Source organism: Urtica dioica, chromosome 7 (assembly GCF_054948205.1).
Source record: "Urtica dioica subsp. dioica isolate 48M chromosome 7, U.dioica_male_clone48M_v1_H2, whole genome shotgun sequence".
In the NCBI taxonomy this organism is placed as follows: Eukaryota; Viridiplantae; Streptophyta; class Magnoliopsida; order Rosales; family Urticaceae; genus Urtica; species Urtica dioica.
Genome location: NC_142762.1, coordinates 39,474,160 through 39,543,416, shown reverse-complemented (window position 1 = coordinate 39,543,416; position 69,257 = coordinate 39,474,160). Strand labels below are relative to the sequence as shown.

The following is a 69,257-nucleotide window of genomic DNA, read 5'->3' as shown; positions in this document are numbered from 1 at the left end:
CAGTTTCTATATATGAAACAGGATTATACCAATTGAGACCAGTTTAAAAAAACTGCATGGGACATGATTAGAGAAAAACCGTTTTGACCGGACCAGCGGTTTAAAAAACCGGTGATCCGGCCCAATTTACGGTTTCCGTTTTAATTTTTTTTTTTTGCATATATATGAAGTTGTTCCTGATTCGGTGAATTTAATTCTTTCTTCAGGAAACCCGGTGCTGGCCCATCTCTATGCAGTAAAGGTCACGATGTTGAATCTCCTTATTATCGACCTCTTCAAGCCTGCCTCGCTGGAACACAAAGCCGCAGATGGATTTCTATCGAAGAGAGAAGCGCATGGCCCGCTCGATCTCACATGAATGCAAATGATCTAGAAGTATATGGTAAATTACATTATAACCGTCTTTACATATTGTGGTCTATTTCGACCGGAGCTGCACTCGTGTACTAATTAACTCGTGAAACATTACCCAGGTTTGCAGGCAGAAGAATTCACCGAGGACTCCGAAAATTGGAAAATGGCAGTCGGAAATTATTGGTCGCTCCTGTCCCCTTTGATATTCTCGGATCATCCGAAGAGACCTGGCGACGAAGATCCATCGCCGCCCTATAACATGGTTAGAAATGTTTTGGACATGAACGCCCATTTCGGTGGTTTCAACGCTGCACTACTCGAAGCCGGGAAGTCTGTTTGGGTCATGAATGTCGTCCCAACGAACGGGCTGAACCATCTTCCCATGATCCTTGACCGGGGTTTGGTCGGTGTTATGCACGACTGGTATGTTAACCTCTTTCTTTGTTATGTTAGTTGTCCCAAACTGGAAAATTCTTCTATAGAGCTTGATTCGGATTCCGGTCTGGAAAAGCTGTCCGGTTCATTGCTGGTTTGTTGACAAAATCATTGGTGGACTCTTTAGGTGCGAAGCGTTTCCGACTTATCCAAGAACTTATGATCTGGTTCACGCCGAAGGACTTCTTTCTCTTGAAGCGAATCAGCAGCACAGGTGTACAATGCTTGATCTTTTCACCGAGATTGACCGCTTACTTCGTCCAGAGGTAACGAATTTAAGAAAAACCCACTTTTTCGTATTTCATCGCTGCTCATCAAGCTTTTGATTTTGATTTTTTTTACTTTCTTATGATTGGCGATAATGGTCATGATCGTGGAACTTAATTTCATCAGTCCCTCATAGTTCACTTTTCGCTTCTACTTAATAGACTAATAAAGTAGTAGCGTCTTCAAATTAGTCTAATTTCAACTTTTTAGGTTACAGTTAATTATATAATCTCCCCCAATTCTATGATCCCAACACATAGAATAAAGTTAAAGGTGTTTTTTATTTTATCAGGAATTTACGTTAGAATTCAGTTGGAATTCAGTATGATATGGATAAAAGATCTTTCCGTGTTTATGCTATTCAATTCTGGACGATGAATCAATTTGTCAGATATTCTTATTCATGATATTAATCCAATTCAATTACATCGAGTGTATATTCATCCGATACTAACAAATGTTTTTTTTTTCAGGGCTGGGTTATAATCCGAGACAGAGCTCCTCTCATTGAATCGGCAAGAACTCTGACAGCGCAGATGAAATGGGACGCCCGAGTCATCGAAATGGAAAGTAACAGCGACGAGAGGCTTCTTATCTGTCAGAAGCCTTTCTTCAAGAGACAAGCAAGCTAGTTTTTTTCTTTCTTTCTTTCTTTCAAGTTTCCAAAGTTAGTCTGAGAAGTTTAGTCCACAGCATTCATATTCATTTTACTGAAATTTTTCATCATAAAAAAAGCTCCGCCAAAACAAAGGAGGGTATCGAAAATTTTGAACAGAAGAAGAAACAGAGAACAGAGACCGGAGTACGACCGACCGACCACAACTCCTATGGAGCCGTAAGGCGTTCGTAGGGACGAACTTGTAATTATGCGATTATGAGGCTCTCAGACCAGTTGAGAAGCATAGGATAGTTTCTAAAAAGTTGTGTCGTTTATACCTATACCATCACATAAATTTAAGATTGTGAACATGATTACAGAAGAATAAGAATCTTTTTAGGGTTCTGTTTGTTTGCAGTGTATAAAAATGCTTGGCATTTCATTTGAGTATATGGAGGGGGTAATTTATTTATTTTATTTATACTTGCATGTTAAGATATATCTTGCATTCTGATGTTCTGTTGAACTTTGATATTCTCTGTTTGCCTGACTTGGATTTGTCTCGAGAATTTAAAGTGTATATTCGGAGAGAGAGAGATGATATCCTGCAAGGCCAAAACTAAAAGAATATAGAATCTCGCTTGGTTAAATATGCTCATTAAACATGTTTTATTTTGATGTTGTTGAGTAGAGCATGAGTCAAGAATATATTATTTAAATATTAGTAAATATTATTTTTAATGATATTATTAATAGACTGATTATCAATATACCCTTCACTACCTGATCTTGGTAAATTATGATCGGTAAAATTAATATTAATATTAATATTTAAAATAAGAAAAAATCGTATAAAATAGCCATTTGAAACTTATTGATGAGTAAAATAATCAAAGTTTCAACTTTTCAACAAAATAGTCAATTTAAGTTTTCAAAATTTTTTTGACAGTCAAGATTAAATTTTTTTTACGATTATTATAAATAATTTATCAATTTCAAAAAACTTAATCTTGGGGTCAATTTTTTTTTTTAAACTAGATTGCTGCACATTTTGGTTATTTCACTAAATTAAGATAAATTGGCTATTTTACAAATCTATAACTTTAAATTGGCTATTTAGCTACATCACCCTTCAAATAACTATGAAATATGTGTAGAAAAAATATGCACTAATGCGTTATCACCATATATCTTATTTTAGGGTATTTGACACTTGAAACTCTCGATTATTTATTATTCAGATCTAGCCTCTCAATAATATCTATAGATAACAAATTCCCACAATAATGATTGTTTACACCAATAGCCCTCGATAAATTGATGGAAAAAAAATACTGTCATAAGTTTTTGGCGTCGTTAATCACTTACAGATAAAAAGGGCTTAGCGTGAGTATTTGTGGTAAAGAAATGCATGCGAGTCTTTACCAGAAATTAGGGAATCACAAAACTAAACTTTCCTTTTCTTTTTTTTTTTGGTTTAAATAACCAATTATATATAACAGTAATGTTAGATTGAAAAATATAAAGATTATGGTAAAAAAAAAAAAAAAAAAAAACCTTCTTCTTTGCTCTAATTTGTTTTATCTATATATAATAATTATTCTAGAGAATTACCAACAACCGACCTTAGCTCAGTTGGTAGAGCGGAAGACTGTAGTGGGTATCACCCTCAGAAATCTTTAGGTCGCTGGTTCGATTCCGGCAGGTCGGATTTTTTTTTTATTTTTTTATTTTTTTTTTCATTAATCAGGAACAAAACATAATGAAACGAAGTATAGCGACGACGACGACGATAACAACGCTACTCAGAATATAGAAAACGACGCACTGTGTCTGTGTTTTTGTCTTTCTTTTGGCGCGGAAGTATAGTTAGAAGAATCGGAGCTCTCACTCTCTTCACCCTATTCTCAATAAGCCACAATGATCTGGCGACTCTTCTTCTTCTTCTCCTCCAAAACCAGGCCGTTATCCCAAACCCTAACCCCCATCGCCGCATCGTCGCCATTTTCGACCTCGCTTCTGAACAAGAAACTCCCGAAAAGGTTTCGGAGGAAGAGGAAGAAGAAGGAAAGCGCGAGGACGAAGAAAGTTCAGACAAAGCCCAACCAGATTCCGTCTCTCGAGCGAATCCTCGACCGCGACAACGCTCTCCGATTCCTCATCCGATCCAAAAATTACATCGCCGCCGAGCCGGAACGCGTTCTCCGCCTCGACACCGCCGGGAGTCTCCACCGCGAGCTCGGCTTCCCTCGCGGCCGCAAAATCTCCCGATTCCTCGAGCACCACCCGCTCGTTTACCAGACCTACCGCCACTCCGACGGCAAGCTCTGGATCGGCTTCACCGACGCCATGGAAGACCTCCTCGAAGAAGAGAGCCGACTCGCGGACGCGCTCGAGCTCGACCGGGTGAACCGCGTCCGGAAGCTTCTGATGATGTCCGCCGGCCACCGGATCGCGCTGAGCAAGCTCCACCATTGCCGGTCTCTGTTCGGAATCCCCGTCGACTTTCGGGATCGCGTTCTGAAGTATCCGGAGTTCTTCCGAGTCGCAGTGGATGATGATCGGCGTCATGTTCTGGAGCTCGCCACCTGGGACGCGAGCTTGGCCGTGAGCGCTCTGGAGAGGGAATTCATGACCGACGAGGCCAAGGTGAGAAAGGCGTTCAGGTTCGGAGTGAAGCACGAGGAACACTTGGGGCTCGACGAGGGCGCGACCACTCTTCCGCTCGTGTCGCCTTACTCAGACGGGTCGAAGCTCGAGGTGTGGAGTCTCGAGGCGGAGAAGTACAGGGTCGGGGTTTTGCACGAGCTTCTGAGCTTGACGCTGGAGAAGAGAGCTTCGATCCACCACGTTGTGGAGTTCAGGGACGAGCTGAGTCTCACCAAGAACACGTATCGGATGCTGAGGAAACAGTCGCGGACGTTCTACCTCGCTGGGACGGAGATGAACTGGGCAGTGTTTTTGAAGGACGCGTACGACGAGAACGGGGATTTGATCGAGAAAGATCCGCAGTTGGTTTTCAATGAGAAGGTCTTCGAGCTTGCTTGGACCAAGGATACGGAAGGAAGTGCAGCGACTGGTTGATTCGGGGTTGTTTTTGTTTTTGGGTATGTCTCGTTGTTGTACTTTTACTTGAAACCTTGTTTACTAAATCCTTGATGTCCGGAAGTAGAAGTGTAGTTTTAGGTACAGTTCGTATATCGCCAAGTTTTGCGCTTTTCTTTTCTTGTACTTTCATATCACCAATCGGGAGGGAATTCAGAACCGTGAGAAATACCTCAGAGAACATGATGACCATACATCGGTCGTACCACTGCGCGAGGAAAGAGACATTCCCAAAGAACTTGTAAGGTGACTCTGGGAGATATCCTTAAAATTGGCAAGGGGAGGCACTAGACTCTCGTCTCTTCAAGTTCTCATCCGCCGATCTTTGGCAGAATCTTCAACCTCCAAAGTAACTTCCACCATTTCTCGTCGCTACGCGAACCTGATCTTGATGAGTACATGACACTTGTGTTTCTCTCGCTATGCAATTTTGATCCACTCGGGCCATCAAGCAATCATGGATGATCCACCAAGCTTGCTTTGTGAACAAACTTTGACTGAATGCCTTTAATGTCATTGTAAATAAGACCCCATTCCACCTAGGTTTTGCCGGGCTCGTCTCACCGCCTCCAATGGACTTGCTTGTGATCTTTTCTTCCCCGCCAGAGTCGGGCCACCAAAGCTTGGAATGGAAACGATAGTCTTGAAAAAAGGATCTCTTTGCCTCTACATGACGAGAAGAGCTTAGCTCGCCACACTAGAAGTTTCCGCCGGACTTTCTTTTATGGAGCTGAACGTATGGATCTTGTTCCAACCCACAAAGGATCATGCACTGATTAGTGACTATGTTCAACGCCAAGAATCTCCACCAATCATTAGTACGTCTTACTTATTCTTTAAGCTCAGGGAGAGGAACACCAATGATTTATTCAAATTCACCCAACGTCTGCAAGTAAGAGTGGAGACTCATTTACTTAAATAAAAGAGGACACTATCATCCGCAAATAGTAGGTGGCTCACGCTGAGGGCCTCATGCTCATACTTAAAAGATTTTGGAGTCCTTTTTAAGAAAATGATTTTGAATATTGGCTGGTTAGTGTTATGTTTTTATGCTGGATTTCCTACAGCTAGACAGACATTGTCACATGGTGATGAGAAAGGGGCTCTATTTCTTAATTATTTATTTATTTATTTTTGTTTCAATCCGGTATTTATGATGCCGTGTTGTATCTTTCATATAGCAGATTTTCGATCCACTTGGAATTGATGCGCTCTGAATTATTGGAGGGATGTGATAGATGCCGAATCGGTCGCTGTGCTTAATCTAATTCCCTGACTACATCTACCACGCGATCTCTGTCTAGAACGCACAACATATAATCTTATTTTATGCTCTTTCGTGTTGCCTGACCAGTCAAGACTCAGTCTACCATATATTTTTCCCATCTGGAATTCCAAAGCATAATATTTTTTTTTTAAACATTTTTATGTATACGCCCGTACCACTTGTGGCAATAAATACAAAGGGTGTAATAATACATGTCTTTCAAGCAACAATTATAGGAAATAAACCGGTCATTGGACCTGATCACCGTGAAGCAAATAAAGAAATTTCAGGGGGGGTAATATTACAAAAGAACTTTCAAACCTCAACACAACAGACAATTCAATCAAGAACAAAACAAAAACAAAAATAAAACAAAAAAAAGTAAATGAAAAATACCCACCGGAGAGATTCGACATCTACCGGGATGAAGAGGCCACATCAGCAAGTGGTTTCACGAGCGGCGTTTGGTGACGAGCTCTGCTCTTGGACCTGTGTCGGCCGGCGGCGGCGGCGGTGCTCCGGTGGGCAGGCCCGCCGTGGCTGACCTTCCTGCCCGGCCTTCTCCGGGAGCTGTTTGCGAGGGCTGCCCGGGCAACGCTGTCGGTCAGCACTTCCCTCGCCCTCTGAGGCTTCACCGCCTGCTTGTTCAGGTACACCAGCTTCGGCAACAGACCACAGATCGCCTTGCGAAGCTGTTCTTCGCTCACATTGCTCTGGATCGGATTCCCCAACAGATTAATGGCCTGCACCGAGTTGTAGTTCGCCACGAGTTGCCCTAGCGCCTTCGTTGTTGTTATCTTGTTAAAGCTCAGGTCCAGCACCGTCAGCTTCAGAAGCCTGTGGAGCCCCTCCACGTCGCTGATTTTGTTCCCCGCGAGATATAGCTCTTTTATCAACTGACAGTTTGATAATCCTGATACAGAAATTCGGTTGGTTGTTAAGAGAGAGACGGCTTGTTTAGTGAGACTAATCTGAGAAGGGTTTAGTGGATTTTACCGTGCCCGATTCTAGATATGCGGTTGTAACTGAGATCGAGCACGCGCAAGCGGGTCAGCTCTCTGAGTCCTTCGATGGTGCTGATCTTGTTTCTTGACAGGTCGAGTGTGTGAAGGCCTTTCGGAAGTGAGCCCGGCGCTATGTGAACTAGACAAAGAACCAAAGCACACATGAACTCAGAACTAGTTGACAGGACCATAATACACGTACGTTGTTGTCAGTTCATTTCGAGTGTGTCTATACCTATTAAGTTGCTCGAGAGATTGACAGACCGGAGACTGACGAAGCTTGAAATTGAGGGAATCGCTTTCAAGCCGATACCGGCAATGAGAGCCACCGTCGAGGACGAATTGAGAGACCGAATCATGCTATTGGCGTGCAACATGTCTTCCGCGAGATTCCTATCCGATCGGCGGACCATGTGACTCGGGAGTATTTCCTGCGACATAGAATTCTCAGGAGAGCGCGGGAAGACAATTTCCTCTTCATTTTCTCCATCTCCGCTGAGTTGAGGAGACGGGTTTGGCTCAAGATGTCTGACCCATTCTTCCACTCTTGCAAAAGTGGATGATTCGGTTGGGAAAGCAAGCCATTGATTCTGGGGCCATAAGCCAGAAAGTCCAGTATGAAACTTGTCCCAGCTACGCTCTTCTTTCTCGTTCTCCGGGCCATCCTTGTTCAGAGATTCCCTGGTGAATGATTCGGGAGATTCTCCGAACTCTGGAGCTCGGTTTGGTTCAAGGGTGTCCGAGCAGTACCCACCTTGCTGGTTCAAGAGATGAGCAATTTGAGCCGTTGATTGTTTAGCCGTCTGCGGGGCATGCAAGTTCCTGTGGCTCCAGAGGAACAGTTTCCACCACAACCTTCTACTTCTAGAAGGAAGGATTTGGCTTGAAGAATGTTTCTTGAGCATCACTCTATCGGCGCTGCCATGGGACATAACAGACCTAGGGCTTCCATGAATAACGTCGTCTCTCATCTTTTCAGCTAATTCCTGCAATTTTTCGAAAGACTGACACTTCGAAGGAGGCAACTGATCTGCGATCTTCCTGATCACAACATTTGTCTCCAGATTCGAGCAAGAGCGCTTCAGATTCGGAGACGCCCAGAACTCGGAAATCTTGATCCCGGGATCGCTTACATGCCCGCTCTGCATCATATCAGCATCTTTCTCCGCTGTTTCGTCAAAGTGTTTGCTCCCGGCATCAAATGACTTGGACGATTCCCTGTTCCCCAACGGAAACTCTTCGACCGGACTGGTATCGCGAGCTTTAAGATCAAAATCAGAAAGGCCGCGGTTCAGCACGGAGCTCTCTTCGTGCTCGTCTCCCCCTTCGTAAGCAACCTCAGGTGTTTCGCACCCGGAAGGGCTCTCGTAGCTGATCACCTTAATGTTGCACTCGGAATTCTTCTCGATTCCATCTGGCAACGACACGCCGAAAGTCGATGACTTAACCTCGTCGGTCTCGGAAGGTTTCACGGGCTGCTGAAAGTTGATCTGTACAGTGTTGAGCGCCTGGTTGAACTCGATAGCTTTTGTGGATTCCTCAACGTCCTAACCCAAAGAGACAGAAACAGAAATCAGTACATAAATCTTCAAAATACCCATCACCAACTATTACAATCACTATACTTCTCACCTTAACTTTCTTCTTCCGACCAATAATGAGAGAGAAGCAACTGAACTTGGCCATAATTCTACCCTTTTATGCTAGTCTGCTATTCTTTGCACCCACCTCTCTTTTTTTTCTTTTTTCTTTTTTCTTTTTTCTTTTTTCTTTTTTCTTTTTTTCTTTTTTCTTAACTTGCAAAAATAAAATGAGATAATCACGATCGCATTTCAAACGGCATAAATTATGGGACCCTCTACGACCAACGGGTTCTCGAGAAGCAGAGGCTCACATCGGAGATACAGTTGGTCAGAAATTAGCCATAATCTATGGGAAGACACCAAAGGAGCGAGCGAGGGAAAAAACTGAAGCGCGGCCGAGGACCCGAAAGCCACTGACAATCGCCAGCTTCAGTTTCACCAAATATCTCTTTATCCTCGGCCAGAGTTGTATCTCCTCAAAAGCTTCTCTCCAGAAGCTTTTCCAATCCCAGAATCAGAATGTTTAGATTTTCCCTATACAAAACCACAGCCAAAAACCAAAAAAAAAAAAAATCAAAATCAAATTACCAATCGCTCAAAGCGAGTACAAACAACCGAATCAAAATCAGTCATACATATTGAAAATATTCTATACATAAATCCAGTTACATGTACAGGACTCTTAATCTCACAATTCACGGAGACTCAAATCGCATGATTCTCCCGGAAAAAAAAAAAGCAAGGCAAAAACTCACTTTAAACAAACAACATTATTCTCAAAGATTTCTTAATAATTTCTTGAGCTCAGAAGCCTTTGAACAAGAGACCGTACGGTCGAACTAATTTTGCATTAATTATCATACCAAAAAAAAAGTTAAAAGAATGTCGTAATAAAGGCGTACCTTTCGACGGTAAAGCCCCCCAGATCGTAGCATAAACTGTCAAATAATGATAAAGAGTAATCCTTGTTTGGCAAAGAAAACAAAGCGATTGTTAGGGTTTCGAAACAGATGAGAGATTAAATGATATGAGAAGAAGATGAAGAAGAAAAGGTGTGGTTGATGGTTAGTGAGTCTTAAAGAGAGTTACGTTATGTGAGCTGGGTCTGGGCTGGGGTCAATTTGGCTGTGAACGACCGAGATATCAAAAATTTATTTAAATAATGTATTTTAAAAACAAAAAACGGAATAAAATAATGGTATATTAATTGAACAGAAAATTATTCTTTAGAAAGAGTCATCTACTACTACTACGGTACTACCTAGAGAGGCATACACGCAATTGACACGCTGTTTTCAGGCGTTAATTTGGCCCATAAAGTTAACCCCATCCATCACTAATGATAATGATAACCCCTTTGATTTTTTTCCTATTTTTTTTGGGTAAAAAAAATTGATTTATTCATTCATGGTGGATTTTTGTCTAGTTTAGTAAATTGACTCTAAATTGTCCCGGTAAGACACTTGTTTATTTAATATCCATTCATGTGTTTTTCTACTAGATTTTGTTATATTTGAGTATATCTATATACGACGTTGAATGAGGAGAATCCGATCACAGCTTTGAAACGTTGACATTATTGTTATTGGGAAAATAACACAATGTTTTTGTGGGTTTTTGTGAAATGTCGAGTTTAATTTTTAATTATAAAAAATATTGAGTTCATACTATTTATTGAACTTAAATGACGAAATTATACCCTGAAATAGATAACAGTGTCACAAATCTCTCTTTCATTGTATAAGAAAAACCTAATCAAATTCAAACCAGTACTCTAAATTTCAAATTCCTAATTTTTAAATAAAAATAGCCTTAAATTGAAATTAAATAATAAAATTCATATCTCACAAGCGATAATTTCATTTCGTGTTCGAATTATAACTCTGAATCATGGATTCTATGTTCGAATCTGTGATTTTGATGACTATCAACTATCGATTTTTACTCATTTACCTATTTTTGTGTTCTTCACGATTAAGAGACTGTCGTTTATTTTTTAGTTTTTAAATAAATTACACATATGGTGCGAATGAATAAAGATAATGGGTGTTTACATATACATATTAAAACCAGCGTCAATAAAAAAAATCAATAAAAATTAAATAAATAAATAAAAATTAGTGGCACTGTTGTCTATTTTAGGGTATAATTTCATCATTTTAGTTTAACAGAGGGTATGAACTCGATATTTTTTAAAACCAAAGGTTAAACTCGATATTTCACTAAAATACAAGGTATATATGTGTCATTTTCTATTAATATTATTATTATATTTTGAGAATTGACATTATTGGCCAAGATTACATTATATATTAGCAGTGCAAACTGCAGGTGACAAGTTTGGCCAATATTATATAGTTTAAGATAAATCTTAAAGAGGCATTCGTTTTTGCATCTCAGAATATTTGAACCGATGACCTCTTTGTTCAAATATGTATGAGATTACCACTAGACCAAACTAGCAACCACCACGAACGTTGGTATTATATTATTAGCGTTTTGCATTATCCTACTTACTTGTGCGGTTACAGCATTTTTAGCTGAATGAATCAAAACAAAAGCAAATAATAAATATGAAACGAAAGCTTTCATTCATCCATATACCTCCAAAAAATAAGCCGGTGAAGAAATGGACCCTAGTTGAGAACATCTAGACCGCCCATTTATTGAATGATCTTGTAATATATGAAAGAGAGTCATCATGATCGTGGGTGTTAAATAATAGAGGGTTGAATTGCAAAACGTGATGTATTGTAAAGAAAATATTGTAAAGTATTTACATTTTTATGCTATGTATGGAAACGTTTTTTTTATAATGATGTGTTCACTGGATACTCCTTAGTAAAATTTGGTATTTTTCCGTAAACAACGTCGGTAACGGTAACTTCATTGATACAGTTTACCCTTACCCTCACCAGATACCCCGGTAAACCATAGATATCTCCCGGTAACCCAGCAAAATATGAATCCTGGTATGACGGTAACCAAGCAATTAAATTTCGGGGAATGACGTCGAAATTCCGATTTTTGGACATTATCGGCACAAAAATGACCATTTGTCGTTTCACATATTTTTTTCGTCAACATTCCCTGAAATTTCGACCATGCCCACATTATTTCCACGCCTTCTGTGCAAAATCAACAATATTTCCATCATTTCTTGGGAATTTCATCGAAATTCTCGTGTTATTCTCATTGTTTTGTGCCGACAGTTTGAATTTGTGATGAAATCGAATCGTTTTGATTTTTTTTGGAAAAATCTTGTTGAATGAAAGATGTGTATTTATGTTGTATGGTTCGCATATGTTTTTCTCAATTTTTTTTAATAGAATCCAAATTTATTTGACATTTGAGACTTAGATTTCAAAGTTAGAATTTATTATTGTTTTTTTTTTATATAACTCGAATTTATTTCATGTTTGAGATTTAGATTTCAAAGTTAGAATTTCTTGTTGTTTTGATAGAATCCGAATTTATTTTAATGGGCTGACTACTGTGATCTTTAAGCACGAACCGGGGGTTACTATCAACCCCACCGCCACTCGACCTACTATTGAGTCTTTTTATGTTGAACTAGTATATGTTTTGAACTTATCTTTGTTTTTGAACCTATTAAGTGTTTTGGACCTTTTGTTAAGTTTTTTTTATGATGTATGAAATTATTACGTGTGTTGGAGACTTGAATTTGGAGTTTAAACTTAGTATATGTGTGTTTGAAACTAATTTATTTGTTATATTAATAAAAATACAATATTATTTCCATCGACATTCACTACTACAAATATAGGCATCGGGTGCGGCGAAAGTTGCACCTGATGCCCAAAATATCGAACCCGAAAGTTCTTTAGGTGCGACATTGTCGCACCCAAAAGTCCGTCGCTAAAGGCTTTGGGTGTGACATGTCGCACCTAAACTTGTCACATATTAGCCATGTCGCACCCAAAGTAGCACCTAATATGTTATTTTAATTTTAAAAAATAAATTTGTACGTCGTCCCTCCTCCCTCGTCGGGCCTCAACCCTCGCCGCCCCTCCTCACCCTACTCCCTCGCCGGCATGCCCCTTTCTCCCATTCTTCCCTTGCCGACCTCCCCTTCCTCTCATTCTTCCCTTGCCGACCTCCCCCCCTCCCATTCTTCCCTCGCCGACCTCCCCCTCCCCTCTCGCCAGTCTTCTCTCGACGGGTGAGGGAGGAGGCGTTGTGCTCTGTTGGAGGGCGGAAAGCAAAAGAGGTCGGTCCTCGCGGTCTTGGACGGCGGAGGTGCTCGGCGGAGTTGGCTGAGGTCGTCAGCCGAGTGAGAGAGCTTACCTAAGCTCGTTGGCGAGGAGGAGAGGCGGCAGCGAGGAGGATGGGTGGCGGCAGAGGGACGAGAGAGAGAGAGAGAGAGGCGTGAAGAAGAAGATGACGAAGAAGAAGGAGAGCTGTTTTATAATTTTAACCTAATACTTTCAGGTGCGACATGTCGCACCTGTTGCTCATATTGGGTGCGACATGTCGCACCGGATAATAATAAAAAAAAACTTTTCAATTCAGGATAGTAAAAATAAGATGAGAGATTTTAAGCCCGCCTAAATTTTTTAAAACTTTTCAATGACACCTTTGGGTGCGGATTTCCGCACCCAATGATATTTTAACCAAAAAGAAGGGGAAAGTTGGTCGCTAAAATGTTTTCAGTCTAAGGGTGCGGCTATGTCGCACCTAATAGTTTTGATAGCACTACCAGAAATTTGGCCTCTAACTACTGCCGAAAGCTGTAGTCATTTTAAATCCACTACAGTTTACTGACTGTCATCTATAGCACTGGAGTCTTATCTCTTTGATTATGACTCCAGTGTTTGGCCGTAGTGTATCTGTTTTATAAGACTGTAGTTAAAATATATAACTACATTGTTTAGATGTAGTCTTACTAGTGGCATCTATAATTACTACAACGTTATGCTGTAGTTATATAGAACTCAATTACATAAGATAAAAAAACTACAGTTTTAACAAGTAGTCTTAATTGAGTCAATTAGACAGACTACGGCGTTTTTGTGGCATCTATTGCACTGAAGTCTTATCTTTTTGCCTATGACTCCAGTGTTTTCTGTTGAAGACTACATTTTTATAATGTAGTTGTTCAAATTTTGAGTCAATAAACACTACAGCTTTAAAGAGTAGTTATAATTAATTGAGTTGGACAGACTATGGCGTTTTTGTGGCATCTATTGCAATGGAGTCTTATCTCTTTGCCTATAACTCCATTCTTTTATGTTGAAGACTACATTGTTTAGCTGTAGTTTATATTTATGAAATTATATTTTTACAATATAGACTACATCTTATTTCTGTAGAGCATTTTTTTAATAAAAATATATATTTAAATACATTTATAATATATAAATATCCAATAAAACACATAATAATAATATCCAAAAATCTCATATTTCATTCAATCAATAATAAATATCATTTACATAAATATGGCATTACAAGTTTTTGGAATATAAGAATTACACCCAAAATTAGTACTGGAAAGTGAACTCCATAATAAGCATGACCAATCATAACAGTTATACTCTTATATTTTCAAGTAGGACTTGCAGAGCTATCATTCAAACAAAGACCAAGTCATTTACCGGCAGAAGGGGGACAAAGCATAACTTGTACCGATCCGGGGCCCGAACCTTCCAAGCCAATGCCACCACGTTGCTCAGAGCCTCCGCCGTTTCTCACAGCGCCTCCACTTTCCAGAATCGTTGTGAGCTCTGTGGAGCCCACCTATGCCGCCCAACAACCTCATTGCGGAGCCTAGACCCTCACACAAACACAAGACCCAAAACAAAGAAACCAAAACAAGCCTTCACAAAATCCAGTACCAAATGACATTGATTTAACAGACTTGCAATACAAGATTAGTAGATTACTTCTTTTGGGTCTTTAATTAGCGTATCACTATTGGTATTTCGCAAAACACAATCAGCCATATTTAGATTTCCCATCCCATTGAACATCACCAAAATTAGCAGCTCTTATTGATTAAGGACTGATCTTTATTGTAAAACTCTCAAATGTATGACCAAGAGATATTTTAAAACAGACATACCGTTGTTCCAGTTTCAGAACTTAGGTGTGGAGAGTTCAAGTTGTCGCTTGTACGCTGAAGAAAAAAAAAATCTCCTTATTAGTAGGCAGTTGATAAATTAAGACAACAGAAGTGAGAATATACAAAATATCTTGCCTTGACAGATAAGGAAAGCGTTAATGCAACAGCCCCTCTCAAACCTGACCATATGAGAACAAGAGCCTCTTTCCAGTCCAAGCCATAGCCAAAGTATTTAAGAAATGGGAATGAAACTCCAACAACAATTACTCGAGTCACTTGCACATAAACGTAGAGAAGGACTAAGTAGGTCCATGAAGCTCCTGAAACAATAAAAATACGAGTGTTTTTATCATTGTATCTATACAGATGGATACTATTTGAAAGATACTTGAATAATTTAAAGACAGACAAAAAATGGATGTTACACTTTTCTTTTTCTTTTTTTGAAACAATAACTTTATTATATTAAGAGGCAACAACCTGATTTACACAAAAAGATGAGTTGATAGATGCCTATCCTTAGGATCCAACGTCAATCCAGCACGCGAACCCCAGAAAACAAACCACAAACGAAACATCAGCCACTACTATCGGCATAGACCTATTTACACAGGGAACCCAAAAAATGCCCCAACATTATGGACAAGATCATATCCCCTTAAAGGTACAGGGATATGATAAACAACAACAAAAATAGGGTGTTCTTCATACCCGAATCCCTAATTACATTGATGTTTCACTTGACATCATAGATTTATTCTTCTAAAAATAAACCCAATTTCAAGTGCATAACGGCAGACGAAATTCTTTGGGAAGAAAAATAATTATATCATTCTTCTTTCTTTTTAATCAGTTACATAAAGTATTAAACACCTGAGTTGTTGACAGATGATACATTCTACAATGTCCTTTTCAACAAACAAGATTAACAAAAGAAACTGCATGACCTCATTTACAAAGGATAGAATATTTATAATAAATAAAAATACCGTTTAGTCTTCTTAACAATAACATAATATATAGAGTACAGAGTCAAAATAAATCATTCATTATTAAAAATACATTTGACAATGTCCAGTTTCAACATAACAGTACCACATCACTAAAAAAGCGTGCATTAATTCATCCACACATGATAAAATTGTAAAAGTTTCAAGACATACCATTATGAAAGACATAGTTATCACTCAGAATTCCTTCAGCTATGACTACTCCACTGCAAAAGAAATACAGAGAAGAAAGTAAATAGACCAACTTTGAAACGCAAAACATGAGATATACCATGCGCACAGCATAGTTGCTCTCATCAGTTGAGAATTAGCTACGAGAATAATTTTTTTTTAGGAGGGGTGCGCCAAGGCCCGAGTGGTACTGCAAAATCTGGGCGACCTGATCCACGTATCAGATATACTAGCTACGAGAATTATATCATCAAGTTATACCAACAACTTTTCCAAAGAAACAACTGAATTGTATAGCAAGCGCATTTAAATTGGAGAACAAGTAAAGTTTAACTACGAATAATTGAATTATTTTTCCGACATCAGACAGATGAAAATGTGCAATGAACTAAGTAAAAATAATAACCTTGGAATAAGAACCTGCTGCTCTAAACCAGGTTGAATTCTTGTGAGTCAGATCTGTCACATTGCAAATGAACATTATGAGGCCAAATAGCCACTTTACCCCGCTGCTTATTCTCGGACAGATTAGGGTCTAAGATGCTCATCCCTGTTTTACTACAACTGATCTGTCCTATTTTACCACAACAGATTGCCACAACCAATAATAAAAAGTAATAACCATGTTGAAAATTACCAAATAAAAAATGCAGAACAAAATCCACAGTTGAACAAGCAATGACGACTTGAAATCACAATCTCAATATCTATTTATAAATATAATTATAAAATTCGAGGAATCAAAATTCATCAACAAAGTTTTGACTTAAACCTCAGAGATCAAAGCACATCATTAAGTCATGCTAGCTGATTAAATCTTTACTTATTATTAACTATCAATAAATCAGTTAACATTCAAACATGGAATTGAAGTATTTTTTCATTCAAGCATTTCATCAAACACGTAGAACACGCACTTTCAGTTCGAAGATTCAAGTACCAGAATCGAAGACAAAACTCAACAAAACAGCAATGAGAACTCAACGTCGAACACGTTTTCGTTTCAATTTCTAAAACCCTAAGTCGAGAATACGAAGAGAACTCAACAAAACAACATAATCCTCATAAATCGAGCTACTTCATCCCTTACATTCAAATTTCAATAATATGATGATGACGAACCTGGGGATGGTAAGAGAATCGAGAGGACGGAAGAAGCGTGGTGGTGGTCGAGCAAAAGAAGTGGAGGCACGTGAGAGAGAAGGCCGACAGTTGTCGGAGGCACTGAGCGAAATAGATCTACACAAAATCGCTCATTTGGGAAGTCTCTCTACAGGACATTTTGGGGGAAAAAAAAGCCTCTGGTCTGAGCAAGAAGCTAGTGATATGGAGGCGAAAATCTAAGTCAAAGAAGAAGACAAAAAATACTATGGGATTTAGAGATCTGTATATTTCTAGGTTAATATTTGGAGGTGAGGGATACAAATAGAGAAGGAGAGAGGCGCAAACCTGGAAAATCGAGGTCGAAGGTCTTGGTCGGCGGTGGTAGAGAGGTCGCGCACGGATAACGAAGAAGAAAAAGAAGCATCGAGGTCGAAGGTGAAGAAGGTAGAAGCCGTGGTGAAAGTCGTTGTAGATCGGCGGTGGTGGAGGAAGAGCTAAGCGACGGCGAGAGAGAGGCATCAAACTTTTTTTGAAGTCTGTCTCCGAGTAATATTTGAATTTGAGGGGATAGTAAAAGAGTTGTGTACGTGTGAATATTAGTGTATTTCCAATACTTAAGTCTTTTTACTTTATTTTCATATTGGTGGGAATATGAAAATTTCCAATACTTAATCTAATTTGTTAGTGGGAAATTTCCCTCCAACACTCAAATAGTAAAATTTTGTTAATTTTTTTATATTTGAAGTATTACAACTCCTTCTTTACCTTTGACTGTAGTGTAAATGTGTCAATATTTTGTGGGAAATTTTTCTCCATTTAAAAATGGTGAAATTTGGATCATTTTTATTTTTTTGAGTATTATCACTACTTTTTTATATTAGCTGTAGAGAAAAATAGACCATTATCTACAGCTTTATATTCGACTGGAGTCTAATATATGCTTGAAAAAGGTGACTGTAGTCTGTATTCAAAGACTCCATTAAAAGGCTAAACTGGAATTAAAAAAAATTAAAAAACTGTAGTTGTATCCCATATTTCTGGTAGTGTAGACTTTTGGGTGCGAAAAGTCGCACCCAAAGTTAAAAAAATCAGCGAAAATTTTCATATGCTTGTTTGAGTTTTGGGTGCGAAAAGTCGCACCTGAAAGTCTTATTTGGTGCGACTTTTGGGTGCGAAAAGTCGCACCCGAATGTCTTCCGCACCGGAAAATAGTATTTGTAGTAGTGTTAGGTGCGATATGTCGCACCCGATACCACTTAAAATGAGCGAAATTTTTGGTTTTCTTGCACCAGAAAATGAAATTTGTAGTAGTGATTTTCGTGTTTTATTAAAATTTCCGTCGGCACCGCAATTATGTCGACATTTTTTAAGCAAATTGTCAAATTTTTTCCTTCGCAATTCTCATCGACCATCGCAATTTCTGTTTTTTTTAGACCATCAACATAAAATCGGCCATCAGCATTTTAATCCTTGTCGGTAACGATATTTCGATTATTGGTTGAATCTATGATATCAGTCTCATGATCATGCACGTAGATGTTGTGGTATTTTTATATTATTTTTTTAAATCAGAAAATAAGTAAATCCTATGTGTCGTACCCTAGACCCTAGTACACACATCTTGACATACGAACAACTTTTTCTTAGTGGTCGTACCCGTACTATACATAAGTATAATAACACTTACAAATTTATAATTACACGGCTCATACCAAATCACTACTGTGAATTTTTTTTAATCAGTTACTTATTATTGGCTTTTTATAGGATCAATATGTACATAAAAGACAAATAAAACCAAGCTACCATTCCAGATAGCAATACATTTTTACTTTTGTTTGACCGGAAAATGACACGTATATATTTTGTGTTTTTAGTGAAATATCGAATTTGATTTTTGGTTTTCAAAAATGTCGAGTTCATATTATTTGTTTAACTAAAATGACGAAATCATACATTGAAATAGATAACAGTGCCACAAATTTTCTTTTTATTGACTTTTCATTGACGTTGACTATAATATTTATATGTAAACACCAATTATCTTTATTCATTCGAGTCATATATGTAATTTATTTAAAAATGAAAAAATAAACAACAGTCTCTGAATCATGGAGAACACATAAAAATGTAAGGGGTAAAAATCGACAGTTGATAATCATCAAAATTACAAATTCGAACAGAGAATAATCCAGAATTCATAATTGCAATTCGAACATGAAATGAAGTCATCTATTGGAGAGAAATGAATTTTATTATATAATTTCGATTTAAAACTATTTTACAAATCATCAATGAAATTGAGATTTGTAACATCGTTATCCATTTTTTGGTATAATTTTATTATTTTATTTAAATAAAGCGTATGAATTCGATATTTTTTAAAACAAAAAAATTAAACTCGACATTTCATTAAAATACTGGATATTATATGTGTTATTTTCCTATTACACAAAATAGGAAAATGAAAAATTAATAGCCTGCCTTGAACGTACTTTTTTTTTTTCATAATTGTCTTGCGCACATGATAGCGACCAAATACCAGAAGCGAAATTGTTTTTGTATTTACCTTCTGTTTGACCCATGCTTTTTTTTTCATCTAACGTTTGACATTCCTCTGTTTCTCGGTGACGTCATCAGTGACGTTAATCTTCATTATCGTAACGTTTTCTAAACATGCCATTTTCATGTCTTGTCTCGAAAATTTGCTAACGTTTGTGAATTTTATTTTTTCACCTATGCCAAAAGGACAGCGAGAAAACCCACGTATATACACCGTGTACTCGTCAAGAAAAGTCTCTATAGTATTCATGTGACTCGTATTCACGTACATCTATCACAAATTAAAAGCGTAAGTATTAACTACGAACATGTACATCATCATATATAATTATTTATGCAGTTCATTCATTTATATTTTATCATGAGAGCTAAGACTGATATATTATGTTTCTTGCGCAGAGGTGAAACAAAAGACGTTCTAAATATCAGACGGTACTATAAATAAGTTAAAGAACTGACCGAAATTGATATTCTTAAACTAAATGTAGTTTAACTTGAGCTAATCACCGGAAATTGAATAATATGCCAAAAAAAAAACTTACTATCTCAATAATTATAAAATAAGACGTACACACACACACACACACATATATATATATATATATATATATATATATATATATATATTACGAAAATACCGTTCACCTCAAAATAGTTTTTCTTGCTTTTCTCACCAAATGTTTTTATATATTAGTGTCTAATGTTGTTAGGTGTCGTTTAATGATATAATACGTTTCTTTATCGTAAGGTGTCTTCTTATCATTTGACATTGTTTATTACTAGAATGTTTATGCGTGTAAGAACATTTAATCCAAAGCATCTAATTTTGTTATTATTATTGAGATATGAAATCTATTTCTTTATTTTAATATATAGTAAATATTTTTTTTTTTGGCAGTACTTTCGTAAGAACGAGTCTAAAAGAATTCTCACTTTCTTTCTTGCTATAAAGGTTTTTTTTTTTTTTTCACAGCAAATAGGGTAGCTTTTGAGCTTTTCGTGTTCATAGTTCCAAAGGTCGTTGAAGCAAGCGAAGTCCTATATACCGTCCACGTACCCAAAGACGCTTTTCATTGCATTGCATGGACTATGATTGATTGGAATGTTACATCTCTCATTAATAACCCCCCTCGGATCTTTCCTGGACGGCTCACTCGTTTAAATTTTGACACGTGGCGACAATTTTCAAATCATACATTACACAGATCAGCCCGTAGTAAATAATATCCCCAGCGGAAATCGTATCTTAAGTTGATCATTATTATTTCTGACTTTTTTTTTGGTGTGATCATACAGCTAAACGATCGATTGACTTCGGTCGTGCTATATTTATAAGAACAGTGACAAAAGTTGACATGCAAACAAAATGAATCTACATAGGATAGTTTGAATACATTATTTATTATTTATTGTTGCGTCAGATTTCAAAAGTCCAAAAAGTGGGCCCATGACTCCTTTTTCTCGTGAGGCCTCCACTTGCTCCATCCGCTGTCCACATGCAACTAAATTCTTCTCGTGCAAATGGGCTTAGTGGACTCTCGTCCACTCACACAATATCACTCAAAAGAGAGAAAATCTTCAACATCCTTCGCCTGAAAACACAACAAAGAGAAATAATCTACTTTCATTCTATCTAAGATGAGAGAAAAAATATGATTTATTTCTCTCACAAACAAAAGCTAACAAAGTCAAATTATATTCACTATCTAAAAGTGTCCAATAGCTTGAGAAACTGATTCTCGTGTATACTTAATAAGAGGAATATTGAATATTCCACCACACAATTCTCAATTTCTCTTTTTTTAAGAAACCGCAACGACGAACTTACTTCCGGCGTGAAGTCGAGAGAATAGCGAACTCACTGCCGACGTGGAGTCGAGACAAGAGCGAACTCACTGCCGGTGTGGAGTCGAGAGAATAGCGAACTCATTGCCGACGTGGAGTTGAGAGAATAGCAAACTCACTCCCAGCGTGAAGTTGAGAGAAAACTGAACTCACTTCCGGCGTGAAGTCTAGCGAAGAGCCACCATCACCACACTCATAATCTCTCCTTAGAACCATGGATTGAGGGATGTTTTGGGTCTAGACTCCAAAATGCTCTCTATTTCTCGGCTTTAATAGGAATTGATTCCACCTCAATTAGTCATAATTCGAAGGTCTTTCAAAATTCACGGTTATTTGGGTTTTCGCTTTTATCACCATTGTACTTTCCAAACATTAGAAAAGTGACTTTAAGGCCATCGAGACAAGACACGTGATTAAATCCACTCACACCACGTGTCTTTGAATGTTAATCGAAAAAATACATTATCATTTATAGCGCAAATTTGTACGTCTGTCTGTGGGGATTGGTTTGGTGCATTATTCTTTTATTCACTTGTCGTTCTTTGTGGTTTGAAATTAATTCTATAATGCAAGATAGCCATGATAATATAAGTTTCCTTGACTTTCACGTTAAAGCCGTTTAGGCTAATAATACGGGCAAGAAACACGATGAACGCGAATTATATATATATATATATATATATATATATATATATATATATATATATAATTGTGGAATGACTTTGACCTTGCTTTCGTGGAAAAACAAAAATAAAAAAGAAGGCTTGGTCGTTGAAAAGTTGCTAATAGTAAATTATTTTATAATTCCAGTCTCCACCTAAAAAGACCACTCATAAAATAATTTAGGCCTTGTAGAGTCAGTCTAGTCCTGAAACAACACATGAAGTCCTGACCTTCAATTCACTCAAGCCATTATTCAAAAAAAAAAAAAAAAAATTCACTCAAGCCATTAGATAAAATTTAACAAAAGTTAAAATGTTCAACTCCAAATAGGGGTAGAGAAATAAATATAGAATAAGAATTGATATATATACATAAATATATATATTTTATCAAAATGATTACCATGATATTCGTGTAATCAAAATTGAAAAATCGGCTTCCCATAGAAAAAAAAAGGTTGAAAAGTTGGTATGGTGATTCTATATAATAGTGGAAATTACACGAGGTGATATTTTTTTTCAATGTATAAATAATAAAAAAAAAAAAATTTCTTGATGTTTACATATTCTTTTAAAATCGTTTTAAGCTCTATTTAACTTTGTTTATTGTTTCATTTGCAAGAAAAAAGATTACTTACTGTTTAATTTTTAACGAATAAAGACAATAATTATTTACAATTTGATACTGACATTATTATTTAAAACACTCATTACTTGAAAAAATTAGCTTTTTTGAAAAAAAAAATATTTTAGTAATTTCTCCCATTAAATTCAAAAGGCACAGGCTAAAATCGTCACCAAGGGACGGGCTTCAAAGCCCAAGCCAAGGAGTGCGATCAAAGAAGCCCAAATCCTTTCTAAAGAGAAAGGAAGGGGAAATGACGAAATAAGCCCCTCGGAGAGCCCAATGTACATCATCACTGACCAAACAGCGTTCACTCTTCTCTCTCCTATGGCTCCCTCGCCCTTCTCCGTCCGGCCGGAATCTCTCCCCGTCGTGGACCTCCGTCTCCTCTCGCAGTCCGAACTCTTCTCCCTCTCTCACTCCTCCGCCGCCCGGACCGACCGCGACGCCATTGACGACGGCCTTCTGATCCCCAAAATCGATCGCTCCGTCTTCAACGAGTCCGCCGGAAGCCGCAAGCAGACCTTCTCCCGCCTCCGCCTCGCTCCCTCCGCCGCCGCCGCCGCTCGCCGATCCCTAGCCCACTCCCGCCCGCCGGAGCCCCTCGGCCCCGACGACTTGCGAGTCATCGAGCTTCTCAAACAGCTCTTCGGCTCCGACTCCGACCGCCGTACCATAGACCTAGTTCCTGTTCGCGTCGATTTCTGCGGCGAAGAAGACGCCGTTCCGCCGCGGATCGTCGCGGGAGGTTCGGTTTTGAAGGCCGAGCCCGGCCACGGAAGGTTTGGCGCTGGCGATGTCGGTGTTGCCGGTTGCGAGAATGGAGCGGTGGTTCCGTCGAATTCGGCGTTGGGCGAGGTTCCGAGGCAGATTGTGTTGGGCTTGGTTTCGCATGATGAGGAGTCTGTGACGCCGAAGCGAGGCTGGCCGAAGACGATTCCGATGTGTTTGCCGTCTCCGTTCGAGATTCCGGCTGCTCCCCCGGTCAACACTGTAGCACTAGATTCCGAGACTGGTGAGGCAGTAGAACCTCCTCGCGAGAGCGGGAATCCCGTGGTTGAAATTTTGGGGAAGAGCTTGGCTGTTCCCAGCAGTTCCATCGCAGACTCATTAGCCCTAGATTCCGAGATCAGTAAGGTAGAAGTAGAACCACCTCCCGAGAGCGAGGTTGTCTTGGTCGAGAACATAGTGGAAGTCTTTGGCACTGAAAATCCGGGGAATAATTTGGCTGTTCCATGCAGTTCCATCGCAGACTCTGTTCCTCAAGATTCCGAGATTAGTAAGGTAGAACCTCCTCCCAAGATCAAGAATCCCATTCTTGAGGGCAACACCGAAGGCTTTGGCCCTGAAATTTTGGGGAATAGTTTGGCCGTTCCACACAGTTCGGCCGCAGACTCTATAGTCCCAATTCAGACTCCATCGCCGAATTCAGCCTCGGTAGCCCCGATTCTGACTCTGCCGCCGAATTCAGGCTCCATAGCCCCGATTTTGACTCCGCCACCGAATTCAGGCTCCGAAGCCCCAATTCTGACTCCGCTGCCGAATTCAGACTCCCCAGCCTCAGTTCAGACACCGGCACTGAATTCAGGCTTCTCAGCCCCGATTCAGACTCCGCAGCCGAACGCCGTCTCAACGAAGCAGAAGACACGTCGTCCGAGGAAGCATCCGACAACTCATACCCAAAATCATAATCAAGGATTAGCGTCTCAACCACCATCTACTCCAGAGATCCCATATCAGGAGTCAGCCAATACCAGCGGACACAACGCCGACACGATCCCACAAAACGCTCCAGCCAATACCAGCGGACACAACGCCGACACGGTCCCACAAAACGCTCCAGCCAATACCAGCGGACACAACGCCGACACGGTCCCACAAAACGCTCCACTCTCACCCCTTCCTCCTCCGGTCCCCACTGCCACTGCGGTGGCGGCAATGAACGTCGACACGGCACCGATTTTTCCCAAAATGGAGGCCCTCCAAGAATCTTGCACCAGCGAGGTGAAGCGCAAGCGGGGCCGGCCACGCAAGGGAGAGACTCCCCCGGTTTCGAGCCCGAGGGCGAAGGTGAAGAAGGTGGCTAGAGAGGTAAAGGTCGAGAATCTGGAGAGTGTGAATGGGAACGGGGAGGTCGTGGATTTGGCGGCTTTGGGGGCTCTGGAGGACCCGTTCGGGGAGGAGCTGAGGCGGCGCACGGGGGATCTTGCCACGGAGGCGGAGCTGATGGGGTTTCTCGGAGGAGTCCCCGGGGAGTGGGCGAGCTGGCGGAGGAAGAAGAGGATCGTGCCAGCGTGCGAGTTTGGCGATGCCTTGCCGTTGGGTTGGAAGATACTGCTCTGTCTCAAGCGCAGAGATGGCCGCTTCTGGCTCATTTGTAGACGATACATTAGGTTTTTCCCTTTCACTCTTTGCTCTTTAATTCTCCTGGGATATCTTTATCTGCTTGTAGACAAGTCTTGTGTACACTCTTGCTTCGTCAACTTGATCAGAGTTCAAGGTTGTGGCTTTATAACAGGATTAGGGGATGCTTTGGTGTTCAATTTTTATCTTTATTTGAAACCATGATAATAGGGCATACTGATAATAAGATAGGTGTACTCTTGTTAATGATTTCGTACTTATCTAATTTGGTATTATCCAGCCCTGGCGGGGTGCAGTTTGACTCGTGCAAGGAAGTCTCTTCTTACTTGATCAATGCTTTTCAACCCCAACAAAGAGACCAGTCAGAATGTTGCATTGCCGATGGCAATGTTCAAGCGTCAATTGAAGTTGGTTTTGATCTTGTAAGTTATTTATGTACGATACACAAAAATCTATTGCATCTATTCTTACTTATATTCTTGAAATTTTATTTTCTTACAACAGAGTACGGAACAGGATCCAAATATTTCATATGAAGATCCTATAAGAGGCAGCGAGCTTGTGAGCTGCTCAAGAGTACCAGTTACCTCTGTGATAACTGATCAGGGTACGCCGAGTAGCTTTTTGGAAACAATGAATTCAGGTGAAATTGGTGTAGCATATGCCAAAAATTCTCATCATGATAGCATGCTGGGTTTCGATGAGAGAAATGGCCTAGACCATCAAGCAAATTTTACTAGGGCCAACCCACATCGTGATGGAGTGTTGACAAATTATGGAAAATATCAGTGCCGATTCTGCCAGAGCCTGTTTGATGATATAGGCCGTTACAATGATCACGTGCTGGTACATGCGAAGAATTGTTCTGAGAGCAATACAATCTTATTACAACCGACGCACATGCCAGAGCAATCTCCATTATCGAGTTCTTTTTCGCCAACATCCTTGAAGATTCAGGAACCAATTGATATTAATCTGGAAAAATCTTCTAGCTTGGAGGCAAATGGTAACTTGAAAGTCGATACTTCCTACCAACTATGTACAGAGAAAGAGATAGGAGAGACCGTTTCTAAGTCTTGTACTTACGGTCAGAATGAAGGCTTTGTTTTGTTCTCTAGCGAAGAGAAAGTTACAAACTGTAGCAAAGGTGACGAGGATCGGGAATCTTATGAGAAGCGAATTAAAACTAGCTATCTAACTAATGAAGAGCTGGGGAAACTTGATGAACCCTGGTTAGATATGGGATTTCAGGGTAATTTATTTGCCCCATTTGAGGATGAGGCCTTGAATAGTTCTTCAAGTACTGTAGTTGATATGATTAGAGCTGATAATTCTAGAAACTGCAAGGCCAGTGAATATAGTGTTTCTTTTGATCATAACCACACCAGGACGAGGGAAGTTACTAGTTCTCGTACAGAGCAAGAGGATTTTTCTCGGGGAAGTTCAGCACTTGTATCTCCTTATGAGCATGGATATGCTTTCAGAGATAGTCCGATGTCCAATAAGAAAGAAAAGGAAGTTAAACGGGACAAAAGTTTTGAAACGGAACACGAGGGTCGGTCTGATCATGCACGGTACTACGATTTTATTAACAACAAGAAAGTTTCTTCCTCAAGCTCAGTAGGGAGTTCCAGAAACAAGGAGGGGAAGGGCTTTTGGAATGACGAGGCATTGCACGATTCACGCAGAGTTGACACAGTGATAGATACCAATGCTGGTAGAAGAACAAACTTGACAAGGAATTCAGAGAGAATTTCCCAGGGAATTTCAGGGAGTGGCCAAGTACGTGGTATTTCAAGTAACAGAGAGCAAGAAGTGACGAGACATTTTGACTTTGGTTTCACTTATCCACCTGGTGCTGCTGAACAGCAAATTCACGCCGTTGATGCTACACAGAACGTGTTCACGAACACACTGTGGGATCAGCCAAAACTAGACGCAAACCAGTTCAGACACAATGTGGTCACGAGTGAGTCTGCGCAGGATTCGCGGCCCTGCGGAGATGGTATGCCCGGACTTTCATGGAGAATCGATGATCAAAACTTCCGGTCCAGCAGATTACCTGATACTTCATCTGTTCAAATGTCGACTAGTTTTCCCAACTTCGGTCTACCACGACACAAGGTACCTAACCTTGACGATTCTTGTTACGTATTTAGTATCTAGAGTTATTAGTTGGGAAAGTTAGGAGTTTTCAATTATGGAATTAGGGTTTTATATTCTGCAATTAGGTTTTTAAATTTTGCCTATTTACTATTCCGAATTTAGAGTAATTAATTAGGTTTACTTATGTAACTAGGGTTATGATTTTGGGCCCGGCCCATTAGGTTGTAAACCTAGGTCTATTTAAGAGACCTTAAGTTAACGAAAAACGGAGCCAATAATCAATCACCAAAAGTTTAGTCTCTCTCAAAGGATGGGACTCTAAGCTCAGTGAAAGATTGGCAAAGCTCCCGTTTTGGGATCGAATCTCGGGTTGTAACAATTCTATTTGGTTGCTCTGTATCATTGTGTTAGACCCCGAAGAAAAAAATAGTTATTTATTTATTGAACTACATTTTTTTAGTATAAATAAGACATGAAGATGAGTTGATAGAGTTATTTTAGAGAAGGGTTGCCACTTTATCATTTTTATTTCCTTAGTGGTAGTGCTACCAGTAGTGTAATCAGAGGAATTGGTTCACATCTTGAAATAGTAATGAGTTTATCAAGAAAATTACCGTTTGTGTTTCTTAATTATCCTGGGTCCCATAACATTGACTTGGTTTTCAAAGAAAAAAAGGGTTCTGGTCAACATAATTATTCTAAAAAAAAAAGCTTCCTGTTTTAGTTTATATCTCTACATTGTGTATTTGCTCCTTCCCATATTGAATTTGTTGGAGAAAAACTTTTCTTGCATGTCTCAAAGAATGTGCAATACCTTGTCTTACAATTACTGCAGTTTATAGAAGATGCCAAAATAATCCATTTTTCTATCAGTATGTTACTCATGGAATCGTATTTATGTTATTTTTAGTTGATACTTGTCTCCTTTCTGAAAAACTGAGTGTTCTTGTAATTTCCGATAGTCAAGAGTGATACCTTAGTCAAGTGTATATTGTGAGCAGGATGTGTACGGTGGTAATCCTGGTGTTAGTGAAAGGTTTGACGACTTGCCGGGGTTTGATGGGCTGGGATCTGCCACCACACAGCAACAGCAACAGCAACAGTCACAGTACAACTTCCTTGGTGCGCAAGCAACCCCGAATTTAAACGATTCGAGGGACTTGTCACCCAAGCAGGATTTTGATTCCTTTTTCTGGTTTCCAAAGGAAGATACGAGTCCGTTCCCCAAGGCGACAGTCAGGCATCCGACTCTTACGACCTGCTTTTGGTGTAGAAAAGAGTTTTACCATCAGGATGTCGGGTCTCAAATGAAATCGGGCTCAATGGGCTTAATGTGTACAACTTGCCAGACCAAATTCCCAGGGTGATCCAAATATACTTCCGCTCTCACATAAGTGTTCTTGCTATCTACCTACAGTGGTGATTAAACCAGGCTCTGTCTCATAAGCAAAGAGGTAACTTCTCTATTATTCGAAGTGTATGGGATCTCCAGGTTCTTATTAATTATACATCTATGTTTTCAGATGCAAGCCGAGACCCTTTTGCCGACGCAGAAAGTCTGTATATATGTAACTATGTTATTTCGGTTCTGCATGACACCCGAACCGAGGGCAGTTTTGAAGTTTACTCGGTGCTATTCTGTTGTTTGTCTAAACTTATGGTCCAACTGGTTAGATTCATCATTGGCAACTAATATAAGCCGTTCTTATTTTGTACCAAGCCTAGTTTTAGTTTTGATGTAACCCTTGTGTTGGTGATGTTGTTGTGAAGCAATTTGGAACAATATTTTTTGTGTGCATTTCCAGCTGTATATTGTGACTTGCTCAGTTATTGTCTCTTGAAGTTAGGGTTGTGGTCTGGTTCTCATTTGAAATCTACCTACCCAAAATTCTTGCATTTATTTTCTTATTTTTACTTTCTTGTTTATCTTTTTTTATTTTATTTTAACTCCGGGTATTTTGACAAAGTGGGTATGTTTTTCTTTATGGAAATCGAATGTGTTCTTCAAAGCTCACGATGCATCAAATCTTTGGGTCGCTTGAAAATCCCCATCTTTCATAGGGAATATATATCTATATATCCTCAATATTCCGTTAATAATTTACTGATAAAGTCAGATATTGTCCGATTATGTTGCATTAAATCCTGTGTAGGAAAAAAAAAAAATCCCGATCAATCCCAGTCGTTGCTCAAGAAATCCATATACATGAGAGGATTATTTAGTAGTCAATGAAAAGAGCCCAAAGTGTAAAGTTTGTTGATAAGTTGCCTCCCTCCAAAATAAAATAACCATCCAGGCCCAACCAACAACTTATGACACCCTTAAATATCAAGATAAGAAACAAATACGAACATAGATAAATAAAACATAAAAAATAAAAAACCTCTCTCTCACCTCAGAGCTGTGCCTCTCTCTCTCTCTCTCTCTCTCATCTCAAACCCAAAAATCACGGCAAGGAGGACAGAATGTGCCGACCTTTCACCGCCACTTTGACGGTCGATTTTCCATTTCTGTCGTCGCAGTAGTTGATTTTTTATTCTCTTCGGGATTTGGTTTTGGTGGTGGTGGTGGGGTTTTGATCTATCTGAATGGGTGTTAGGGTTTCGATTATTTTTCTTCTTCTGCTTCAATGGCAGACTCTTTCTGCCTCTGCTGAGCCCAATAATATATGCCCTCCTCATTCTCTCGCTGACTCGCTCTCCGCTTTCCGAGATTCGATTTGTCCACTTCACGCGGATCCTCGATCCTTTGCCTTCCATGGCGTTACCGAGGTAAATATTTTCTTATTGTCTCTGTTGGTTTTTATTTTCTGACGAATTCGGAATCTTTTTCCGGTTCAATTTCGAATCTTTTTTCTTGTTTTGGTCTGTTCTTCGTTGGGTAAATTTCAATTTAACTGATTTGAGCTTTTGAAGCCTTGTCCCACGAATTTCTTGGGGTTTGAAATTAATTTGGTGGCGTGAGAGTGACTTGCATTTCATTTCATCAACATTCACCAAGAATTGAGCTCTAAAAGGGTAGTCTTTCCCCCTTTAAAAAAAAATATGTAGAAGAATCATAGTGGACATTGGGGATTTTATGTCATGGTCGTTGATTACTCAGCTCAAATGCCGCTGATGCTCTAGTATTTAAATTCTGTGTGTTGCTCGGTCAAACATTGAATGTTGAGATACTTCAAGTCTTTATGCTATATGCTCTGATGGCTATTAATTTGTCTGTTTGACTACGTAAAGGGAGACGAAGTATCATTACAAAAGGCGCTGAACATGGTCCAAAGGAATAGCTACGACTATGTGGCTGTGCTCTTCTATGCATCTTGGTGTCCCTTCTCGAGGACGTTTAGGCCAACCTTCTCTCTCCTGGCTTCTCTATATCCTTCGGTCCCTCATTTTGCCGTTGAAGAATCGTCCATTAGGCCAAGGTTTGTCATGCGAAAAAACAATACAATCTTTTTCTACGTCTGTTTTCTCTGATTAGTTGATTTTTTTTTTTTGTGGTCCAATATTGCCTCAGCATTCTCTCCAAATACGGAGTGCATGGATTTCCGACTCTGTTCATTATGAACTCCACAACGCGGGCGCGATATCACGGCTCGCGGACTCCGGCTTCCCTAATTGACTTCTACAGCGACGTAACTGGTAAGGCTTCAAAGCATGAACCCATCATAGAAATCTTTCCCTTGTAATATATATATATATATATATATATATATATATATATATATATATATATATATATATATATATATAGCATCCATTTAAAAGAGCATGAACACATGTCAACACTGGGCTCGAATCTCGAATGTAGGTGTGACGACGGTATCGCTTGACGACATATCAGCGGAGAGAATCGGAAGCCCGTCGACCCACGAGAAGCACGATAGTGGAGAGCTGGAGAGCTGCCCGTTCTGGTGGGCCAGGTCGCCGGAGAACATGCTCCGTCAAGAGACCTACTTGGCACTAGCGACCGCCTTTGTGATCCTGAGACTGCTCTATCTGATCTTTCCGACGATGCTGGTGTTTGTTCAGTGTGTTTGGAGAAGGTGCGTTCGGAGTGTGAGGTTCAGCTCGTTGTTGGAGCACCCTGTGGCGTATCTCAGGAGAGCGGTACAGCTGTCGAAATCCTTAAAAGAGCCGTGCAAGAGAAGCAATCTGCAAGGAGCGATGAACGCCAAATCGTGGGCTTCCAAGTCACTCGCCACCGTTTCGATTGGCGATGCGAGCACCAGCCGGAACGAATGCCACTGAATGGACAGCCAAAGCAGAGCGTGTGTGCCCGGAGTATATTTTATTTATTTTTGGTTTATGGAAGTTTACATTTGAAGCTCTTGATTAGGGTTGGGAGGCCAAATGTGTCATGAAATGATGGCCAAAAAAAAAAATGTAGCTCTTAATCCTATGTTTGTTGTAGCGATTCATTTTCCGATTTGTCTATATGCTTAACAGGTTAACAATACACCAGTGATTCAAGTTGCTTCGGGACTGCAATTTGTTAATAGGTTGATAATTAGTGTAACCTTATTTTGTGTCCAAAACAAGGAGTTTTCCTTCTTTTATTTTTCCATACCATTCATCTAAAACAACCTTCTTGTGTTGGATACGAATTTCGGGATTCGGATGCGGATGCCTCAAAAGTTTTTAAGCGATAGACATTTTAGTGTCGAGAGAATTTAATGCCAATACTCTGTTCTTTCTGAGGTATGACCCAACTTAGTTCACAAACACTTCACAAGAAACTGATGAAATTAACCAGCCATATCACTGCTCCTCATTCAGTTATTTACAAACCTCTCCAAGAAGTGACTACAAAATAAGAGTAAGGCACATTGTGCAATGATGACGTAAGAGAAAACAGAGACATGTTCTAGCTCTACGATCAGGTCATGTCATGCCGGAAAATCCCCTCATAACGCTGCTTGCGAGTTCAATTATGTGGCACCAAAATACTGTTATTCTTTATAGTAAAACAAATTGAAAGAGATCATATAGCTTTGCTTCCCCACGTAAACAACTGGCACATGATAACATTCGTTGAATTATCATACCTCCATCACGGTGTCAAGGGGACAAGGAACTAGTCTTCGCCCCCGTACGTCAATTCTTTCTTCCCAATCTGCAACACAATATTCCATTCAACCAAAAATCGTGTGAGGGGTAAAAAGAAAATAAAAAATAAAAACAAATTCGAACGATGACACCACATCCACAAATTACATACTGTATGTTCATTGTTTATTTGCCCCACTGCATCATACAGATCATACTTTATTTTCTCTCTTTTTTATCCATGTGCCATATTTACCACGTTACCTTTTGCTTCGTGAACACTTTCAAGTATTAACCAGCCTTTCTGAAACAAGAATATTCAACTTCTTGAAGGAAGATGAGTTTCAATGATATTATGTACGTATAAATGAGGGTAATAAGGAATTGTGAAGAGACCCATCTCCACTAGAAGCGTAGAGTAAAAGGTTAGTTTGCACTAAAAGAAAAGGAAACGGAAAAGACAAGCAGTGAACTTCCTGTCCTATGTAAGATATTTCTATGAGCAGGAAAATGTCTTTTTCACTAAGTGCGACGTAGATAGAAAGGTCAAGTTGTGGATACAAAAAATTAGCACAAATTTCTTATCTTTGCACGCTAATAACAGAGCCCACATGGATGATGTACATGTATCATTTTCCTTTTCTTTTTTTCTTTCTGTTGCATCTTGAAAAAAAAAAATTAAAAAAAAATATCCTCAGAATATTACCTCCGATATGTAGTCTTTTATCTCCTCACTGACAGGCCCGTCTAACGCTCTCTCCGCAAGCTCATAAAACAAGCTGTTTCCTTCTGGCCCATTTACTTTGCATTTCTGCAAATATCTAGAAGTTGAAAAATTCAGATACATATTACTTCGCATCTACCCAAACGGAAAAGTTCTTAAAGAGTAGAATATTCCAACCTTTGGTCTACAAGATCCTCCAGGGCCTTCTTGGGGTCTCCAAGGACGGAATGGCTTTCCCCATTATCGTTCAATCCCAATCGTTTCAACTGATGCCAAAGATTCTCTAACACAGACAAGAAGAAAAAAAATGCCCATAAGGTTATTTTCTTGGCCGCATCTACTATACGGCAAGAAAATGAAGACCACTTAATTTTAGTCTAGTAGACAATCTCAGAGCATATCATACATGAAAGAGTCAGCTAAAGAGATCGTTTTAGTTGCATTGTTACTTTCATACCCACTAAATCCTGACATCAATACTACGCTTGAAACATTTAAAACTGAGCAAATCTGGTGCCAAGTCATTCAACCAAGTAAAAAGTGATGCTATTATCCAAGGGAATGGCACGACAATACACAGACGAGCTTTTGCGTTACCTTCCGTAATTTTTCCACCAGCAACGTAGACAATGCCAATCACAACGAAAGTGAAACCACTGAGGTGAGCACTGTCTTTATTCTCAACATATTCTTTATACACATCGGAGCGTATTTTGCTCATCACTACATAGGATTTTGCCTCCGTAACACCTAAAACAACCAAATTTACAAAGCTAAAGGAAAGCGAGAACGATCAAGTGCAAAACAAAGGTCAACAATGGATCGATTACATACTCAGCTGAGAAGATCGGGGCTGATTGCCCGAAGAAGGGCGGGCCCGGTTGAGCTCCCTCATCTCGTAGCCGAAAATGGAGGCGAGCTTGGCTTTGGCCTCGTCGATGACGAACCCTGGGAGAGCTCGATGGCGGTAATTCCTGGTGACGATCTGAGTTAGCTCTTCTCTCTTGATCGGAGTCCCTGAGCTCTGGTGGGTCTTGAACAGCACGTAGCGGATTACTTCCGCAACAAGCTTTTCCTTTTCCTGTCGACACACGAAACCCTAGCCCGTCTGAGTTTACCATTCGTACAAAAGACTTGAAATTTCGAAGGACCAAAAAGAGAAATGCGAACCTCGTTGGAGATACTGAATTGGGACAAATCCTCGGCGGGGCTTGCCATTGAGCAAAAATTAATTTAGTTTCTCGAATGCTCAGAGAGAAAGAGAGAGAGGGGGAAACTGGAAACCCTATTTATGGCTTTTGGGGATTTCTTTTCTTCTTCTACGACTCTTCCGGGGTCTTGTGGCGGGAAAATATGTACACTTAGTAATTGTCATTTGTCACGTCAGGGCCTCAGGGGTAAGTTATTTTGTTTAGCCCAACTCCTCGTACAATAGGGTGTATCATCATCAAATATATTGCAAAATCTTATGTAACCATACAGCAAATACAACGCTATATTATTTTAGTGTGTGTATAGTATCACGCCAAATTTATGATGTTACTGTAACACGATAAAATGAAAAAGAATAATTTTATATGATTTTAGCTTTAATTGATTATCAATTCCACTGCCAAACCAACTTTATTGTACTATTTTATTGATTTTAATAATATAGTAATGAAAAATAGTAATTTTAATGTGAAATTTAGTGTTGTGATTGGAGTTGAAAAAAAATTTAGTGCTAAAAACACACAAAAATAGTGTGATTTCAACACAAACTTAAGTGTTAGGGTTGGAGTTGCCCTTAACCTTGTTTGGTAGGATATGAAGGGGTTTTTTTTTTTTTTTTTCTTTTATTGTTGCTCAGACGTTTGATAGGAAGATTAAGAGAGAATGATAGAATTTTTTACGAGGGGAATTCATGTAAAAGAAAAGAAAAAAAATTTATTAAGTATGTTTGGTAAAAAAAAAAAAAAATACTAGATGAATGATTGTTTAAATAGTATATTTGTAAAAAAAAAAAAAAATTAATATTTTTCTTTTCTACCTCTTTTTCTTTCCAAAATTGGAAGGATTATGAATTGTGAGCCTGATTCATTCCAAAACTTTTCTATTTTATTTCTCTCATTTCTACCAAATAACAACACATGTCAAAATAGAAAAATTCATCCCTCTCCCTCCCATTTTTCTCTACCAAACAAAGCCAAGATGCGATCATAGCACTAATGCACTTGATCCTATTAGAACTCTTAAGTTAAGCGTGTTTGAGCGAGAATAGTAATACGATAGGTGACCTCTTGAGAAGTCCTCATGTTGCATCTTTCACTTTCCCTTAAAAAAGTTATATTACCTTATTGATATTTTTTTTTCTTTATAATGCAAAAAAAAAAAAAAAAAAAAAATTACTTCTTTAATTTTTGCTAGATTTTTTTAAAATTATATTTGGGTAGATAAAAGTGGGATTTGTGCTTTGTGTTATTATGCTATTTTATGTTTTTGGGGAAGAAAAATGGTAAACAATCGGAAACAGTCCGATCTAGCCCCGTGGTCATAAATTATAGTTACAACCATGTCTCGGTGCATCGGTCGGTAGTGCCGAGATAGGCTTGACTTGGCTTGGTTGTACGCTAAATTTTTTGGGTTGGTTTCCTTCATTAATTTTTAATATGTTACAAATGTTTTTCTATTTTAATAGTTGTTAACAAGGATTAAAATCTCGCATCTCGTGGTATTTGATGAACGTTCGGGGTATCTCGTACCGTGTGGTAAACCACATTCCGCGTGATATACCACCCAAAAAATGGTATTCCGCGGGATATTTGAACAACTTTTTAATTAGGATTTTGTAAAAATTTAGGATACACAAAAAATTATATTTTAAAATAAAGTTTTCAACATTTCACACATAAAATTCTAAATAGAGTACAAATCAATACACATATAATAGAGAGTTCTCAAAGAAAGTCACACTAATAGCTAAATAGAGAAAACAAATAAAGATACACGTAATAGAGAGTTCTCACACAAAACAACACAAAGTATAATAAGTATATTGGACCAAAGATATGCTTCAAAAGTACTTTTGGACTTCTTATCGGACACGGTCAAAAGACACTATATCATCTCATCCCTTACTTCTGGAGGACACTTATCACACATCATCGTACTTCTTTGATTATCTGTAGTAGCAAGGTGATTCTTCACCCTAGTAACACATCCTCATTTCATCTCATGGCCACAAAAGTTGCACACAAAAGCATTCGTATTTTCCTCAATGGACGTACAATATTTTGGGGCCGGATCCGAACTCATTCTTCAAGTAGTAAATCTAAAGTAACAAAATATGTCAACATTAACAATAATGAACAACGTAACAATAACAAATAATCAAGAATTAGATCAAACAAGCAATCAATAATCAAGAAATTAATTACATTTAGATCAAATTAATTAAAAATTACATCTAATAAAGATTTAAATTCGGATTTTAATAAACCTATTACAAATCAACAATATCAACATTAACAACAACATCTGATTATTCAAATTACTACATAAATTCGGATTATAATAAATCCATATCAAATCAAGTGAACAAGTACTCAAAAATCAAAATCTATGTCTTTTTCTTCGTACACCATAACTTCATTAACAACCTTTCAAAAATTCATTCAAAAATCAACAAAAAAAAAATTAAAAATAAGATTTGGAAGCTTACCTTGCGGAATCGGCGGTACGCGGCGAGATTTGAGCAAAAATAAGCATCCACCGGAAATCCGGGGAGATCGACGCAAATTTGGTCGTCGGTCGCGCGAGAAACGCAACAGCAACTTTCCTTCTTCTCTCGCGGAAATGAGGGATAAACAAACAAGTTAAGCTTTTACACGAACGAGAAATGTGGAGAAATGGAACGCGGAAAATGGCACGAGATATCGCGAGATTTAAAACACTTCGCGAGATATTAACGTACCTCTCTCGCACTCTTCCAAAACACGAGATCTCGCGCGAGATACTCCCATCTCGCGCGAGATTTTAATCCTTGGTTGTTAAAGTGCACATAACATACGGCTGACTAAAAACGTTCAAAATTGATGAGCATTATGGGAATTAAAATGAATTCATGGTACATTAGTACGTGTCCATAACCGTTCAGCCTTTGTATCTATATAAAGTTGGATGTTTTTCTCATGGTGAGTAGAGAGGAAAGAGTCAAGACAATGGCTGAAAAGCAGAAACCAAACACACACAAAATATCTCTAACTTTCTCTCAATTCCCACGCAGTGGTGGTAGTTTTTTTTTGCACATGTTCATGTTCGCCAGAGTTGAACAAGATGGTGCTTTGTTCATCTCGTACGTCGTTGTATCTTGGAAGACGATTGCTCATGATTTTGAACACGAAGTGGGAGAACAATAAAGCATTAAGAAAATGATCAAACGAGCCTCGACGTTCTCCATTTTCTTTTCTTATACCGGTTTTGGTTTAACCTGGTTTTATTTATTTGTTGTACTCATGTCTTCATGTTTATTTTATTAGTTTAATTTATTATTTATTTAAATAATATTTATGTAGTTTGTCTTTTATTCTCGCCTATTATTTGCAATATGGCTAACAATTAGCCTCGGCAACCATGTTTGATTCCTCTGAATCTAATCAAATATGTACTCATGTCCACTTCATTTATATAAAATACTGTTATGAATAATATGGTTTGCTCGTTATAAGTAAACAAGATTTGTAATCAACTAATTAGTTCACTATTATTTTCCCTTTATTATTGGTGTTGTAACAATTAATTTTATTGACTTTCTTCACCTCTATTTTCTTAGAAATAGATGTGTAATGAATGAAGTAAAACACTATCTACTTCCCAAGATTCACTCTCCCATCGACTACTCTTCGTAGCTCTATCTCTCTCTTTCTATTTTTTTTTATCTAGAATTGTAAGTGTCAAAGTGTTCTTGGTTTTAATTATTGCTTCTGTTTTAATAACAAATGCATTATTCTTCATACACTATGTAACAATAATTTGAATTGAGAACTATATGTTAGTCAACTATCTGTAATGCCTTTTACTGACTTGAATGTCGAAGTGTCTACACCAAAAACTCACCAGTAAGCCCGATAGTTCACGGTAACTCTATTTTGCATATCCTTCAAAGAATGATCTTATTTCGTAGTTCAAAGGGTTTAACAAGTGAGTCAACAACATACGTAAGTTAAAGGATTCGATGTGTCCAATCTTGTAAGACTACGTATGTTCTTGAGTGCTGATTAGAAAACGACATTTAACGCTTGACATTATTGAATTAAAAAATTGGAAGGGTTTATTATTTTTCATGGGGTACATTCAACCCCGTATTTCTATTTTAAACAAGCTCAGACGCTAAGCCCGTATATCTATTTTAAACAAATAAATTATCTTCCCAAAAATCTTGTATGATTGAACATTTTAACGAAAATATTATTTAGAAATATTTTGTAAAATGTATAAATCATATTCGTTTGATTTTTCAAGCGATTAGGATCGTTTAAAATTTTAATTCGTACATATATTACCGTGCTCGAATGCAATGTTATGCCACATAGTTAATAACTCGGCGTTAACTTGTCAAGGCATAGAATTATGATACCAATGCAGACTAAACACCATAATTTTTTTAGAAAAAATGAGCGACGAACTCCGCGACAAAAAACCGAATAGACCTACATGTGAATGATTTGACCCTCTGAATTTACGCCCAAATAAATGAAATTCTCTTAAAAAAGTTTAACCAAATAGACCTACATGTGGATGATTTTGCCCTTTTGAGTATACTCCCAAATAAATGAAATTCTCTTAAAAAAAATTTACTCCAATTTATTTTTCACACTTCCTCTTGATCAAATTAAAAAAAAATGACAACTTTTTTATATGGTGTGGCAAGTCCTTGCAGCCAATATAGGTTATAGCTACATGTTTAACTCTTCAGCACGGTAAAGTCTCTCTGATTTATTATATAGGTGTTAGAGAAGTAGTCAAACACAAGCCTTTGTGTATTGTATTATAGCTTAAATGTGTAGTTAATTATCAACTAATTAGCTAAAGGACCATTCATTAATTCGTGATATTTTGTGCCTAATGTTAAGTGGCCTATTGGCTTGATTTGGGGTTTGAGGAAATGCAAGCCCAATAATGAAACCAACACGAGATACTTTTTTAATTGAGAAATGGCCTTAGATAATAGTCTTTTTGATATTTTTGACCAAAATATTGTGATCATTGTTTTTGGACAAAAATACTACCTAACCATATGAGAAAAGTCTTAAGTACCCTTTGGTTTTTTATTTTGGTCATTTCTATCAAACTTGCTCTCCGCTCTCTCTCCCTGTTTATTGTTTCAGAGCTCTCTCTTTCTCCTCTTTTTTCTTCTCTCGTTCATTTAAGGTAAAAAAAAAAGCTTGCCTTTTTCTGTTTGTCGTCGCCAGTGGTTTGTCCGTCGTCGTCGTCGCCGAAGAGGTAAACTTTATCTCTTCATGTCGGCGAATGAAATCTGGGAATTTCTGGGTGGGTTTCGTTTGTGTTTGTTTTTTGGTATGAGTTTCGTTGTTGACGTACGGGTTTCGTGTTACGTTCGTGTTTATTTCTGGGTTTCATGTTTATGGGTTTCATTCGTGTTTCTGGGTTTCATATTTATGGGTTCGTTCGCGTGTTTGGGTAAAAAAATGTTTTTTTTTGTATTGTTGGAGCTGACATACAAGTCTACAATTTCATTTATTGTAGACATACAAGTCTACAATTTCATCATTTATTGTAGACTTCTATGTCTACAATAAATGAAGTTGTAGACTTCATGTTGGCGAACGAAATCTGGGAATTTCTGGGTGGGTTTCGTTCTGTTTGTTTTTTGGTATGAGTTTCGTTGTTGACGTACGGGTTTCGTGTTTCGTTCGTGTTTATTTATGGGTTTCATTCGTGTTTCTGGGTTTCATATTTATGGGTTCGTTCGTGTGTTTGGGTAAAAAATGGTTTTTTTTTTTTTTTTTTTTTTTTTTTTTTTTTTTTTTTTTTTGTCGGAGTTGACATATAAGTTTACAACGTCTGAAATTGTAGACTTGTATGTCAGCTCCAACAATACCAAAAATAACCATTTCAGAGTTCCTCCAATCCTTTCTCGGTCGATCTCTCGGTTCGGCGGTCTCATCTGGCTCGGCGGATGTTCTCAGGCTCGTCGAAGCTTCGTCAAAAGCTTCTCTGATGGTTTTTCTTTGGTCTGGAGTCGGTGGAGCTCGCGTCTCCTTTGTCTCAGCCGAGTCACGCAACGAAGAAAAGAGAGGCTCGGAGCTCGCGATTCTCCTCTTTCCGGTCGGAGTTCACGCGAAGATTGGCTCGGACTGGGCTGAGCTCGGAGTCGTGCGTCGGAAGCAGAGGATGGCTCGCGACGGAGCGGGTTTTGGCAGGACTTGCAGAAACTCGGGCGGTGGTTATAGCGTCGATTTCGCCAGAAAGTTAGGAGAGAGAGAGAGCGGGAATGTAGAGAGAGACTGGGGAGAATTTGTTTTTTTTTTATTATTAATTTATAGTTTTCACGTATGTGTGTGGTGTGAGTATGTTTACAAAAGGGCAAAATTGTACTTTCTCAACTGACCAACTACTATTCTTGTCCAAAACATGGATTTCCATATTTTGGTCCAAATTATGAAAAGTGGTAATACTTATGGTAATTTCCTTTTTTTTAATGTTATCACAAAATAGCATTTTTAAATGTTACCAATTAGCATATTTTTCTAAAATATTTACTAAAATTTTAGATAATTTCAAAAGTATTATTTTTTAAAAGAATTTAAAACAACTACTATTTTTATATTAACTTCCCTTAACTTTTTAGTGTTATATTATATATAGTGTCAGATTAAATGGCCACTATTTTTATATTAAATTTCTACTGTTAGATTAAATTGCCAGTGTTAAAGAAACAATAGTTTGTTCTATTATATGATTTTAAGTAAGTACAAATAGCAAGTAACCGACCTTAGCTCAGTTGGTAGAGCGGAAGACTGTAGTGGGTATCACCCTCAGAAATCTTTAGGTCGCTGGTTCGATTCCGGCAGGTCGGATTTTTTAGTTTTTATTTGCCGTAAAATTAACTAATAACTTCTGATTTACACGTGCCTACATGAAAAAAATTTCCGAGACAAAAGTCACATAATTGTTCTGGCCCTTCAAGTTCATAGTTTATTTGCCGTAAAATTAACTAATAACTTCTGATTTACACATGCCTACATGAAAAAAATTTCCGAGACAAAAGTCACATAATTGTTCTGGCCCTTAAGTTCAGAGTTTATTTGCCGTAAAATTAACTAATAACTTCTGATTTACTCGTGCCTACATGAAAAAAAAATGTCCGAGACAAAAGTCACACTCGTTCTGGCCCTTTTCCCTAAAAAAAAAAAAAAAATTGTTCTGGCTAAGTTCAGAGTACTTGTGGTTCGTGTTTCATCCATTTTTTTTTATCTTCTGAAAATCATCCAAATAATTGTTGACCTCGTCATGTCTTATTTCCACGGTTCAAGTTTCCAGCGTCGTATATTTTACACCCGGTCCAAAAATTAAATATTATCTCATGATTTACACGGTTAAGCGGTAATTTCCTTGCAAAATAGTTTTAACGTATTCTTTGCAGTATTAAGAAATATGGGGTCTGTCTATCAACACCGACGCCAAAATCAGCGGCCATTGATACTTGCCGGCGAAAGTATTGGATGATAGAACGAACTTAAAAAAAAAATACATAAGCTAAACATTAATGATATATGTGAAATGTACCAAAGAAAATTGAGGGGCAAGAGAAGCAACAGGAAGAGCTAATCTTGACACTGAAACCCTCAAGTGTATGGAAATAGATATATGCCTCTAGAACAAAGCTTCCAAGAAATCGATCGTTGGATCTCAATGGCTTGAAGCCGAAAGAGGAGGCAATTGAAAATATTAACCCTAGATCTAGAAAGAGGAAATACAGGTTTAGCTTAGATGCGGCTGAGAAAGAGAACCTCTGTTTTTACGTTTTAGTTAGGCAAAAGTGGATGTATTTATAGGCATTTTTTAAACCCTAGGTTACATATCTGTCGCTCCACTATTATTAGACCAATTGCATTATGTAGTCCCTCAAGTTATAGTAGATTAACGATTTCATCCCTAACCATTTTTCATTCTCATGGAAAATTAAGGTCTAAATTCCTATGTGATGTTTACAAAAGCCTAGTACATAATTCTCTCAGGTTTCTAGTCCTTCGATTTAGTACCAAGTTCATTTAACCAAACCCGATCAACTCGGGCGAGACCGGATACCATTTGTTTTAAATTTGTATGCTCTCAAAGTGGATACAAATTCGGACAAAAATATATGGCATATACGAAGGCGAGATCAGATACGATAAAAACAAGGGTTCAGTTCAATAGATATATGCATTTTTTTTTCTTTTCTTAATACAATCAATTGGTGGAATTCTGAATACTTCCCGAAACCGACAAACACTCCGGTGAGACACGAGAGTGAAATTTTGTGTATAAGATTAAGGGGTAATATATTCTAATCTATGAAGAAATGCCCAAAGGAACTCGCTGATATGAAAAGAGAGAAAGCAAATCGATCAAATGAAAAAAGTAAGAAAGACACGTCACCTAAAAACTTCTAGACAAAAAAGATGATGATACTAAGTAGAAAGGATAAATATGATGAGAATAGACATGTTCTTTTTCATTTCAAAGCAACTGGTATTCTTTTCAAAATACTAGAATGTTGAAGGGAGTGAAGGCATGAAATGGAACGAAGGTTGGTCCAAACAAATACATATTTATTCAATCAAATCACAATATGAAATCAACAAAACCTGCCTGAAGAACAAGATGATCATCCGAAGCAAGGAAAATTACATTATACACCTATACCAATAATCACCACCAGAAAAGAATTCAAACAACACCAATACAAGAAATCAATAGATTTACAATCGGGTAAAAATAAAGCACTCTTTCTGTTCTTCGTTAACCTCAAGCAGCACTAGAGTGAGGATTGGTCAACTATGTACAGAATCAGGTTGTTGACTTGACATCATAATAATATTCATAATAATCGCTTCGCATCTGGAGAAACCTTTATTACCGTGCTATAAATTGCACTCAGAAGAAGAGAACCCACGATATACTATTATCATATGATTCAATTATGCTTTAAATCTAACGACGACGCAAGATATATCGTCTTTACTCATCCTTTTCACTGCTTCGGCTGTTAATTGCTTGGCCGCTTTCATCGCGTCCTTCGTTCTCCGAGCCATATCCACTGCCTCTTGATTATCCATGACCTGTATTTAACTCACACATGCAAGTATAAACTATATGTTATATATATGTAAGACAAAACGTGTTGAACGTACCTTCCACAAGCCGTCACTTGCAAGAATGAGAAGCTCTGTGTCTGAATCGACTAAAGCTTCTCGGATATCCGGGTCCGATCGCAGATGTGATTTAAGGCTCTTGTCCCCAAAAGCACGCGAAACTGCCAGTTGACCGTTGACTCTTGGAACATCTCCTGAGACAAACTGTGTTATGTTTATAGACAAAATACTTGAGCAATGCACTGTGTTCATAAATGATGTTCATATCCTAAACGATGCGGAGATACAAGGTTTTGAAGCGGTGTGAAATGAAGAGAGCGTGAATTAAACAAAATTTCGAGAAAGTTCAGAAGCAAAACAAAGAACTTCATTGCAGTTTTATATTGTGAGGCAAAACAAAAACAAAAAGAAGCATCACAAATGACGTAGATTAGTAGAGATCAGCTAATTACTGAACAAATCAAGGCATAGCGAGATCCTAAACGAGAACGTAATTAAAGCACGAAAAAAATGAGATTCGATAGACAGAAAACACAAAAAGCTTAAATTGCTCTAATGTGAACTTTGAATTAGCTTCTATTTCATTTGTGTCGCATTGCTGATCGATCGCTTCATATTGATTTATGAACTCAACCAAAAAAAAAAAAAAAAAAAGAGGAACCTGGCAAGTTAGAGACAAAGCCGCCTCGATTCTCGATGCTGCCTCGTTCGGTGCTCGGCTCGTGGTCGGTCGACATCTGGACCGCCTGACCGCCCCTCGAGAGGACGGCTCTCGAGTCTCCGACATTGGCGACCCACAACCGCTGACCGTTCACCAGAATCGCAGTCACCGCGGTGGACCCGCCCCGCCCCAGCCCCGAGCTGTTCGAAAGGATCGCCTGGTCAGTCCTCTCGTACGCTTTCGATATCGACCTCTCGGGGTCCACCCAAAACTCGTCCTGGGACAAAACAAAGCAAAACAAAACATCACTCAGATCACGCCATGATCATTATAAAAAAAAAAAAGAGATTTGAGACCTCGTTCAAGATGTTCTGGAACAAATGTTTTTGAAGGTACGCGGGGACGGTGTCTCCCAAATGGCCGTCGTAAATGGCGAAGAGGCCAAGCTCGTGCTCGTCGAGCTTCACGAACTTGGCCACATGGTAATCCTCCATCGGGTGATTCGCTCTTCCTTTTATCAGGCTGAAACCGTACTTGATTAATCCCTCTTCGCTCCTTCCTTTCCCTGAGCTCGTTGTCGTATTTCCTCCTCCGAACTACACCCAAAGTTTTATAATAATAATATTATTTAAAAATTAGGAACCTTTGATTGGTCTCATTCTCAGTTATAAAGCGTTTTTGCTCTGTATATGAGCAATTGGACTCACAGGCTTTAACCCAAAGGAGCCCAGATATGTGCCCATAATTCTCTACCTTGTGTATAGCAAAAACCAGTACAGATGTATCATAGAAAAATATATAGATAGACTTCATAAACAAGCTAGTTCAAATAACCATAAGAAATTCACGACCAAAATCATCATTTTCATTAGAACATTATTTTTTATTATTATTATTATTGACTACAGAGCATAACTAGCCAAGGTTATATCATGTACAACCATTCACCACAAAGTCTAACCATTGAAGGTCACTAAAAATAGTTCAATTCATCAAGCCAGAAATCAAATAAACAAAAGTCTTATAACACAAGAATAGCATGAGTACAGTTATTTAGATAATCGAAAGGGAAAAAAAAAAACAAAAGGAATATGATCATGAATTATAAATAAATAAATATATTACCGGAGAGGAACCGCGAGAACAGCAAAACCAATCCATAACTTGGCAAGCTCCGTTGTTTCAGAGGCGAGAGGTGAAGAAGAGGCACAATCGTGAAATCACTCTGTTTTCCGATAATAGTCCAATTACCACCATAAAAGCCCAATCAAATTAAACCCTAAAAACCCACATGCCACCAAAAAAAAAAAGTCAAAAACGAGTGAGAACGGGGAATCCGGTGTCCCAGAAGTTGGTCTTATTTCCTTCTCAGCGTCTTCCAATCGAAGCTATTTAATTTATTGGAGTGAACTTCTCTTCATCTATTTATTTATTAATTTCTTTTTTTTGTTTTTATCTTGTTTGTATAGGCCGTGACGTCCTTATTTTATTTTTACCTACAACACAACAGCGAGCAGTGACGAAACAGTAAAACGATAAATAATAAAACAATAATAGTGATATGGAGTGTGACGTCATAAAGTGAAAAAGAAGGGACGGAGTAGGGAGAGCTTTACCATATATAAATATGGTGTTGACTTTTCGGTGGATGTACGTGTGTGTGTGTGTTCATGTGTTGTATAGATGTTTGTGTTTATTTGGGTGGGTTTTGGTATCAACAAATTATCATCACGAGGGCTCTGCGAAATACGATCAGAAGAGGTTTTGTCTGCTTTCAGATTTTCACTTCTCTATGTAAACCTTTGTCGGATATTATGTCATCACTTTTTTTTTATCGTTTTTTTTTTTTGTGGATTTGAAAACCCGTGAAACTTCTTCCTCGAACCCGTAAAGTTACAAAGTTACATGTTACGTTTGACATAAATGGCTTGTCACCATCACTCCCAAAAATTCCTAATCACCATCCAACCGTAAATTATTTTTTACAGTATTTAAAAGAAGATTATGTTGAGACTTAGAACAATGTTAGCTTGAACTACAATAATGCAGCTTTTTCACTTTTTGTTTTTTTGCTCCGTTAATTTCTTAAGACTCACGGAAAAAAGTCAACCCCGTAATGATTTTAAAGTCATGTAGATCTTCTTTTTTTTTGCAAATTCTTGAATAGTCTCATAAAGAAGAGATCAAGTCAAGTATGAGCTTTCTAATTTCTCTGTTTTTTTTTTTTTTTGAAAGAAGCTTTCTAATTTCCCTGTTAAAATAAGTTATGAAGCTCACTTTGATTGTTCAACTTCTCAGTATTTGTTGAATTGAACAGGACAATCGCATTGACTACTGAAATTGAGTATGACTAAAAACGCCAGCTGTATAATAGCTGAGCTGGCATAGAAAATTGGAAAAAACAGTTTGGTATTCATGTTTGGTATGGACAATCGCATTGACTACTGAAGCCATGTTTGGCGTTCATCTCAAAAACAGTTTTTGAGTTTTTGAATGGAAAAAATTGAAAAACAAAAAGTGAAAGTTATGTTTGTTCAAAAAATTTTGAAGTTGTTTTGTAAAAGAGTAAAGAAAACTGAAAACAAATAAAATGTGTTTTTGGAAAAAAATTTCTTCTCTTCTCTTCTCCTTCTCTTCATCTTCTCTTTTCATTTTTTCAAAAACAAAAATGAAAACTGTACCAAACACTTTTTTCAGTTTTTTCAATTTCTCAAAAACAAAAATGAAAACTGTACCAAACAGCTTTTTGAAAACAACTGCAAAATAATTTTTCAGTATAACTACAAAAATTAGAAAATAGAAAACAAAAACTTTTTGAGTTAACTACCAAACACTAATGACTAATATATATGTGGAATTCACTTGTATTATATTAGTGTCGTGCTAACGTAAGCGCGCTGATAAAAATCAGTTTTTGAAAAAATTGGCGATGAAAATGATAAAAATTATATGACTTTTGCCAAATCATATTTGAAAGCATCTTAACATGCAATAATGCATCTTCAAATGAAGATCGGAGATGGTAATGCACTCCATCTTTAAAGTCATCTTCAAACTCTATATTTAAAGATGATTGGAATAGTGTATCTTCAAATTCATCTCTATTAAAAAAATTAAAACTCAAAATTTTTACAAATTATACAATTAGCCCAAAATTTAATTTATAATTATAATTTAATACTTTATATGTATTATGTATATAATTATAAATTGGTGCATTCTAAAAAAACATTAATTCAAATAACATTCATACTTAAAAAAAATAAAATTAAAACTACTACAATAAAAATCACAATATGTTATATAGAAAATTAATAAAAATCAAGACATTTAAAAGTTACATAATTAAAAAACTTAAGGGGCCGTTTGGTTTAGTTTTCTAAACTCGTTTTCAGTTTTTAAATTCTGTTTTCTGATTCTAATTTTTAAATTTAAAAAACAGATTTAGAATTATGTTTCGGAATATTTTAAATGTTGTTTGGTTATGTTTTCCATTCAATTGTATAGAGATAAAATAGAAAACAACTTTTCATTGTTTTCTGTTTTCTAAACAAATTTCAAAGAAAACAGAAACATGATTCTAAATCTGTTTTCTAAATTTATAACCAAACAGTTTTTCTAAAACTGTTTTCTAGAATTTAGAATCAGAAAACAGAAAACAGGAATGGAAAACTTAACCAAACGGGGAAGTTACCATACTACATCGACAATAAAAATAAAAATATCAAGACAGAAAATAAAAAAATTAAAGGTACAATAAATAAAAGCAAACTACTTAGACTTATAATATGAAAATCTAATAGCTCGGAAAATCACTTTCAAATCCTCCAATATTATCGTATATTGTCTCAAACACATTCGTAGAATTAGAAGTACCATGTTGTTGTAGTTGCTCCTCGTATCTTTTGTGTGCAATACGTGCTTGTTCTGAATTATATAAGCACGTCGTTGTGGATCACAATACTATTTGGATCTTGTATCATAAATTTGAGCTCCATATCTTTCTTTCTTATCTCCATAACTTTCTCTTTGATTTTCAATCGACGACGTAAAATTTTCATTTGTGACTTTTTATTCTCATCGTGTCACATGGTTTTTCATCCTTTCCGGGTCATAGGATTTCTTATCCTTGTCGGGTCATAGGACTTTTTATCCTTGTCAAGACACATGATTTTTATCATTGCCGTATCACATGACTTTTCATCCTCGTCGCGTCGCATGACTTTTTAATCCTCGCCGGGTCGTAAGACTTCTTGTTCTCGTCGCGTCGCATGACTTTTTATCATCGTCGCATCACATGAGTTTTTATCTTCGCTGCGCCGCTGGACTTTTTATCATTGTCTCTCAACAAGACTTTGTATCATTACCGGGTCGTAGGACTTTTTATCATTGTCGCATCACATAACTTTTTATCGTCAAATGGATTTTTATCCTTGTCGGGTCATAGGATTTCTTATCATTGCCGGGTCATAAGAATATTTTATCCTTGTCGCGTCACATGTCTTTTTATCCTTAATGCGTCACATGACTTTTTATTATCGCCGCGTCGCTGGACTTTTTATCCTCGTCGCGTCATATGACTTTTTATCCTCTCCAAGTCGTAAAACTTCTCATCCTCGCCGTATCGCATGACTTTTTATCCTCACCGCGTCGGATGACTTTTTATCGTTGTTGCATCGTTGGACTTTTATCATCGTCGTGTCGCATGACTTTTCTATCATCGCCATGTCGTAGGACTTCTCATTCTTATCACGTCGTATGACTTTTATCATCTTCGCCACGTCGTTGGACTTTTTATCCTTGCCGGGTCGTAGGACTTTTTATCCTTGTCGGGTCATAAGACTTTTTATCCTTGTCGCGTCACATGACTTTTTATCCTTACCGGGTCATAGAATTTCTTATCCTTGCCGGGTCATAGGATTTCTTATCCTTGTCACATCACATGACTTTTTATCCTCGTCTCGTCGCTTGACTTTTTTATCCTCGTCGCGTCACATGACTTTTTATCCTCGTCGCCTTGTTGGACTTTATATCCTAACTAGGTCACTGAGTTTTTTTTTTTTCATCTTAACCGCCTCGTTGGGCTTTTCATGTTGTCTTGATCCTTTTTTAGCCGGGCTTGGTGAGCTATTTTCCTTTTGTTTTGGGTTGAACTGTTATTTATAGTGCAAGAAAAATCACCTCTTCACATCTTACATATCAAAAGAAGAGCAAAAATAGGTGAGAACAAAATGACCTAAAATAAGGTAGAGAGAAAGAGAGATTTGAATAAATTAAGTACTTTTAAAGTAGTTAGTAGATCCCAAAACTTAGAAAATTAATTAGAATTTTTATTTTGAAAATCAATCTGATTATCTAATTGATAAGATTATATTCGGTAAATATATTCCGTTTCACTTATCACGGTATGAAATTAACTGACTTTTAATTATTAATAAAATATAATGGATATATTTCATGTGATTTAATTATAATTTTGATTGTTGTTTTAGGTGAAGATTATTTTCACTATGTAGTATAGTTATTTAGGTGAAGATTATTTTCAACATGGAGTATGTACTAAACATCCATATCAGAATGCATTCAATAAAAAAAAAAAATCGTATTCGAAGCCAAAAGAATTGCATTTTTCAGTGCTTTATACAGTACCGTACTTTCTATTTCTATTTTGAAGATAATATAATGCGTTGACTTGTGCAGTGGCCGGTGGTCCTGAATCTGGTGCTTTGCTCCAAAGTGAAAAAACAGAGAGAAAAAAAGAAAAGAAAAAAGAAGGCAGAATGCCAGTATCTTTGATGATTCCTCCAAAATAAATTTAAATTAAAATGCTCTACGTACTAATGGAATAGTAGCTTTTTGTATGTAAGAGAACAGCATGTAGTTTCCACATTCTTATATGATTCCCATAAACAAAATGAAAAAGAACTTTATTTTTAGAATGATAAACTTTTATATTTCTTTCGTATCTTTTTTATAATAACGTCTCATATTTATATATAATTTTATATTAAAAATAAATATTGGTTTAGGAACAAATATGAAATAAAGTATAAAAATCTACTGCTAAAAAATTGATTGCAACGTGTCAAAATCTCACGATTATTCCTATTTATATTTGTAGGTCTAAGTAAAAATGGCATTAGTTGTTGTCCTTATTTTTATAATAATAGACTTCTATTGTATACTGCTTTCATGTTTTTCTTTTAATAATACTTCACAATTAGATATATTTTTACACTAGAAATGCGAATTCATTTGAAAACAAGTTTGGATAGAGGTATAAATACTTGCCGCTCAAGAAATGAAGCAATCGTGTCCACTTCCCCTACTGTTAACATAGATATTACATTTCTAGGTTAGGATAGATTGGATTTGAGAATTGAGAAAACTAACTCTCATCTTGAATGATTGAGAGTGAAAATGTTTATTCCAAAACTTGAATGAGAAAATTACAACTAAATGACTTTATATAGCCATGAAACATAAGGAAAATAAAGGAAAAATAACTTGTTCAACTTATCGTTTATTAGACATAAATGACACATACAAACTTATTTGATCTCTAATACACCCCCGCAAGATGAACTTTCCCGGAAGTTCATATTGGATTGAACTTGGATATCGGAGAAGACAACTCGGAGAAGACCTCGATCGATTGAATGAATAAAAAATTGACTTTGTGAAGAACCGGTCTTGTTTTGAGGAAAAAATCTCTCAGAGGCATTTTGTCGAACACCTTGGGTGTGCTAAGAAGAACAGGTATTGCAGAACATAGTCTCCATTTCTTCAACTCTTATGCTCTGACAGCCATTACCAAATACACGCAACGATTCAGAACTCGAAGCACTCGACTTCCAGGAGTTTGGTCGGCATTTGAAGGCAGTAGAGAGAATCTCGTGGACCAAGAGAATCACGTCGACGGCTCTTCCGCTTCCATTCTCAAGCCAGTCCGAGAAACCCAAAATCATTATCGCCGCCTCCGCCGCGAAACACCGCTCCAGAAAATAAACCGACTCTCCTTCCACCGGAGTAGGCAAAATCGATGGAGAAGACGAAGCCAAAACCCTCAGACTCGGACTCGGAGCCAAGCGACGCCTGAGATTCCTCCTCTTCGTCGGAACGATCTTTGCCTTCATCGTCACCAATGGCGGCGCCGGAAAGGCTCTCTCCGACGAGGGATACGAGGACAGGCTTGCGTTCCAAACTCTTGCTCTCTCCGACGAAGTCGCGGATCTCAAACATAGCGATCTCTCTGTTGCCGAGCAAGAACCAGTGTTTCACGCCCAGCGTCTTGAACTCCCAGATGGTCTCGAACATTTCCTCCTGAGGCAAGCTCAGACCTTTCTTCTTCCTGATCGCGATGTAGAGGTCGCAGAAGTTCTCCCTCAGACTCAGACTCGGAGCCAAGCGACGCCTGAGATTCCTCCTCTTCGTCGGAACGATCTTTGCCTTCATCGTCACCAATGGCGGCGCCGGAAAGGCTCTCTCCGACGAGGGATACGAGGACAGGCTTGCGTTCCAAACTCTTGCTCTCTCCGACGAAGTCGCGGATCTCAAACATAGCGATCTCTCTGTTGCCGAGCAAGAACCAGTGTTTCACGCCCAGCGTCTTGAACTCCCAGACGGTCTCGGACATTTCCTCCTGAGGCAAGCTCAGACCTTTCTTCTTCCTGATCGCGATGTAGAGGTCGCAGAAGTTCTTCGGGGTGTCGAGTCTGATGTACTCTCTCAGCAACCTCTCTAAAATCCTCAAATCTTGTCTGTTCAGCCTCGGCGGCTTCCTTGCGCTCGGAGCCGGTCTTGAACGTATCAACGATCGCGATCCAAGCGTCGAAGGCGAAGATCAAACCCACGCCGAAATCAATGAAATACCACGCGACCAAGAACCCCGAGACTTCTCGTACCCGCGGATCCACGGCGACATGACCGAGAAAGGCATGAGCTTTAGCCTCACGAAGAGCTTGAAATCATTATGGAGAAAGAATCGGGGATCAAAAATCAGCTTTCTTGAAGCCTTGACACGGCGAAAATTTCCGGAAGAAGAACTTGAAGCTTTGACACGGCGGGAAATCGCCGGAAGAAGATCTTAAAATGTCGACACGGCGGGACTCGCCGGAAGAAGATTCTTGAATGTTGACGCGGCGGGACTCGCCGGATTGGGATCTTGAACCCGTTGATACGACGTTGAATCGCCGAAAAAAAAAAGATCTTGAAGTCTTGACAAAGCGGAAAATCGCCGGAAGAAGATCTTGAAAGTTAACACGGCTTGAATCGCCGGAAATAGATTCTTGTTGATGAAACGGCTTTGAATTCGCCGGACTAGAATCTTGATAAAAACACTCCGAACTTCCAATGCGCTCCGTCGATGAAGCTTCTTCCGTCGATGAAGCGATGGTGAGAAGAACTTGAAATCGAGAAAAAAAGGCGCCAAATAACCGGAATACTTGGAGGTAAAAGGAAAATGACCTTCGTGAAATTCCACCGGGCTCGCGTCGGAGATCTTTTCCGATCGTCGAGGAAATCGGGGAGGACGAAGTGAATTTTTCTAACCTAGAAAATCTAATGCGGAAATTCGCTCTGATACCATATTAGATTTCTAGGGATTTAGATAGAAGAAATCGAATTTTGGGGAAGACGAAACTCTGTTCTCTGAATGAGAAAATCAGAGTGAAAGAGTTTATTTGATTCAATCAACTCGCTGGTGAAGAACAGGTCAGTCCATCACCCACTTGGACTCGGCGAGCGAAGAACAAATCACGAGAGACTTGACGATCTCTGACCTTCAAAATTTGTTCGCGAATGCGAAGCAACTCTGAGCAGACTTCCTCCGGTAATCACCACACTGAACTGGCTTGATATCGGAGACGAATCGCTGCCACTTCGTTGACGAGGAAGGAGGACTGAATCAAGAACTGAACTTGTGACGTATCATCGGAATCAGCGAGCAATCTCTGGCTTTGAAAACTGGCTCCCGAATCCCAAGCAACTCTGAAGAGACTTCATCCGATAATCACGGCACTGAACACCGCGAATTCCCACACTCTCTGCACCACGTCGGAGCTGATTCCCTCATGGGATCCACAACTCCAGACCGCGGTTGAACCACCGGAAAAGTCTGGACATCGGTGGCGAGGGGTTGCAACAGCTTTGTAGGCAAGGTAGACGGAGTGAATCTGGAGGGCTTTGACACGGCAGGGACTCGCCGGAGAAGGATGTTGATGGCTCGATACGCTGGGATTCGCCGGAGAAAGATTCTGGATAGCATTGACACGGCGGGACTGGCCGGAGAAGAATCTTGATAGGACGAGGAGCCATGAAATCGACGAGAAATGCGCCAAGACTCCATCTTTCAGCGCCGAAACAACGTCGGGATGAGGAATCTGAAGAATTTCTGGACTCTGTGCCACGGTCTTATCGAAGACAGCCAACAACCTTGCTCTCGAGATCGCCGGTGACGGGAATTCGCCCAGAGAAAGAACTCTCTCATCCGAGAAGCTTCTTGATGGCATTTACTGAAAGGATCCGTTTGAACTTCAAGATTGAACGCCGTCTCGTTCCTTCGCTGGACCGAGAGAAAGGAATGTTGTCTCGAATCTTCACTGGATCGAAAGAATGAGCTCTCCGTCGATGAGATTCCAGATTCTGCCGTGGAAGCACGGGAAGGGAATCGGATTATGCAATCGAGAAAGGAGAGAAATACAAACCTAGAATCGGATTGAAAATAGGCATCGCCAATCCAATTTCCTTCGAGGTTTCTTGGATCGTCATTGAAGAGACGATGAACAAGTAACGAATCTCAGAATTGGGGACGAACCGAAAATCTGAACCGTCCGACGCAGCTCCGACGATGAAGCTCCTCCGTCATTGAAGCGATCGGAGAGAAGAGCTTGAAACCGAGAAGAAGATGCAATCGGAATCGGTAAACTCAGATGGCGCGGAAGACTGCTCTGATACCATATTACATTTCTAGGTTAGGATATATTGGATTTGAGAATTGGGAAAACTAACTCTCATCTTGAATGATTGAGAGTGAAAATGTTTATTCCAAAACTTGAATGAGAAAAGTACAACTAAATGACTTTATATAGCCATGAAACATAAGGAAAATAAAGGAAAATTAACTTGTTCAACTTATCGTTTATTAGACATAAATGATACATACAAACTTATTTGATCTCTAATGATAGATGATACAACATACAATATATATATATATATATATATATATATATATGCGTAAATAATATGAGCGTTATGATGATCTTTTTATCAATTTTATAATGAGCATATTGTTGAATGCTCATTATTTTGTGGCAATTACGCTCAGCAGCGTGTTTGCGATCAATTTTTTGTAAAAACAACGTGTGAAACCAAAACATTTCGAAATCAGCGGGTTTGAGTTGCGCATTGACGCTTTTGCACTTATTTTAATGAGTTGATTTCTCAGATCATTTTTCAGTTGGCGTAGTCGGAATATTTGTTGTTGTGTCGACGATCCAATCCAAAAAAAATGGCCTCTGCGACAATGACGATGAGGACGAGAGAGGTGAGAGCAAGCTCGGATTTGTGAGTGAGCTTTGGATCGGTTGTCGGCGATGGTTACAGTGACAAACAAACTCGCCGTCATTCTCGGATTTGTGAGCAGGATTTGGATCGGTCGTCGGAGATGGTCTCACAACAGCGAACAAACTCGCAGTCGATCTTAGATTCGCGAGCGGGCTTTGGATTGGTCGTCGGCGACGATCACAACACTGAACAAACTCATAGTCGATCTCAGATTCGTGAGTGGGCTTTGGATCGGTCGTCGGAAATGGTCATGGCGGCGAGCACACTTGCCATCGATCTTGAATTTGTGAGCATGCTTTGGATCGGTCGTCGACGACAAAAAAACTCGTCGTTGATCTAGTCCACGAAAAAATGACGCCGAGGACGACGAGGAGCGAGAAGAGGACCACGAGAGCCACGGGGCTCGAGACCGAGAATGGCCTCTGCAACGAGGACGATGAGGATGAGCGAGGTGAGAGCGAGCTCGGATTCGTGAGTGGACTTTGAATCGGTCTTTGTGTAAAAATGACGACATTGTTGTGGACACTGAGGATATAAATATATCAACAAAAATTTAGCGATATAAGTCACATAAACATAATCGTTTGCGTTTTAGCCAACGCTTTGTAAATTTTTCGTAAATAGCCAAAAACTTTTGTAAATATTTTGTAAATAACCATATTTACTAGAAATTTACTATGCATTTTTGGTTATTTTGATAGCGTAAATAGATTTACATGCCTATTTACAAAAAAATAACGATATGTTGGCTATTTCAAAATTTCTAACATTTCATATCGGTAGATACCCACTGGATCCATATATCAATATACAATGTACAAATATAGGAGATTTTCTATTAGTATACATAATACAATATACAAATTATATTATATATAAAAAGTAGATGAATCCTCTCTAGAGACAAGACACTGTTCAATAAACAGTTTTTTTAATAGAAAAAATAAGAGATTGAACCCTAGAGACAAGTAGTGTTCATCGTACCGAATTTTTTATTTTTTATTTTTATTTTTTTTTTATCAGAAAGATAAAAATGTCTCCAAAAAACACTTTAAATTCATTTTTTTTCAAACCTAAATATAACTGGACATGTCTTTATATATTTCTTCATTCAAACTAAAATATATTAATTATTCCGCAGTAACTCGCGGAGCATACTGCTTGTATATCAATGTATACAAATATATCAATATACAGTATGCAAATACAAGAGATTGTCTATCAATATACATATACACTATACAATTATTTCAATGTATACAAAATATATCAATACACGATATAGATGATATAGATTATTGTCTTATCACTTTTTTGTATATTTTTTAAATGGTATTTTTGTCATAGCAAATTCGCTAGTTTCATAAAGTTTAAAAAAATTCGTTATTTTCGTAAATTTCCACACAAAAACCTTGACACGTATTTATAAACTTATTTTTGATTGTTTATAATTTGTGTTTAGTATTTAGAGTTCATTATTGCAATTTAATTAGTTTCTTTTGTAAAATTAATAAGTTATTTAAGTTGTCAAGTAAAGTTTTTCAAGGTAGAGTTATTTTAAAAACTTAAATAGTTTTCTGAGAAAGTAAATTAATTCATGACTATTTTTCTAAAAAATCCTAAATGCTACTTAATAAATAATTCATAGACTATTCATCCAAAAGAATTCGATGTCGAGAAATATGCTTTTTCAAGAAGAAGAAGAAGAAGAAGAAGAAGACTACTTCAAAATTTGGCATATTGGATTGCTTAACTTAAATTATTTTTATCCTAAAATAAAAGAAATCGTTTGGGATAGAAAGTATTTGGTTTAGAGTGACAGACATACAAGGTAATATTCTATAGTATCACTAAATCAGGGATTGAAATATCAGGGAAATTGGGAGAAAATCGGCAAGTATACCGGTTTTTAGGACTTTCCGGTAGCAGTATGTACAAAACCGCTAGACATTGGAAAAATTGGCGGTTATTAGCAGAAAACCGGATCGATTACCGAAACCTCAAAAACCAGGTCAATTTTTTAAACTTTCAATTTTTTTAAATTTTAAAAAAATTGAGCCAATTTTATAAAGGGCACTGTAGTTTAATAGCCAACAAAAATATTCATGTTTTGGAAATAGCCAACGTTTGCAAACTTTTGGAAAAATAGCCAAACAGCCTATGTGGCATAAGTGATAGCTAATAAAAATTACTTTTATGACCTTAGCTTTTTAAATTCTTCACTTTCTCTCTCCTGGTTTAGAATTCATCACTTTCTCTCTCCTACCTTCTTTCATACATTTTTTTTTTTCATAAAACTTCAAAAATCCATATTTATCTCATATGAACTCGAAATTGAGTGATTTCAAATCCTACGGATTCGTGGCGCCGAGATCTTCAAAAATAGATCCACTGTGTTTGATGAAAAATCATGTTTAATGCTCATATTTACGTGTGTTTGTAATGACTTTTCCAGAAATATTCAATAAATTTTCATTTATTTCCAGACGATTTCCAAAAAATTTCAGTTATTTCCATATCTAAGTCAGTAACGTTATTTTTCTATATCTATGACATTAAAAATTATTTTTCAACCAACACAATGAGTCTTTTTTGAAGATCTCGGCGCAACAAATCCGTGAGATTTGGAATCACTCGAATTTGAGTTCATATGAGATAGATATGAGTTTTTGAAGTTTTGATGGAAAAAAATGTTTGAAAAAAAGTAGGAGAGAGAAAGTGACGAATTCAAAATCAAAATAGAGAAAAAATGACGAATTTAGGAAAAAAAAACCCCGCTAAATCGATTTAAGGACACTTTTGAAATTTTAACTCATTACTCCGACTGCCACCTCATATATTTGGCTATTTTCTCATAACTTTCTAAACATTGGCTTCATCTCAAGCGTTAAGATTAAGATGGCTTGATTAGTTACAAATTTCTTTTATAAATTTTTAAAAAAATTCAGCCAATGATCATGGCCGACTTTTGAAAATTTTGAAATTTTAAAAGCCCATGATCGTGGGCGTTAAATAATAGAGGATTGATTGCTCCAATGAGTGTGTTGAATTGCAAAACGTGATGTATTATAATGATGATATTGTAGACTATTTACATTTTTATCTTATGTACGAAAACTTTTTTTTTTTTTTTTTTATAATGACGTGTTCATTGGATACCTCTCGGTAAATTTGATATATATCGGTAAACCACGTCGGTAACGATAATTTCATCGATACAGTTTATCTTTACACTCATTGGATAACCCAATAAACTATTAATATCTCCCGATAAATATGACGTTTCCAGCGAAGTTATTTTGATTGAAGATTCAATTTCGTCAACAATATTTGTTGCTCTGCTATGTCTCCATAAGATTCTGCCTTGAGAATAACATGGTGTTACACTAGTACCGTACGTGTCAACGCTGGTACAACTAGCCAGATAATCTATATCAGTACATTTCTCTCTCCAAGTTATCTCACGTACCATTTTCAACTGTGGACGTTGATCCGAACAAATGTTGTAATTTAAGACAAGCAAGTTGTTGCAAATCTATTTTGATTGTTGGATCGTCAAAATTAGCTTAGGTGGTAAGTTATTGCTGTAATTGAGCAGAGTACTTCTTGAGTTATAAATAAAATGTGGTTATGAGATTAGATGGTATGTGAGACAAGTCTCTAATAAGGCAACTTCAGAATTTAAAGACACTCAGGGGTAGATCATAATGATTGAACCAGGATAAATCTGTGTTGTCGTGTCCGTTAATTTTCATCGATTTCATTCAGTTCGATCGTGACTTAGAACTTAAGATATCAGTTTTGATTGTGATTTCTTCAGAGTATCTCACAACAACTTTAATCCCTTGAATCTTACGATAATATTTTCAATTCCATGAATACCCTCTCTGCATTCTTTATTTTATCATCAATCTTTGCCAATGAAGTTTTTGGGAATCTATGATTCGTAAAAGTGTTAAAAACATGCGACATTCATGGAATGCATGAACTTATAATCGGTATATGTATCAGTATCCCCTTCTTTTCGGCGCCTGCCTACATTTTGCTGGCTCAACTACATTTTTCAAGTGCTTGAAAGTTGAAACCGTAGACATTGGGAATTTCCCCTAGGTACTGGTATTTTTGGCTCAATACTAGTAAATAGCGATCACTAAAAACTTCCCAAATCTAATTTTTTAAACTATATAACCAATAGATAACGTAAACTATTCATATGATGTTGGCCTATCACTAGCTATTACCAAGGAAGAGTTATTTTGCAAATGGCTAATTCACCTTCAATTATTGTCATTGAACTGTCCATTGAAGAAGGAAAAAGTCAATGCCTTTCAAGAACTCACTATCCAACAAACCACTTGATGCACTCCTTCAAATCTCCAAAAGGTAGCTTTGGAAATCTGACTCTGAAGAAACAATCGCCACGCTGGCGAGCCTGACCCTAACGGCTTTGTTCAGCGACCAGCACGGCGTTAGTGCAAATATCGTGACTCGCTACGCTTATCCTACCGCTGATCTTCAAGCCACATCACCGAGCCGTACATATTTTAGTCCTCAAAAGTCTAGAATCGAATTAATTCGTTGTGTCGACTATTTAGTCGTCCTTATTTTTCGACTGATTGTCTCCGCATTGGACATAGGAGCAGCGCTGGTCAATGTCATGGTCGTCAGGCAATAATAGATCGCAAGAATTCTTCGTCGGTCACAATCACACCTAACTGGGACAATGTCGTAATCTAAGTTGGTGGTGGTGTTTGTAGGGCCATGGAACAAATAAATAAAATAAAATAGCAAAAACAAACGTGTTTGATTTCGCAAGCCCATCACCGGAGCTTCGAATCCGCGATTGTGGCAGGCAGCTTTGTGTGTTCGCCGTAGCTCTGGTGCTCGGAGTCACATTAAACAAATTCCAAGGGGGGGTCAAAATTTAAAAATAAACTTTTTTAAGGTAAAAGTTAAACTTTGAATTTAAAGGTGGCTCACAATTAATTTAAAGAGTGTAAAATAAGTCATTTCATTTTTTTAAATATAATTTATAACTATGATTTATATGAGCAATAGAATTATTTAAATTTGTTACAAAATATAGTAATAAAGTTACTAAAATCACTACATAAAAAAATAGAAAAAGAAATATTTATTTTGCTAATCGTTAAACTGAAAGGACCAAAAGATAAAAACCGGAAAAGTCAAGGTTTTGTGCCCGTGAGCCGAGCAAAAGATCATGAAAGTTGAATAGACCATTCATTCTGATCTTGGTAAAACATCAAATAAGAGGTTGATGTTTGTTTTCAAACCAAATTTACTGTTAAACAGCAAAAAGTTTAGTCTTTAATCCACAAGAAGCAAACAAAAAGCTGGGTCCTTAATATTATGACAGAATATCTGCTGATTAATAGTCAAAGCACAAGCCTGAGTTTATTCTAGGACTACACATTCTATTTCACTTCTCTACCATCTCTCCTTATGACACACCAAAGTACTATACAATAGAGTTACGTACGTATATGATACAACAAGGGAAGGAAGAAGAAGAAGAAGTCAACCATCTGTAGAGGGTGAAAAAGAGTAGAAACACGGAATTTTGAGCAAGCAAGCTTTCTTCACCTTCCCTTTGCCCACCGATATATTTGATATTAGCGTTTTCTTTTTTGAAGCTCTTGCTGCCCTGTGAAAGCACCAAGTTCACCTGTTTCGAACGAGCTCGGAGTTATAATTTTGAATATGGTAATGGCAAATCTGCTCGGGGACAGTTATCGGAAGCTGGAACAACTATTGTCGAATCATCTAAATAGAGAAAGAAGAAACCAATACCAAAAATTTAGAGAAAATGACCAGTATAATTCTTCTTACCCAGTTTGAGATAGTTGCCTCCAATTGATGATCTGATGAGACTGAGGGTGTCTCTGCAAATAAGACGAACTCGCTCCGATCCCACTGTCCTCGCTGGCGAACTGCTCGGAGTAACTGGAAGGCGAAGGAGACCAAACCGGGACCACGCCACCGTCCCGTTCCCTCCTCGTAGTGGTGCTCGAAGATTCAGCCGCGGAGTCTTCCACAGCGAGACGAAGCTCGGTCGGAGCATTATATCGTGGCATGCCATTGTTGTTAGTGTTTCTTGCCACGTCTCTCATCGGCTCCTGATTCATGGGGACCTCTGCTCGGCCATCTGCCCCGGGGATCCGAAAATCCAAAGAAGAGGTCTCTTCCTCTTCCCCTCTGACGATCGAGGAGGTCATGCTCGGGACCATCTGGTCCTGGTAACGGCGAGCCGGAGGAGGGTTGTTCGCCGGAAATTCTTCCATCTGAATGTCCTCGGGGAACGCGATGACGCCGAGGTCGGCGGAGTCTCCGAGGCCTTCCTCGGTGCCGTTCTCGATGGAGGCCCTCGAGGCGGCCTCTTGTTGCCACATCTGCGAGAGAGCCTGTTGGAGCCGGTCCTTGGCTTCGTCGATCCCCACGATGGGGAGAGGGTAGTTCGACCCGAGCTCGATCCCGGCTGCCTGAAGCACGTTCTCCGGCGCGTTCCACGGGTGGTGGATCCACTCCGTCGGCAACCGCGAAAGCTCCGGAAGCCATCTCCGCACGTACTCCCCGTGCGGATCGAACTTGTAACCCTCGAACTGCCCACACCACAACCAACCAAAATTAGTGAAATCATATTCGCCTCGTGCTAAAAAAATCGTCAACGAAAAAAGTAAAAAGAGTACACAACACCACACGGAAAGCCACTATGACCCAGTTATCGGGTCCACAAGACCTTTGGCCCTTTGGGGTTAAAATGATACAACCCTCTGGATAGAACTCATCTCCAGAAGCTAACTATTACTCGAGTGATGTGAAAGTTAGCTAGGATCGTTAACATTCAAAGGCATACCTTTGGCCCTTTGGGGTTAAAATGTTACAACCTTTTGGATAGAACTCATCCCCAGAAGCTAGCTATTATAGCTATTACTCGAGTGATGTGAGAGTTAGCTAGGATCGTTAACATTCAAAGGCATACCTTTGGCCCTTTGGGGTTAAAATGTTACAACCCTCTGGATAGAACTCATCCCTAGAAGATAACTATTACTCGAGTGATGAGAGAGTTAGCTAGGATCGTTACCATTCAAAGGCATACCTTTTGCCCTCTGGGGTTAAAATGTTACAACCCTGTGGATAGAACTCATCCCAAGAGATGCTTAGCTATTACTCGAGTGATCAACATTAGAAAGGCATATACCTGAGGGTTGTCTATGCGGTCGAACTCGCGGCCGTCGGGGAGAGTGCCGGAGATGTACTGCCAGCCGAGGGCGTCGCTCTCGAGGTCGGCGTCGAGGAGAGTGTCCCAGAAGTACTTCATCCCCCAGCGCCAGGGGAGCTGGAGGACCTTGACGAAGAAGCTGGAGACGACGACGCGGATGCGGTCGTGGAGCCAGCCGGTGGCCCAGAGCTCGCGCATGCCGGCGTCCACGAGGGGGTACCCGGTGCGGCCCTGCCGCCACGCCTTGAAGTAGTCCTCCTTGACGACCCACGGGAAGAACCTGAGGTGGCCCAGGAGAGGCCTCTCGTGGCTGTACGGGTGGTTGAAGCTCATGTACCTCGAGTACTCCCTCAGCCCGATCGACTTGAGGAACAGGTTCACGCTCTCTTCCCCGGCCGCGTTGCCCTCGTTGCCCCACACCACCTGCTTGATCCGCACGAGGTGGAACACCTTCCGCACGCTCACCTCCCCGAAGTGAAGGTGCGGGGACAGCAGCGAGGTCGCCGCCCGGTCCGCCTTGCGGCGGTTGGCCGAGTACTCGATCAGCGGCCCGTTCACGAAGCTCGTCAGGGCCTTGTCCGCGTTGCTCCACCCGGGCGACCACGCCCTCGCCAGCAGCGCGTTGCTCCCCTTCTCGAGCTCGTCCTCGAACACCACTCGGTCCGACGCGCACCTCGACGCGTCCCCCGAGACGATCCGCTTGGGCGGGAGGAGCGGGGCCTCCGGGTCGTACGGCATGCTCAGACATCTCTCCCAGAAAGCCGCGAAGGTCGTGAACGGCCGCCCGTTCGCGTCGTTCACGTCCCACGGCTCGTACAGCAAGTCCGCGTTGAACGAACGCACCGCTATGCCTTGCCCGCTCAACACCTCTTTTGCTCTGTGATCCCTCACCAGGGACAGGGGGTCTGAAAATGCCACAACAATACTCTCTGTCTTAGCAATATAGTATAATGAGTACATCATCTGACAGATACATGAATAATATAATTTAAATCACCAACCAACATAGAGAGAGAGAGAGAGAGCCAGGTTTGTCAATTTGCTTAAAATACTAATTTAATCCGATTCAGGCAAATAATGAACTGAAGACCCAAAGTCTTTTATTTGTATTACAAAAATAGCAATAAACATATCGCACGCTCCCCCAAATCTCAAGAATCTTTACTTCCAGATGCCAAATCGAGAAAGCTAAAAACAAGTAAAAAGACAACAAACCCAAAAGTTGTTGTTGATGATGATGATGATAATGATGATTTAAAGGTAAGGAAAAAAAAAAAAGACGAACAAGAATATTAAAAAAAAAAGAAGAAGAGGAGTGAGTGACCGTATAAGTGGTTGAAGAAGAGCTGGGTAGCGCCCGTGGACTTGATGACCTCAAGAAGAGAGGAAACGCTGTCCGTTGACCTCTTGAGGATGAGAGAAGTTCCGAGGCTTTTCAGAGAGGAATCAAGATAAGCCAAGCTCTGTTTGAGCCACCACCTCGAGACTCTTCCTGGGTAGTAATGGCCTTCCTCTTCAGGTGCCCATACAAACACAGGCACCACAGCACCACTTCTAACCCCAGCTGCCAAAGCTGGGTTGTCTTCAACCCTCAGATCTCTCCTGAACCATACTATGCTGCAACTCCCACTTGACATCTCTCTCTCTCTCTCTCTCTCCAACAACAACAACAATTTTGGCCCAACAAATTGATTGTATTTAGATGTGCTTTCTCTTTCTCTTTCTCTCTCTCTCTCTCTCTCTCTCTCTCTCTCTCTGTGACTATGTCTCAAGTCTCAACCATATACGATGGATTGGAACCAGAAAAAGTGGGAAAAGATTGATCCTGCTTGATGGCTTAGCTTTTTTTTTTTTTTTTTTTACCTTTGGGTATAATAATTTTGTGGTACCATCAAGATGAGATTTTTAGGCCATCAGCGATGAAAAGTTTGCATCTTTGATTAGAGGGGGTGGTTGCAGATTTTAGGATTTATCCTTTTGATATGGATTTTTTTTTTTTGCTCCGATATCTTTCTGAATGGCTAACAAAACTATATATTCCTACAACTTTTTTGGGTTGTTTTTCTTTCTTTCTTTCTTTTGGGGGAGGTGAAATTGTTTTTCGATTTGTTTATGGGGGAGTTAATCTCCCTTTGGGCTAGTGGCAACCAGGTGTGGGACCTTTGAGAGTGAGAGGGAGAGAGAGATGATGGGTTTTGGGCAGTGAGTGAATAGGATTGGTTAATGGAGTGAGGATACAACAAATTGATGGACAAATTTCAGCCACAAGGTTTGGTTTTATTTTATTTTTCTTCAATTTTTTTATCGATTTTTTTTTTCTCATTTCTATCGATTTTTTTTTTCATTTTATATATTTTTATATTTTCATACTTCTTATCCTAAGGTACAAAACAATACAAATGAAATCCTACAAGTCTCTCTAGGGCCTTCGTGATCAACTCGTTTTGACAGGGTGGAAAATTATAAGCGGACAAAAAATTGCTTAATTTTTGTCAGCAGTTATCATCGTCTTTTTTAGTGTGGGTACTGATAATTATTTTAGTTTTGGTCCGTGGATGATTAGGATTAGACCTATTAATCCAATTTTCTAAAAATAATTAGTAATTCTATGAACAAATTAAAATATGTTAGATTTGTAGAAAAATATTTGTTATGCCATTCCAGATTTACACTAAAAAATGTAAAAATAAGTCTAATTAAATTTAAAACAATCCACACACTTCCAATGTTAGCAGCATACATGATTAAGTGGAACACCAGGAATCAGAATATGTTAGTCCATTTGACAAATTCACATAATAGCAAAATTATATACATTTATGTTCGCAAATCCAAATTCCGTAAATGAAACGCAATTTTCTATTTTTCATTCTCTTCGGTACATTTGAAAGAATAATTTGGATGTTAGTTCATCTAAGTTTAGAGATCTATCTATCACTTCGGTACATTTAAAAGAATAATTCGGCTGTTAGTTCATCTATGTTTAGAGTTCTATCTATCTAAAGCAAAGATTGAAATGTCGGTGGTCGATTTCATGCCGATGATTTCAAAAACCGAAAATTGAGACGAAAATAATGTGGAAATTTGAAAAAAATTGCGTCAACGGAAATTGCGGTGACTGATGAAAGTTACGATTAAACACGGAAATTGCGACAAAATAATGTTGCATAATTTCAAACATACAAAATAAGTTATAAACATACATAATTAACTTTCAATTACAAACACACATAATACGCAACCATAATAAGTTTAAACTTCAAAGTCAAACACATATGATAAACACATATAATAAGTTCTGAGCACATAATAATTTCATGTACTACCCCAAATATGAACTTCACTAACAAGTTATCATTTCTCATATTTTCAAATACTTGTTTACAATGACATATATTAAACTATAATTTCTTAACAATTAACTTCCAATTAAGATCCATTTAAAATTTGTAATTAAACAAGTACAAAAATAACACGTTTTTTTGTGTTTTATACCATGGACTAAACGACATTAATGGACGCAGAGATATGGAAATCTCCTCGCAATTTCGACACAATGCCCGCAATACAAAAGCGAAACGCACATATGATCGTAAATGTGTCAGAATTTTCAAAATACCGCAATTTTGGCGCAATTTCCATGCAATTTCCCAAAATTTTAAACCTTGATCTAAAGAAATACTATTTTCTTTAAAAAAAAAATTGGGTAGAGTTCCATATTCTGTCCAAGAAACGAAAATTTGTTTGCTTCGGGAAGGAATTTAATCCGATACAAAATTGTAAAAATTGCGGTAATTGGTGTTAATGTTTTTTGTGGATAAACACTTAAGAGTGCACGCGAAGATGCAAAAGGGAGGACCCGAGATGCCACGTGCACTAAAGAGGTCTTTTTTAGTTCATATGTCGAACTCGAGAGGGTCATGATTATGAAAAGGGATATCTCCGGTGCTCGTTCCAATACTCAACACAGTTTCTCAAAGTTGAGTTCATGGGGTTTTAATAAGGAGCTAGGGCTCAATGAGCCCTATGGAAATTGGGCAGATAGGCCATTGACGAATGAGGGGATGGCCTATGTCGGATGAGAAAAAATGGCCTACGACAGATGAACGGGTGGCCTTTGGCAGATGGCCAGATGAACGTTGGCGGTTGGGCGAATGGATGGATGGCCTTCGATGGATGAGTAGATGGCCTTCGGTGGATAGGCTGATCGCATTTGGCAGATGGCTCGACCGATAAATGGGGGACGCTTGGGCGGATGGATTGAGGCCGGCATATGAGATTTAGACTTCGCAGATGACCTTGGTCTACCAGAAGGGCTTTTGCCGGATAACATTGGTCGGACGCATTGCCTTGAGTGGAAAAGTTTTCGGTGGATGGATCATTAGCCATTGTCATTAAGAGCTCTTTTGGATGGACCATTGACCATCTTCTTCGTTTCGGTGCTTTGACTTTATTCACAAAATCAAATTAGTGTTTTTCGTTTTTTAGTTTGAAGTGTTGTTTTTTCCGTAAAAAATAAAAATTAGCTATTATCATAAGCATCTCAAAAGATCTCAACAAATTAAGCTTTGTAAGTTAATACGATATGTTATGTGATTTATACATGTTAATCGCGTTTTTTTTATTAGCACTAAGAACCGTCCGTGGTTCGATCTAGGGCCGGACTCTATGACCGCACGTAGGTTGGGTTTGACGAAGTTCTTCTCTTCTCGTCGTGTTTATTCGAATCTTTGGGTCTCCGGGTCCTTGAGTTTCCGGGTCTTTGGATCTTTCCGCATTCATCGTGTTCTTCGCGTTCTTCGTTGAGTTTTTGTGTTTTTTAATCCTTGCACATTCACCTAAACACAAGAAAATGTGAATCTAGAGGGACGCGGAGGGTTTTCCCTTGGCGCACGCTCCGACGCTCAACATTAGTCGTGTTGTATTATGTTCTCGGTGAACGATTTGTACTCGTCTCTATGTTTTCTAGAGAGAGAAAGTGATGGTATGATTTTTGTATAGTTTTTGACAAGTTGAGAGAAACTTCTCTTGTGTTGTGAATGAATGAGGTATTTATATGAGCCAAGGAGTTTGGTGAGAAGTACTTGGTTGGGTGGTGGAGATGGCCGGATGATCTTGGCCGAGTGAAGACGGCCGGGTGAAGACGATCGGGTCGTCTTGGCTGAGTGAAGACGACTGGGTGAAGACGACCGGGTGCTTATGGCCGAGTGCAGACGCCCCGGTGGCCGTCTTGGCCGAGTGAAGACGCCCGGGTGAATACGATTGGGTGGTCTTGCCCAAGTAAATAATAACGAGTGGTCTTAAACGAGTGAAGACAACCGGGTGGTTTTGACCGAGTGAAGATGACCGGGTGATCTTGGACGAGTGAAGACGATTGGGTGGTTTTGGCCGAGTGAAGACGATCGGGTGGTCTTGGCCGAGTGAAGATGGCCGGGTGGTTTTGTTTTTTGGCCGGTCAGGTTGTTATTTTCTTTGGCCATCCGGGTGGTCATTTTCTTTGGCCGACTGGGTGGTCATGTTTATGGCTTTGTCTTGAAGATTTGTCAAATAGTCTAGCTTAAAAACATGGTTCGAGAGTCTCTTTTGATAGATTATTTGAGAGATATCTTATGAGTGTTGATTCGAAGTTTGGCGCGTGAGTTTGCTTATGGGTTTGGGCCTTATGTATGGACTTGATATATCATTTTTTGCTCTCGGAGTATTATGTATACCATGTGAAAATAACGGCATAACAATACACATATATTACCTATATTAAAATACTCATAATAGTATCGCATTCCTTAAAAAATGGTATTCCGTGCATGGTCTTAAAAAAAAAATTTGCATGCATGGTGATCAGGGACAAGGCTAGAAAATTATGTTGGGGCAATGGGAGCTAAATTTATTACATGTTTATACTATTTTAGAATACATATTTATTTTAATATTTCATATAATAATAATAATAATAATAATAATAATAATAATAATAATAATAATAATAATAAAAATGTTGACTAAGATATGTAACTTTATGTATAATTTTTTTCTTAAATTATATGTGCATGTAGAATCACAAATTATATTTCTATAGTATTAAATATCAAGGTGAGTGTAATTATTTGCATGTGATTACTTATATCATGCTTTGTATTTTTTTTTGTATTAGCTTATAATTTATTTGTTTAAAAACATTAAAGTGGCTTGAGAATTTTTACTTGGTGGCATTTAAGCCAGTAGTTCAATTGTCCATTTTTCTTTTAAAAATCAGTTCAAATTTTATTTTATTAAAAAAAAATAGCCAATCAGGTCCGCAATAAATTAATTAACTAATGAGTAAGTTAAATTAACTCTTTAATTAATTAAATTTACTTTTTAGTTAATTAATTGACTGCGAACCTGATGAGAAATGAAATTTTTAATAAAATGAAATTTTGGGTGGAATCTTAAAATAATTATAAAAATGATAAATTATTGTTTTCATTATATTTTTATTTATGCAAATACATCTAATATTTTTTTATTAAGATATATAAAATGGATTTTAATTTAGAGCATATACATATAAAAAAAAGGGGTGGTCAAATTTGAAAAAAAAATCAGGGGATAAATTTAAAAGATTATATAAATTTAGACTAAAAATATAAGATTTCAAGAAAAAAAAAATTGTAAATTCACTTCGTTTTGGTATAGTTGATAAGAACGTAGACCTCAACCTTATTTTTTTATTTTTTTTAAAGTAAATTGAGGGGGATTATAGCCTCCCTTCAAATACACTTGCTTATGTGGTGATTAAAATACATCTGATTCAGGATACGCTTGTTTGGCTAATTGAAGGCCGATATACGAGTTCATTGAATGACGTCAACATACTTACCGGGAGTTCATGCAGATGAATGATGAACGATACCAGCAACCGTAATATTCAGAAGAAAATAAAATAATAATAATGATAATAAATTAAAATTGTAAGGGATACATTGAAGACTTTGGGATATTGAGAATTTAAGAGGGGACATCAAGCATGGGAGTGATAGGAATGATGACTAAATTGTTTTTGGCCTTTTTGTTTTGGTGGGACTTTTTCACTTTTCTTTTCATATTCCATTTTTGTGTCACTGTTCAAAATGATTTATGATCTCTCTCTCTCTCTCTCTCTCTCTCTCTCTCTCTCTCTCTCTCTCTCTCTCTCTCTCTCTCTCTCTCTCTCTCTCTCTCTCTCACGTTCTTTGGAACCTTGAAAAGTCCTATCCATATTTCCAAATTTCATTAGTATATTTTTTTTTATCGGAAATTCCATTAGTAATTTGACCCAATGCTAAGACCTTTTTTTTTTTTTTTTTTTTTGGTATCAACATTGAAATCCAAAAGGCAAGAATAGGAATGTTGCACATTTATTCTTAGGCTTTCTTTGGGTGCACATACTTTTATTTTTGAGATTTGTAAACAAGTAGCCCATTTAATAAGGTGAGATTAAATTAGTAGCCAAACTATTAATTTATTTAGGAAAATAGTCAAACCCTAATAGAGTTC

General features: G+C 38.3%; 8 protein-coding genes and 2 non-coding genes across 13 annotated transcripts in view; 6 read left to right on the top strand and 4 right to left on the bottom strand.

Moving 5' to 3' along the window:
* TSD2 (S-adenosyl-L-methionine-dependent methyltransferases superfamily protein) overlaps positions 1–2,129 on the top strand; it is a 5,075-nt gene extending 2,946 nt beyond the window's left edge. For both annotated transcript variants that reach the window (XM_089619166.1, XM_089619167.1), the window contains exons 6-9: positions 207–382; positions 474–777; positions 917–1,055; positions 1,530–2,129. In XM_089619166.1, coding sequence (XP_089475292.1) covers positions 207–382; positions 474–777; positions 917–1,055; positions 1,530–1,688 — 778 coding nt within the window. In that variant the 3' untranslated portion in view covers positions 1,689–2,129. The remainder of the gene's footprint in view (positions 1–206; positions 383–473; positions 778–916; positions 1,056–1,529) is intronic.
* Positions 2,130–3,274: 1,145 nt separating this feature from the next.
* Positions 3,275–3,365, top strand: TRNAY-GUA (transfer RNA tyrosine (anticodon GUA)). Its single transcript is given in 2 exon segments — positions 3,275–3,311; positions 3,330–3,365. It is a non-coding gene; the product is annotated as a tRNA-Tyr (tRNA).
* On the top strand, positions 3,305–4,885 carry LOC149391470 (Ubiquitin carboxyl-terminal hydrolase family protein). Its single transcript, XM_089621400.1, has one exon. The coding sequence runs from the start codon at positions 3,575–3,577 to the stop codon at positions 4,736–4,738; it is 1,164 nt and encodes a 387-aa protein (XP_089477526.1). The 5' UTR covers positions 3,305–3,574; the 3' UTR covers positions 4,739–4,885.
* A 1,344-nt stretch (positions 4,886–6,229) lies between these two features.
* Positions 6,230–9,752, bottom strand: LOC149391469 (Outer arm dynein light chain 1 protein). The gene is made up of 5 exons (XM_089621399.1): positions 9,516–9,752; positions 8,663–9,147; positions 7,266–8,577; positions 7,023–7,169; positions 6,230–6,939 (listed from the first exon to the last, which is right to left on the bottom strand). Exons 2-5 carry the CDS (start codon positions 8,714–8,716, stop codon positions 6,443–6,445), a joined length of 2,010 nt encoding a protein of 669 aa, XP_089477525.1. The 5' UTR covers positions 8,717–9,147; positions 9,516–9,752; the 3' UTR covers positions 6,230–6,442.
* A 13,214-nt stretch (positions 9,753–22,966) lies between these two features.
* LOC149391468 (uncharacterized) lies at positions 22,967–29,026 on the top strand. Its single transcript, XM_089619289.1, has 5 exons — positions 22,967–25,070; positions 25,322–25,463; positions 25,546–27,165; positions 28,149–28,601; positions 28,671–29,026. Exons 1-4 carry the CDS (start codon positions 23,005–23,007, stop codon positions 28,512–28,514), a joined length of 4,194 nt encoding a protein of 1,397 aa, XP_089475415.1. The 5' UTR covers positions 22,967–23,004; the 3' UTR covers positions 28,515–28,601; positions 28,671–29,026.
* A 458-nt stretch (positions 29,027–29,484) lies between these two features.
* Positions 29,485–31,663, top strand: APRL4 (APR-like 4). Its single transcript, XM_089619460.1, has 4 exons — positions 29,485–29,919; positions 30,382–30,569; positions 30,662–30,786; positions 30,956–31,663. The coding sequence occupies exons 1-4, from the start codon at positions 29,737–29,739 to the stop codon at positions 31,393–31,395; spliced, it is 936 nt and encodes a 311-aa protein (XP_089475586.1). The 5' UTR covers positions 29,485–29,736; the 3' UTR covers positions 31,396–31,663.
* A 129-nt stretch (positions 31,664–31,792) lies between these two features.
* LOC149391466 (melanoma-associated antigen G1-like protein) lies at positions 31,793–34,306 on the bottom strand. 2 transcript variants are annotated; one of them, XM_089619462.1, is made up of 7 exons: positions 34,088–34,306; positions 33,752–33,998; positions 33,515–33,667; positions 33,095–33,200; positions 32,900–33,014; positions 32,193–32,260; positions 31,793–32,101 (listed from the first exon to the last, which is right to left on the bottom strand). In XM_089619462.1, exons 1-6 carry the CDS (start codon positions 34,133–34,135, stop codon positions 32,222–32,224), a joined length of 708 nt encoding a protein of 235 aa, XP_089475588.1. In that variant the 5' UTR covers positions 34,136–34,306; the 3' UTR covers positions 31,793–32,101; positions 32,193–32,221. The 2 variants fall into 2 exon arrangements, with proteins under 2 accessions (XP_089475588.1, XP_089475587.1); XM_089619461.1 differs by having other exon boundaries at positions 31,795–32,260.
* A 6,598-nt stretch (positions 34,307–40,904) lies between these two features.
* TRNAY-GUA (transfer RNA tyrosine (anticodon GUA)) lies at positions 40,905–40,995 on the top strand. The gene is given in 2 exon segments: positions 40,905–40,941; positions 40,960–40,995. It is a non-coding gene; the product is annotated as a tRNA-Tyr (tRNA).
* Positions 40,996–42,711: 1,716 nt separating this feature from the next.
* On the bottom strand, positions 42,712–45,407 carry LOC149391464 (putative protein phosphatase 2C 9). Its single transcript, XM_089620713.1, has 5 exons — positions 45,062–45,407; positions 44,293–44,532; positions 43,937–44,213; positions 43,315–43,469; positions 42,712–43,242 (listed from the first exon to the last, which is right to left on the bottom strand). The coding sequence occupies exons 1-5, from the start codon at positions 45,095–45,097 to the stop codon at positions 43,102–43,104; spliced, it is 849 nt and encodes a 282-aa protein (XP_089476839.1). The 5' UTR covers positions 45,098–45,407; the 3' UTR covers positions 42,712–43,101.
* Positions 45,408–59,842: 14,435 nt separating this feature from the next.
* On the bottom strand, positions 59,843–63,965 carry CRY1 (cryptochrome 1). 2 transcript variants are annotated; one of them, XM_089618693.1, is made up of 4 exons: positions 63,067–63,956; positions 61,722–62,647; positions 60,353–61,122; positions 59,843–60,188 (listed from the first exon to the last, which is right to left on the bottom strand). In XM_089618693.1, exons 1-4 carry the CDS (start codon positions 63,377–63,379, stop codon positions 60,185–60,187), a joined length of 2,013 nt encoding a protein of 670 aa, XP_089474819.1. In that variant the 5' UTR covers positions 63,380–63,956; the 3' UTR covers positions 59,843–60,184. The 2 variants fall into 2 exon arrangements, with proteins under 2 accessions (XP_089474819.1, XP_089474820.1); XM_089618694.1 differs by lacking the exon at positions 59,843–60,188 and having other exon boundaries at positions 60,349–61,122; positions 63,067–63,965.
* Between the last annotated feature and the right edge of the window lie 5,292 nt (positions 63,966–69,257).

Excerpts from the sequence above, each read along its gene's own strand:
- LOC149391468 (XM_089619289.1), top strand. The coding sequence starts at position 23,005 with ATGGCTCCCTCGCCCTTCTCCGTCCGGCCGGAATCTCTCCCCGTCGTG. Across the intron at positions 25,071-25,321 it reads ATTTGTAGACGATACATTAG|CCCTGGCGGGGTGCAGTTTG; the intron begins GTTTTTCCCTTT and ends GGTATTATCCAG. Across the intron at positions 27,166-28,148 it reads TCGGTCTACCACGACACAAG|GATGTGTACGGTGGTAATCC; the intron begins GTACCTAACCTT and ends TATTGTGAGCAG.
- LOC149391466 (XM_089619462.1), bottom strand. The coding sequence starts at position 34,135 with ATGGCAAGCCCCGCCGAGGATTTGTCCCAATTCAGTATCTCCAACGAG. Across the intron at positions 33,999-34,087 it reads AATTCAGTATCTCCAACGAG|GAAAAGGAAAAGCTTGTTGC; the intron begins GTTCGCATTTCT and ends GTGTGTCGACAG. Across the intron at positions 32,261-32,899 it reads TAAAAGACTACATATCGGAG|ATTGGGAAGAAAGAATTGAC; the intron begins GTAATATTCTGA and ends ATTGTGTTGCAG.
- APRL4 (XM_089619460.1), top strand. The coding sequence starts at position 29,737 with ATGGGTGTTAGGGTTTCGATTATTTTTCTTCTTCTGCTTCAATGGCAG. Across the intron at positions 30,570-30,661 it reads GAATCGTCCATTAGGCCAAG|CATTCTCTCCAAATACGGAG; the intron begins GTTTGTCATGCG and ends ATATTGCCTCAG. Across the intron at positions 30,787-30,955 it reads CTTCTACAGCGACGTAACTG|GTGTGACGACGGTATCGCTT; the intron begins GTAAGGCTTCAA and ends TCTCGAATGTAG.
- LOC149391470 (XM_089621400.1), top strand. The coding sequence starts at position 3,575 with ATGATCTGGCGACTCTTCTTCTTCTTCTCCTCCAAAACCAGGCCGTTA.
- CRY1 (XM_089618694.1), bottom strand. The coding sequence starts at position 63,379 with ATGTCAAGTGGGAGTTGCAGCATAGTATGGTTCAGGAGAGATCTGAGG. Across the intron at positions 62,648-63,066 it reads CTTCTTCAACCACTTATACG|ACCCCCTGTCCCTGGTGAGG; the intron begins GTCACTCACTCC and ends TGGCATTTTCAG. Across the intron at positions 61,123-61,721 it reads ACCGCATAGACAACCCTCAG|TTCGAGGGTTACAAGTTCGA; the intron begins GTATATGCCTTT and ends TGGTGTGGGCAG.
- LOC149391464 (XM_089620713.1), bottom strand. The coding sequence starts at position 45,097 with ATGGATTGGTTTTGCTGTTCTCGCGGTTCCTCTCCG. Across the intron at positions 44,533-45,061 it reads GTTCTCGCGGTTCCTCTCCG|TTCGGAGGAGGAAATACGAC; the intron begins GTAATATATTTA and ends CTTTGGGTGTAG. Across the intron at positions 44,214-44,292 it reads TCCAGAACATCTTGAACGAG|GACGAGTTTTGGGTGGACCC; the intron begins GTCTCAAATCTC and ends GTTTTGTCCCAG.
- LOC149391469 (XM_089621399.1), bottom strand. The coding sequence starts at position 8,716 with ATGGCCAAGTTCAGTTGCTTCTCTCTCATTATTGGTCGGAAGAAGAAA. Across the intron at positions 7,170-7,265 it reads TCTCTCGAGCAACTTAATAG|TTCACATAGCGCCGGGCTCA; the intron begins GTATAGACACAC and ends TTCTTTGTCTAG. Across the intron at positions 6,940-7,022 it reads CATATCTAGAATCGGGCACG|GATTATCAAACTGTCAGTTG; the intron begins GTAAAATCCACT and ends TTTCTGTATCAG.